This window comes from Osmerus eperlanus, chromosome 4 (assembly GCF_963692335.1).
Source record: "Osmerus eperlanus chromosome 4, fOsmEpe2.1, whole genome shotgun sequence".
Lineage (NCBI taxonomy): Eukaryota > Metazoa > Chordata > Actinopteri > Osmeriformes > Osmeridae > Osmerus > Osmerus eperlanus.
In genome coordinates, this window is record NC_085021.1 from 23,080,752 (window position 1) to 23,151,600 (window position 70,849).

Genomic DNA, 70,849 nt, shown 5'->3' on the forward strand with positions numbered 1-70,849 from the left:
ACACACACATCTCTCTTACACCCACATGCTGCCCAGAATGCTATTCACAGAGAGAGGGGGAGGGAGAGAGAAAGAGACTGAGAAACAGAGTGAGACAGAGCAAGGGTAAATTGAGAGAGATGGATACTGAAAGAGAGAAAGAGAGAGGGTAAGAGCAAGAGAGAGGGAGATCAGTTTATCAGTTGGGCCACATGTGGGAAGTCGGTGGGCGTCCTGTCAGAGGGCAGACACAGGAAGTAAAGAGGAAGTAGCTTGGCATAGACAGGAAGTCCCTCTCCAGGAAGCCTCATGGGCACCGGCTGCTGTACACAAACAAACAAACACACACATCACTCTGACTCAGGGCTGTGTGTGTCTGTGAGTGTGTGTGTCTGTGCGTGTCTGTGCGTGTGTGTGCGTGTGTGTGTGTGTTTGGGCTGGACTGGGCTGGGCTAGTATATTGGCTAGGCTAGGTTGAGTAAGGCTGGGCTAGTACATTTACTAGGTTGGGCTGGGCTAGTTTGTTGGTTGGCTAAGCTAAACTGGGCTTGTATGTTGTCTAGGCTGGGCTAGTCTATTGACTAGGCTGGGCTTGTTTGTTGGCTAGCCTAAACTGGGCTTATATGTTGGCTAAGCTAGTTTGGGGGCTGAGATTGGGTCTGTTTGTATAGCAATGTTCTAATCATTACCAAGAGTTACCACCTGCATCAGCCTGACCTTGCTCATTATGCTGACAGTTGGCTTCTCTTGTCATAGGCTAGCACATGTACAGACACACACACACTCTCTCACACACACACACACACTCTCACACACACACACACACACACACACACACACACACACACACACACCACACACACTCACAGGTTCCCGTCAGAAAGAAAACAGAGCACAAAGCAGCAATACAAGGTGAGTGTGTGCGTGCGTGTGTGTGTGAGAGAGAGAGAGAGAGAGTGTGTGTGTGTGAGTGTTTGCATGTGTGTGAGTGTGTGTGTGTTTGGATGTGGTTGTGTGATACTGCCACCTAGTGACCATGACCCCTGCAGAGATTTAGGGTGCTCCTCCAGTACTGGGCTCTGCCAGCAGGGGGAGATGGGAGCGGAGAGGAGGAGAGGAGGAGAGGAGAAGAGGAGAAGAGGAGGAGGAGAGGAGGAGAGGAGGAGAGGAGGAGAGGAGAAGAGGAGAAGAGGAGGAGGAGAGGAGGAGAGGAGGAGAAGAGGAGAAGAGGAGGAGGAGAGGAGGAGAGGAGAAGAGGAGAAGAGGAGGAGGAGAGGAGGAGAGGAGGAGAAGAGGAGGAGAGGAGGAGAGGAGGAGAGGAGGAGGAGAGGAGGAGAGGAGAGGAGGAGAGGAGGAGAGGAGGAGAGGTTGCTGATGTCTGGTGTCGTGGCCAAAAGTATCGAAAATGATATACATTTTGTGCTTCGCAAAGTTTGCTACTTCAGTTCTAGTGTTGATTCACATTGTTTATAGATTAGTGTGCAGAGTGAGTCTTCAGATGCATTTGAAACAAAAGCTTCATCATTCAAATGTTTACTTTATCACAAAAACCCACATTTCACTGTTTTAGGCCCTGATATAAAATGACTGCTAACATAACTTCAATGTTTACATCATCAGCACATGGGAAAGTGTGAACTAGTCAGGTAAAATGTATCATTTTGATTAGATTATAAGAGCAGACTGATTGCTATAAAAACAGTTACTCTTTGCATATATTGAATGCTTTTGCCAAATACTGAAGCAGCAAACAAAATAATAACGTGTCAATGCCAATACTTTTGGCCAAGGATGTACAACAGACTAATCTGATTCCTATAAACAATTACAATCAGTGGCAGTGAAAATATATGAAAACTAATATAATATATAAACAATATTATAAACAATATCAACATACAAAACACTGAAATACCACCACACAAGATCGCATGTTAAGTCATCTTAAACTAATTATCGATGTTAAGAGGTCAGGGATCAAACTACAGCTTGTCCAGAGGGGCCCCTGGCTGAGAGGCCTGTCTCTGCCTGTCTGCTGTCTTTCTGCCTGTCTGTATGTATGCCTGTCTCTCTGGCTGTCTGCCTGCCTGTCTCTCTGTCTGCCTGTCTCTGGCTGTCTGCCTGCCTGTCTCTCATTCTGTCTGCTGTCTTTCTGCCTGTCTGTCTGTATGTATGCCTGTCTCTGTCTGTCTGCCTGTCTCTCTTTCTGCCTGCCTGTCTCTCTGTCTGCCTGCCTGTCTCTCTGGCTGTCTGCCTGTCTCTCTAGCTGTCTGCCTGTCTCTCTGTCTGTCTGCTGTCTTTCTGCCTGTCTGTATGTATGCCTGTCTCTCTGGCTGTCTGCCTGCCTGTCTCTCTGTCTGCCTGTCTCTGGCTGTCTGCCTGCCTGTCTCTCATTCTGTCTGCTGTCTTTCTGCCTGTCTGTCTGTATGTATGCCTGTCTCTGTCTGTCTGCCTGTCTCTCTTTCTGCCTGCCTGTCTCTCTGTCTGCCTGCCTGTCTCTCTGGCTGTCTGCCTGTCTCTCTAGCTGTCTGCCTGTCTCTCTGTCTGTCTGCTGTCTTTCTGCCTGTCTGTATGTATGTATGTATGCCTGTGTCTGTCTGCCTGCCTGTCTCTCTGGCCCATATCAAGTATAAGCAAGTCAACATTCCACAGGTTCTGTTTTCGATCGCAGGTCACATCAGAACATTCCATAACTGTGCCTGTATCCGTGGTGACACTACTGTTGGTTTGGAGAATATTCCGGAACTCCGGAATATTCCGGATCTGGTTCTCATGGTTCCATGAGGGAGCTCATGCTCTGTGTTCCGGTGAATGCAGCAACCAGACAGGACCAGGAAGTGTCCTCCACAGCTGTACTGGTGCATGCCTTTACTCCACACACCTGGTCCTGGTCTCTCTCCCTCTCTCTGTTTCTCCCTCCTTCACTTTTTCTTTCTCTTCCCCCCCCCCTCCCCCCCCCCCTCCCTCTCCCTCCCTCTCAGTGTCTCTCTCAATCTCACCCTTTCCAGGGTTTAGAAGACCGGTCGTTCTGGTTTATTTGGATTTCTGCAGAACTGGTCTTTCCAGGTAGAACTTGCCCCAACGCCGATGTTTGTGTTGCTGTGCAGAAGAACTGCCCCAACCGGTTCTTTGAGGCGGAGATGGAAGGAGGGAGGGAGGGCAGGCAGGCTGAGACCTCCTCTCTCGCCTCTCCTCTCTCGTCTTCCTTCTCTCTCAGTGTCTCTGTCGGCTGCTGTCTCCATCTCAGAATGAAGCCCTGACAGCACAAACACTTTCTTGAACGGAGACATACGGACTCACACGCACAGAACGACAGACGTGAAAGAGAGAGAATAAGAGAGAGAGAGAGAGAGAGGGAGAGGAAGAGAGAGAGAAAGAGAGAGGTAGAGACAGCTCCTTGCTCTGACAAGGTGAGTAGACTTTCTGTGCCCACTGTGGAGATGTGCAGAGGGATGACATAGGTGTCATGGGGGGTGGAGCGGTTTAGAAGGGTGTGGAGAGAGGGGTGTGGAGGGGTGTAGAGGGTTGAGAGAAGAGTGTAGAGGGGTAAGAGAGGGGTGTGGAGGGATGAGAAAGAGGTGTGGAGGGTGTAGAGGTGTGAAAGGAGTGTAAAGTGGTGAGAGAGGAGTTTAGAGGGGTGAGGAGGGGTGAGAGAGAGGTGTGGAGGGGTGGAAGAAGAGTTGAGAGGGGTGAGAGAGGGGTGTGGAGGATTGTAGAGAGGGGTATGGAGGGTGACAGAGGGGTCTAGGGTTGGTACTAGGGTACTGGTGCTGGGGCCTGGTGTTGGTACTAGTGTTGGGTCTAGGGTGGTTGATGAAGAGACTGGTATTGAGTAACAACAGCAGAGGAACCAGGATGAGGAGGTGGAGTAAAACATGTGTGATCTTGTCTGTGGGGTTGTTCACAACCATGCAGATGTGTGGGTGCTGTCTCTCCACAGCTAGCTCTGACACCTCAGCTAGCTCTAACACCACAGCTAGCTCTGACACCTCAGCTAGCTCTAACACCACAGCTAGCTCTGACACCTCAGCTAGCTCTAACACCACAGCTAGCTCTGACACCACAGCTAGCTCTGACACCTCAGCTAGCTCTAACACCACAGCTAGCTCTGACACCTCAGCTAGCTCTAACACCACAGCTAGCTCTGACACCACAGCTAGCTCTGACACCACAGCTAGCTCTGACACCACAGCTAGCTCTAACACCACAGCTAGCTCTGACACCACAGCTAGCTCTGACACCACAGCTAGCTCTGACACCACAGCTAGCTCTGACACCTCAGCTAGCTAGCTGTCTCCCCACAGATAGCTTGCTGTCTCCCCACATACAGACCACACTATACAGACTACAGCAAGAAAGAGAGATAAGGAGAGGGAGAGAGATGAGGAGAGAGAGATGAGGAGAGAGAGATGAGGAGAGAGAGGGAGAGAGAGAGAGAGAGAGAGAGATGAGACAGGTACAGGTCTTCTCTTGCTCTGCAAGCTTTAGGGAAATGTGTTAGCCAACGTATCCCAACATGTCGACTTAGCAGAAAACAGATCCATGGTGTGCGTTTGTGTGTGTGTGTACTACCCCTGCATTTCTTTTTGATTCTACCTTGGTTTGGCCTGGCCTGGTTTGGCCTGGTCTGGTTTGGCCTGGTCTGGTTTGGCCGAGATAAAATACACTGCAGAACTGTATTCCAGGTCTAAATAGGGTTTAATCCACATGCTTCCTCATTCTATGAATGATCATTGATATGTTCCTGCAACAGAGATACACATGCACACACACTAACACAAGACACACACAGATCAAGGCTGAAGGCGGTGCTGCCAGCCAGTACATCCAGTTCTCCAGGTTGTTGCTATCGTCCTGTGTAACAGTTTTCTTCCTGTCATCTCCTCACATAACCAACCAGATAAGCCAGAGGTCAGAGGTGACACAAAGGTGGAGGCGCCATGGCGATGGAAGGTTTCAGCGAGTTGATTCGCCGGCTGAATGATGCACACGAGCGAGAAGTCGAAGGTGAGGGACACGCCCACTGCTGCCAGGCTTATTAACAGAGCCCAGATAGGACTAACCCAGGGTGATTAACAGAGCCCAGATAGGACTAACCCAGGGTGATTAATAGGGGTGGGAATCTTTTGGTACCTCACGATTTGATTCGAATCGATTCATGGGGTCACGTTTTGATAAAAATCGATTCACCCTTTTTCCAAGATTAAAAAAATAATAATATTACCAAAAAAACTGATACAAAAAAAACGATTTTTGAAATTTGGGAATCGCTAGAAGACTGAATCGCAATTCAAATGTGAATCAATTTTTTCCCCCACCTCTAGTGATTAACAGAGCCCAGATAGGATCTGATACATAACCAAACAAAACTGTACCACACTTGGAAATCAATGTGATCAATCTGGGCTTGTCCTATAGGACTGAGAGAGAAGATCCAGGAGCTGACCAATAAGAAGGGAGGGTGAGTATGATTGGAGTATGATTGGATAAACTCACTTCTTAGTAGAAATATAGACCACCAGGAGCATACCGTATTTTTCGGAAATGAAACCATGGCTTGTACCCGATTTTACAGTTTTCCTGTGGTAGGCAAATGGCTAGTAGAAAATAAAAGGTCATAATGTTGCCTTGGTCCACTCCACCAAGGCAACACGCTGGCACCAGCGCACCATTTCCTGAAGGCAACATGAATGAGGGGTCTTCTGCCTTCTTTGTTAGGCTGTCACTCATAATTCCACGCCCCTCTGAGTTGAAGCCACGCCCCCTACGCAAAATCGGGGCCAAAAGTCTGAAACTGAAAAAAACTGATCTGAAACTGAAAAACAGATTTGAAACTGACAAAAAAACATTTGAAGACATAAAAAAAATAAGTTTTGAATCTGAAAACATAAAATGTGGAACTGAAAACAAATATAAAAGTGAACATTTTAAATTAATAATTTATTCAAAATAATTCCAGAATTTAATCTAAATTGTATTCAAACTGAAAGAAAAATGGGTACACTTATTTTTAGTTTGAATACAGGGTTTTATTTTTCAAGTTTTAGACCAAAACTTTAATTTTCAATTTCAAGCTTTAGATTTTCAACTATATATATATTTTTTTATTAACAAAACATTTGGCCCTGATTTAGCTCCATATATTATTTGCAGATAATAATTAATAAAAGTGTTTTTTTTTAAAGACTGATTAAGTGAAATTTGATCATTTCTCACAGCACACCTGACGATCTCTCACGGCACATTGGTTGAAAATCCCTGCCCTAACTCACACAGTAATAGTAGCTAGCTCTAGCTATCACTAGCTAGCTATCGAACGGACTTGAGCAGTACCATTAGCTAGGCTAGCTAGTTAGCAATATTTTGCTACATTATAATGTACTCAATTCTCTGATTGTCAGATTGCTTGCTAGTCGTTAAGGTTGACAGAATTGGTCTGTCATTTGTTTGGGTAATGTAACATGACTTTCTCAGTTTCTAACTAAAATCTGAAACAAGAGAGATCTCCGTGAGGGTGACCTGTTTATTGGTTGATGAAAAAAAGAGAGAAGCCGCACAATCTGAATGTAGGGTTAAGAAAGCATTAGCTAGTTATTACAAGTCACGTTTCTAACTTCCCCAGAAGTTTTAGACCTGGTTATTTTTTCCCGGATATAGTATCACTGTCGTGTGCATATATCCAATTAGCTATCATTATGACAAATGGCTTCAACAATACACTGTATTCACACAAAACCATACCTGCACTTCTGCTGCAGGCCACCTTTTGTCCCATATTTCAGTGACAAAGTTGACAACCCTAAGCGTGACTCTAAAACAGGTAGTAGTAATGGCTACTTTTTACTTAAGTATATGTCAGAGCCCACACTTCTTTACTTTAACTTCAGAGAAAAAGTGTGGTCAGTACTTCAACTTTTACCAGAGTCTTTTTAAACATGAATATCTGTACTTCTATTTGAGTGAAGGATGTGTGTACTTTTGCCATCTTTGGGTCTGACTAATCATACTCTACTAGTTAGGCCTGACTGCTGGTCTGTTGTGAGCAGGGATAGCAAGCGGATGGAGGAACTGTTCAACAGGAACCAGCAGCTCAGAGAGCAGCAGAGGCTTCTGACAGACAACATCAAACAACTGGAGAACAGGTAGGTGTGTGTGTTTGGCAACTTTGTGAATGATTGATTCCTTTCTGACCTGGGTGTTTGTGTCATTCTGCGTGTGTGTGTGTGTTCAGGCTGCGGGCTGGGCTGTGTGACAGGTGTTCAGTAACTCAGGATGTGGCCAGGAGGAGACAGCAGGAGTATGAGAGCTCCCAGATACAGAGTCTACAACACATCTCCCGCCTGGGTAACTGCTCCTCTCCATCCCTCCTCTTTTCTTTCTCCTCTCTAATTCTCCCCTCCTTCCTCTCTCCTCTCCATATATCTCCTGTCTCTCCTCTCTCTCCTGTCTAACTCTCCCCTCCTCCTCTCCATCCATCCCCCTCCCTAGGGTTAGGGTTACCCCAGGGTTATTGGCTAAGGTCAGAATCAGGTATTTCCAACACATGTCCAGTCTGTATTCTAACCTTTCCCATCCCCCCATCCCCTCATCCCCCCCTCCTCCATCTCACTCTTCTTCTCTTGCCCCCCCTCAGCCGCGGAGGTGAGTGTCCTGAAGCAGGGGAACCGGAGTCTGAGGGAGAACCTGAGAGCAGTGCAGGAGTGAGTCTACCTGTGTGCTCACCGTGCTGCCCCCAGCCACACTGTGCTGCCCCCAGCCACACTGTGCTGCCCCCAGCCACACTGTGCTGCCCCCAGCCACACTGTGCTGCCCCCAGCCACACTGTGCTGCCCCCAGCCACACTGTGCTGCCCCCAGCCACACTGTGCTGCCCCCAGCCAGCAGACAGATGTTATTGTTGCTCTGTTTCCATTTGCATTTGATAGTTGATTGATCTAGCACAGTGGTTCCTAAAGTGGGGAAGCGCGTCCCCTAAGGTGGGGCGTAGAACCATTGCAGGGGGGGGGGGGGGGGGGCACGGGGTGAATCAATCAATCAATAATTGACACTGCTAGCTGCTAGCATAACATGGACAAGTTTTTGACGGGGCTCCCACGTAAACACAAAGCAGAGGATGAAGCTTCGCCAAATGTGCTTCCAAAGCAATTTCCTTCCAAGGCAAAGACTAGAAAATATGACGACACATATCTTGTCTTTGGCTTCACCTGTACAACGGTGGATAATGGAGAGGCCGCAGTGTGTTGTCTGTCTTAAAGTGCTGCTTGTGACGGCTTAAAGCCGAACAAGCTAAGATGCCACTTGGAGACAAAATATCCAGAGCTCAAAGACAAGACAGTTGAGTTTTTCAGACAAAAATGTGTAAACTGCTGTGGTCAACAGTCTCTCTTTAATAAAGCTGCATCTGTGCCGGCAAACGCTCAACTCGCCTCATAGAAAGTTGCCTACCGAGTGGCACAGTGTAAAAAGCCGCACACAATAGCGGAGGAATTAATACTTCCCTGTGCTATGGACAAGTCCTGTTTTAGTTGTTTTTTTGGGGGGGGGGCACGAACATTTTCTTATGTACCAAAGGGGGGCCCATCAGAGAAAGTCTGGGAACCACTGATCTAGCAGATGCTTTCATCCAAAGCGACAAATCCTGCTTCTAGAAAGTACAGCAGAATATCCAGGACAGAGGTCAGAATTCGAACAGTGTTTCAGAGGTCAGAGTTCGAACAGTGTTTTAGAGGTCAGAGTTCGAACAGTGTTTCAGAGGTCAGAGTTCTAACAGTGTTTCAGAGGTGAGAGTTCTAACAATGTTTCAGAGGTCAGAGTTCTAACAAATAATCTCAGCTACCAGGCACGGTGAATATCAAAATAATTTAACAGTTCCACCACAACTCAATTACTTAAAACTTAAACAGTTGTTGAATTGTTGTATTCTGTTTTGGTTCACCGTGCCTCGTAAACACAGACTGTTCCTTGACTCTGACCTCTGAAACACTGTTAGAACTCTGACCTCTGAAACACTGTTCGAACTCTGACCTCTGAAACACTGTTCGAACTCTGACCTCTGAAACACTGTTCGAACTCTGACCTCTGAAACACTGTTCGAACTCTGACCTCTGAAAAACTGTTCGAACTCTGACCTCTGAAACACTGTTAGAACTCTGACCTCTGAAACACTGTTGTCTGATCCTGGGTCTTCTACTTCCTATGTGTCCAGTTTGTACGTGGCTTTGGATAAAATCTTGTGATGAATAATAATGTATACAACACGTGTTTCATGACAACTTCCTCCTTTCAGAGGTCAAGGTGGGTCCTCCTCCCAGGATATGATCTCAGAGGTCAGACAGAGCCCTGACCTCTCACCCCCAGCCACGCCCCTGGTGAACGCAGGGTGCAAGAGCAGAGGGCTGCCAGTAGAGGGCAACGGCGCCATGAAGACAGAGCCAGACCAGAGAGATGCCTGTGCAGCTGAGGGTGAGAGAAGACTTAAAACAAGCAGACCCAATGTAGACTCCATGTGTCAGTCACGTATTTGAGAAGGTTCAGGTGTACTTGATTAATGTGCCCTTGCGTGGGCCTGCTCACGGAACACAGCTGGAACAGTCTACTCACACATACCTCTGCTCTACTCTGCTCTACTCTACTCTACTCTGCTCTGCTCTACTCTACTCTACTCTGCTCTACTCTGTTCTACTCTACTATGCTCTACTCTACTCTGTTCTACTCTGTTCTACTCTGTTCTACTGTGCTCTACTCTACTCTGCGGTACTCTACTCTACTCTACTCTGCTCTGTTCTACTCTGCTCTGCTTTGTTCTGCTCTACTCTACTCTGCTCTACTCTGTTCTACTCTACTCTGCTCTACTCTACTCTGCTCTACTCTACTCTGCTCTGCTCTGCTCTACTCTACTCTGTTCTACTCTACTCTACTCTACTCTGCTCTGCTCTGTTCTACTCTACTCTGTTCTACTCTGCTCTACTCTGCTCTACTCTACTCTGCTCTACTCTGCTCTACTCTACTCTGCTCTGCTCTGCTCTGCTCTACTCTACTTTGCTCTACTCTGCTCTGCTCTGCTCTGCTCTACTCTGCTCTACTCTGTTCTACTCTGTTCTACTCTACTCTGCTGTACTCTACTCTACTCTACTCTGCTGTACTCTACTCTACTCTACTCTGCTGTACTCTACTCTACTCTGCTCTGCACTGCTCTACTCTACTCTACTCTGCTCTGCTCTGCTCTGCTCTGCTCTACTCTGTTCTACTCTGCTCTGTTCTACTCTACTCTGCTCTACTCTGCTCTGCTCTGCTCTGCTCCAGCAGAACAGAGTCACCAGTGTGGCTGGACTGGAAGGCAATCTTTGGTTAGTGGCCTTTTTTTCAACTAAACTTTCTTAAACATTGATGCTTTTGCAGTATAAAACTTTGAGTCTCAAATGCATGTTCCGTTTCTGTCGCTGTGGGGAAACTGGGGAAACTGTACTTTGTACTTTGCCCAGTAAATACACTTCATTCTTTGACAAGCTTCGGAAACACTGTTATAAGTCTGCTTTGTATTTACACTGTTTATACGTCACTTTGGATAAAAGCTCAAATAGTGTGAAATGTGACTGTAAACACAGGAAGATTTTCTTACCTAATTTCCCTTCCAAGCCACCATTCACACTTCCTGTTTCTCCACAGAACTCCTATAAGCCCCTCCCCCTGGCCAGAGAGGCTCCTCCCCCCTGGAGGACGGAGCTAGGTGGGGCTCCGGCGAGAGCTGTGGAGCAGAGGTGAGAGGTCAGAGGTCGTTGACACCAAGACACTTGGGACAAGATTTGTGTTCTAAAACACGACATCTTTGGAGCGCATGTTCGTGCGGTAACTTTTTCTTTTTTTTTCATCCCTCCCTCGCTCCCTCCCACCCCTCCTCCCTCCCTCCATCCCTCCCACCCCTCCTCCCTCCCTCCCACCCCTCCTCCCTCCCTCCCTCCGTCCCTCCCACCCCTCCTCCCTCCCTCCCACCCCTCCTCCCTCCCTCCATCCCTCCCACCCCTCCTCCCTCCCTCCCACCCCTCCTCCCTCCCTCCCTCCCTCCCTCCCACCCCTCCTCCCTCCCTCCATCCCTCCCACCCCTCCTCCCTCCCTCCCACCCCTCCTCCCTCCCTCCATCCCTCCCACCCCTCCTCCCTCCCTCCCACCCCTCCTCCCTCCCTCCATCCCTCCCACCCCTCCTCCCTCCCTCCCACCCCTCCTCCCTCCATCCATCCCTCCATCCATCCCTCCTCCCCTCCTCCCTCCCACCCCTCCTCCCTCCCTCCATCCCTCCCACCCCTCTTCCCTCCATCCTTCACCCTTGTCTTCTCTTTCTCAGAACCCAGAGTGTGGACACCATCAGACAGTCGCCCATTGCTCTCTCCATCCCCTCCCACCTCCTCCTCCCCAGGAGTTCCCTCTCCTCCTCCTCTCTCCCAGGAGAGGACAAGTCCAGCCGCCACCAGGTCTTAGTCCCAGTCCCCTACTGGCCCCGCCCTCTGGCCCCCAGCCTCACCCTGCCATGGCCCCTGGCCCCGCCCCCAGACTGGGCCCCCAGGGAGGGGGTGGTGGTCTCTCCCAGCCCCAAGCCCAGCTCCCCGCGTTTCCCCAGCCTGCACACCTCCAGACACCCCACCCAGGCACAGCAGGGTATCCCAGGGAGGAGGTCCTCAGCTGGGCAGGGCTGGCCTCTCCACTGCCCCTCAGAGCCTGGAGCCAGCCTGGGGAGGGAGCAGGGGGAGAGAGGAGGGAGGGAGCAGGGGGAGAGAGGAGGGAGGGAGCAGGGGGAGAGAGGAGGGAGGGAGCAGGGGGAGAGAGGAGGGAGGGAGCAGGGGTCCGTGGATGGGAAAGTGGCAGCACTCCACAGGAGAGATACGGTACTGCACCTTGAGACAGCGTTGGGAGAGGAGCTGGGGAAGCCGGTGATGACAGACGGGCCTCTGGATCTATCAAGTCGAGGGAAGTCCAAAACTAGCCAATCGCCCCAAGAGAACAAGCCCCGCCCCTCCCTGCAGGAGAGGAGCAGAGAGGAGGAGAACCTGCTTGTAACCTCTCCCTCCCCCTCTCCCTCCCCCTCTTCCTCCCCCCGCCCCCCAACACCCCCCTCCTCGTCCTCCACCCCCCCTGCAGGCTCCTCCCCCTCCGCTAACCAATCACAGCAGCAGAACCAGCAAAACAACAAGGTACCTAGAGCCCACACACACACTGGCATCCATGACTCAAACACACACATGCAAACACACACATGGACACACTAAAAAAGAAAGCATGTCTAAAAGGGAAATTGAACTGGTACAGGGGGGTCAGATGGCTGAGCGGTTAGGGAGTTGGGCTAGTAATCAGAAGGTTGTTGGTTCGATTCCCGGCCGTGCCAAATGACGTTGTGTCCTTGGGCAAGGCACTTCACCCTACTTGCTCCAGGGGGAATGTCCCTGTACTTACTGTAAGTCACTCTGGATAAGAGCGTCTGCTAAATGACTAAATGTAAATGTAAATGTGGTATAGTGTTCCATGTGTTAGACAATGTTCACAACTCACCTTAATCTGCATGTGTGTGTATGTGTTGTGTGTCCCATGTGTGTGTATGTGTTGTGTGTCCCATGTGTGTGTATGTGTTGTGTGTCCCATGTGTGTGTATGTGTTGTGTGTCCCATGTGTGTGGTCTTGCATCAGGGGGAGGGGCTTACAGGGAGAGAGGACCAATCAGCAATCTCCAAGGACAAGAAAATCCCGGTGCTGACCATCTCATTACGACCAGGTGTGTATGTGTGTGTGTGGGGGGGGGGAGGCGAGGGTATGTGTGTGGGGTGGGGGTGTGTTTATGTTCATAAACACTCATCCATGTGCTCTTTACATCAACAGTGGTGCTGCTGGACACTCTACACTGCAGTTTGAAGAGACAGGATCATCATCACTCACCTGACCTGGTCAGTTTTCACTCTCTCTCTTCTATCTGTCCATCTCTTTTTCTCTCTCCTGTTCCCTCTCCTCTCCTCTTCCCTCCTCTCCTCTTCCCTCCTCTCTACTCTCCTCTCCTCTTCCCTCCTCTCTCCTCTCTCCTCTCTCCTCTCTCCTCTCCTCAAAAATATCCCAAAGGGTGAAAAAATATTTTGGAACAAAAAGGTTCACAACAAAATGTGCATCATTGATGAGTACTTGATGAGAACTCTACTGTATTATATTGTTGTCTGCTCTGCTTTACTCTGTTTTAGGCTTCTCTGTTCTCTCCCCTGTCCTCCTCTCATTGTTTGTGGAAAAAAGTTTCTAAATGTTGAAACAATATTTTTGAGAAAAAAAGTTTCACAAAAAAAGTTTGCATCATTGATGAGTACTTGATGAGGACTCTACTATGCTCTACTGTATTCTCTTGTGCTCTGATTTACTTTATTTTAGGCTTATTTGTTCTCCTCTCCCCCTCTCCTCATCTCTTTTCAGTGTGTGTTGAAAAAATATTGTTGAAAAAACGCTTTGAAAGGTAGAAAAAATATATTTTTTAAATGTTTCAAATATTATTTTTTTAAAGAAAAAATTAAAAAAATATTTTCGATGAAAAAAGGTATGTAATAGATGAGACAGGGAGTTAGAGATGTGGACATGACTGATCACACATGGCCATATACTATGAAGGAGATGTTCAAAATTGTCGGAGGATTCCTGGCGAATGCTAGTGTCTTTTTGCATTAACGTATTAATATGATGTGAGGTCCAACAGGTAGTAGTAATGGAAAAAGTGTCGTTAGTACTTCAACTTTCACCAGAGTCTTTTTAAACATGAGTATCTGTACTTCTACTTGAGTGAAGAATGTGTGTACTTTTGCCATCTTTGCCCCAGAAGGAAGCGGCTGGGGAGGGAGAGAGAGGAGAGAGGGGGAGGGGAGGGGAGGGGAGAGACCAGACCAGTCAAAGTACCAAGAGGACCAGAGAAGAGCTGGAGGGCGACTGGGACTTAGAGGGTGAGAACACACACACACAGAGATACACACACACAGATACACACACACACACACACACAGATACACAGATACACACAGGTTTATTTTATACACAGACAGAGATACTCCTGTGTTTACTTTTGTACAAACACCTCTCCTCCCCTCTCCTCCTCTCCTCCCCTCTCCTGTCCTCTCCTCATCTCCCTCCTCCTCCTCTCCCCTCCTCCTCTCCTCTCCTCTCCCCTCCTTCTCCTCTCTCCTCTCTTCCTCCTCTGCCTTCCTCTCCTCCTCTCTCCTCTCCTCCCCTCCTCCTCTCAGCAGTACAGAAGGAGAGGAAGGTCAGAGTGAGTCCAGCCTCCACTGAACAGGTCAGAGTGAGTCCAGCCTCCACTGAACAGGAATGACTGAGGTCAGGAACTTCACACACATTTACAATCACGCACAGACATACACACACATTTACAATCACACACAGACATACACACACACACCTTAAACATATCAAATAAACACATTTCTTGAAACAGTCAACCATTTTCTCAAAACTATAAACACAAAACCAAATATTCAAACTCAATTTCCAAAACCTCTGACTTTTCTGGCAAAATCAAACACTCGCTCCTAAACCATGTAACCTGTGCTCAAAATCAAACTATGCTTTCAGATCATAAACACAACCAATCAATATATAAACACTATGGAGAAATCATTAGACACAACACAAAAAAAATGGAGAACACAGCATCCAGAGCATGTAGTTACATGTAAAGAAGAATTTGTTTATGTTTACACAGTAAATTCATTTACTGTAGAAATAAAGAAAATGGATTTTGAATTTTGAAACACTGGATTTTGGTGTTTCAACACCCATTGACACTTTCCTAATGTATGACTATGTTTATTCATTTCATTTCAGCTTTATTTCAGGCACTTGGCCCATATCAAAGAACATCAATACAAAATAAATAAAAAAAACATACAGGACAAGAATACAAATATATATACAATAAAAATGTTGAGTAGAATTAGCCTGGGTGTTTGAAGATGAGGTTGATGTAATGTCTCCAGAATGTGCTGTGATTGAAGGCATCTGAATGGAATAACCGGATGATGAGGTTATTTTCAGAGGTGGCGATGCGCTGTATAAATGCGTGCTAGCTTTCTTCTCCTGGTTTTCAAAAGTTTAGCCTGTGTTCTGCACCTCTCTTTGGCCAACCGTCTCTGGAGGAGGGGATCCCTCACAGAATTGCTCATCCCAAGGTTTCTGTACATTTGTTCTCCTTAAGTGAGTTTTTCTGGGAGTTTTTCATTGTCTTCCTTGAAGCTCGAGGTTGGCTGAAGGGCAGTTCTATGGGCGTATGTGAAGCCCTCTGTGACATTGCTTGTAAAAAGGGCTATACAATTACTGTAAATTTGATTTGATTTGAAAATTTTACAGTAACCATCACAACTTAGTACTGTCAACAAAGAACAAAGAAAAAGTTGAGAAAAGGGCTGTATGGTGGAAGGCAAACATTTACAGTAAAAAATGCTGGTTGATGTTGAACTATTCTTGTACACGGTGAAAGCTGCCATTGTCCCAAACCACCATTAGAAAAAAGTGTGAACAATTTTGAGTCATTGTGTTTTACAGATGACAACTGTGTTGTAGTTGTGTTTACTGTTTGCCGCCTGTGTTTACCATTTTGCAGCACAAGTGCATCACAGTGCAAAATGTGTTAGGTGAATGAGAATGTGTTTTTGTTTGCCAAAAGTGTCTGATTTGAAAAATTGGTTTAGTTCACTGAACATTTGATTCAGAGAATGGGGTGTAGTGTTTTAGCAAATGTGAAAAACTGTAAACCAAAATATGCATGTAGTGGATGTTCACTAGTGTTGACCTGGGACCTGTCTCAATCTGCAGCAGTCAGGAGGAGAGAGAGGGAGGGAGGAAGAGAGAGAGGGGAGGAGGAGAGAGAGGGGAGGAGGAGAGAGAGGGGAGGAGGAGAGAGAGGGGAGGAGGAGAGAGAGGGAGGGAGGAAGAGAGAGAGGGGAGGAGGAGAGAGAGGGGAGGAGGAGAGAGAGGGGAGGAGGAGAGAGAGGGAGGGAGGAAGAGAGAGAGGGGAGGAGAGAGAGGGGAGGAGGAGATAGAGGGGAGGAGGAGAGAGAGGGGAGGAGGAAGAGAGAGAGGGGAGGAGGAGATAAAGGGGAGGAGGAGAGAGAGGGAGGAGGAGAGAGAGGGGAGGAGGAGAGAGAGGGGAGGAGGAGATAGAGGGGAGGAGGAGATAGAGGGAGGAGGAGGAGAAACACCTTGTGACTCCACACTGAGAAGGAGTTCAATAGAAATAAAACTGATATATATCTGCTTTACAGCTCTCTCTCTCCCCCCATCTTTCTGCCTCTATTTCCCCTCTCTCTGTTTCCCTTTCTCTCTCTCCCTCTCTCTTTCATATCAATTTCCTGGCAGAGTTTCTTTTAGTCTTACATGTTCCTCTTTCTCATATTTAGCAAGTGTGAACTTCCCACTGCCGCTGCACAACAGCTGAAGAGAGCAGGAGCTGTGTGTGCATGTGTGTGTGTTCAGCTGTGTACACGTGTGTGTGTCGGAGGGGAGGAGCTGTGTGTGCATGTGTGTGTGTTCAGCTGTGTACACGTGTGTGTGTCGGAGGGGAGGAGCTGTGTGTGCATGTGTGTGTGTTCAGCTGTGTACACGTGTGTGTGTCGGAGGGGAGGAGCTGTGTGTGCATGTGTGTGTGTCGGAGGGGAAAGGGCTGTGCTCGAAAAGACAACAGTGTGTGCTTCTGCGGAAAGGGGAACATGGAGACCTCGCTCTCGTCGCTCCTGTCTAGATGTCATTAGAGTGTGTTTCCACTTACAGAGATGTGATATCTGCCTCGCTGATGTGCCTTATTGAGCTGTAAATGTATCAGTACAGCTAAATACATGCTGACTCGCTGTGTTATGTGTCAATCTCATCAGCATCATGTTTTGTCTCATTAAACTGACTGTCCAGAACACCGAAGTGTGTAAGTTTATTATTCATTATACAAGTCTAAATAATACAATAAGTACATAAATAACTTGAACTGATTGATCTGCTGCTCTAGTAGTAGTGGTGTGTGTGTGTCTGTGTGTGGGTGTGTGTGCGTGCATGCGTGTGTTCGTGTGTGCGTGTGTGTGTGTGCGTGTGGGTGTGTGCGTGCGTGTGTGTGTGCGTGTGTGTGTGCGTGTGTGTGCGTGCGTGCGTGAGAGGATGGTGTGTTCCCTCAGGCATGTTTATGCAAACTAGACAATGGGTGGAGCCACCGAGACCAGGAAGTACCATGCACTGTTACCAAGGCGACCAAGATCCAGGGAACCCTGGGACTTCTCCCTGAGATGACATCACCACGACATCACAACATCTCACCCACAGCAGAACACACAACACTGCAACAAGTTCAACAATTTGTGCAGAAAACAGCATTAATGGCAGAAACAATAAGTACATTGAATACTAGTATTCATTACAGAAATCAATACTCACACACACACACACGCTCACACACACTCAGACACGCTCACACACACTCAGACACACACACACACACACTCACACATGCTCACACACGCTCAGACACGCACACACACTCACACACACTCACTCATGCACACACTCACACACACACACACACTCACTCACACACACTCACACACGCTCACACATGCTCACACACACTCAGACATACACACTCACACACACACACACACACACTGACACACACACAACAGCCATATCAGCAGGAATGGTTGTGTTCGTGGGTTCCTCATTCTCCTTGTTTGCATACAGACCTCAGGCAGAACACACACCTCTCCTCTCTCCTCCTCTCCCTCTCTCCACCTCTCTCTCCACCTCTCTCCTCCTCCTCTCTCCTCCTGTCCCTCTCTCCTCCTCTCTCCTTCTCTCCACCTCTTTCCTCCTCTCCCTCTCTCCTCTCCCTCTCTCCTCCTCTCTCCTCCTCTCCCTCTCTCCTCTCCTCTCCTCTCCTCTCCTCTCCCTCTCCCCTTCTCTCCTCTCTCCTTTCATCCCCTCTCCCTCTCCTCTCGCCTCTCCTCTCCCCTTTCTATCCTCCTCTCTCCTCTTCTCCCTCTTTCCACCTCTCCCTCTCTCCTCTCCTCTTCAGAGGAGCACCCACAGCCCTCAGGCAGAACACACACCTCTCCTCCTCTCTCCACCTCTCTCCTCCTCTCTCCACCTCCTCTCTCCTCTCTCCACCTCTCTCCTCCTCTCCCTCTCTCCTCCTCTCCCTCTCTCCTCCTCTCTCCTCCTCTCTCCGCCTCTCCCTCTCTTCGCCTCTCTCCTCCTCTCTCCACCTCTCCCTCTCTCTCCTCCTCTCTCCTCTCTCCTCCTCTCCCTCTTTCCTCTCTCCTCCTCTTTCCACCTCTCTCCTCTCCCTCTCTCCTCCTCCTCCTCTCTCCTCCTCTCTCCACCTCTCTCCTCCTCTCTCCTCCTCTTTCCTCCTCTCCCTCTCTCCACCTCTCTCCTCTCCTCTCTCTCTCTCCTTTCCCTCTCCTCTCCCCTTCTGTCCTCTCTCCTTTCATCCCCTCTCCCTCTCCTCTCCTCTCCTCTCGCCTCTCCTCTCCCCTTCTCTCCTCCTCTCCTCTTCAGAGGAGCACCCACAGCCCTCAGGCAGAACACACCTCTCCTCCTCTCTCCACCTCTCCCTCTCTCCCTCCCTCCCTCTTCTCGTCTCCCCTCCTCCCCCCCTCCTCCCCCCCTCCTCCTCCCCTCCTCCTCTTCTCCTCCTCTGTGTTATTCTCCCCTGTCAGAGGAAGCTGGTGTTTAATCCTGACATCTGATGAAGGATTACGGAGCCTGAGGATTTCCCCCGCCCAGCCTGCTCCCTCCGCCCACGGAAAGTGATCCGCCCTGGGACACTGCTGGATCCTCTGGTTCACCACCTTCCACCCATCTGTCTGTTTATCTGTCCATTCATCCACTCATTTCAAATCTGAAGGAAAGGTAATTGATCCTTGTGGAGGATTATCCATGTGAATGTATCCAGCCTGTGGTTGTGGTTGTATAAAAACAATGGATATGATGAGGGTGACGATTATGATTATTCAGGGTCGGATTTAGCTATGGTCGACATGGGCAGCCGCCTAGGGCGACATCTTGCCGGCGGTGGCACAAGTCGTCCGCACACAAAAATAATAATAATCCGAATGGTGGCGATCAAGATGGTGGGTTTGCCCAGGGAGCCACACAAGCTAAGGCCGCCACTGATTACGGTTATAAAGAGAATGGCCCGATGCCGTAGGCCTGTCCCGATCCAGCCCTCGTGGCAGAGTGACGGTTGATGACACGGACAGTTAGTTCCTCATGCACAACTCGGATGCGCGCAGGGGTCACTTCCTCGTACAGCAAGTGCGCTCGCTCCGTCCGCAATCGCTCTCTCCGCATTGTCTAAGGGATGGGGCTTGGAAGGTGAAGAACAACGATTTTCCTCCCCGATAATCAGACGGTGTTGACCGCAGGGAACCCGCATGCCGGCATAGAACAGTGACAGATACACGGATAATCGAGGTGAGCGCTTTAAATGTATTCACTGCACAAAGTAACTTTATCATACTTCTTAAGAGCAGCTGTGTATTTAAGAAGACGTTTAACGTTCTAACCGAGTAGGCTATACTAACTGTACAAGTCTATTTCCTGAAAACACATCAAATGAGCGCATTCATCACGGACCCGTGAATCTGAAATTAGGTTACGTTTCGATCAGTTAGTTGAACTCTATTCTGGGTCAAAATAGACACGCAGCCTTTCTCACTTAGCAAAGAGGAACTGAATATCTGTCCCTTACATGACTTAAAACGTGCGACGCTTCAACGTATTGTGGATGTGGCGAATAGTTGAAATAAAGTATGAAATAACTAAATTGGTTTGTTAAGTAATGTATCGTTTCCCAATAAGGCTTTAATTGTGCACTTAATTTTCAACGAACTGAGCGCAGGTCTCTGATTAGCATCTGTCCTGCTCCGACTCACTTCCTCCGCCCCGGTCTTGTCCCGTGGCATCTTTAGAGCACCGTACACTGTGAAACTTCACCCTGGTCACCTGAAGCACCGTCGCTAGCACCGCTAGCTGCGTTCAGGCTCCACCGTGACTGTCCATGGGAAACAGATACAGATAACTCGTTAATCGAAACTTATTACGACAATTCCTGGAGACATGGAGTCTGCGTGTTAGAGAAACATACACACACACACACACACACACACACACATACAGACATACACCAGACATCCCAAGTCTCCCGGGTAGGTCCGGGAGTCTCCCGCATTTAAATAGCGGATCCTTGACGCCCGCAAATGCTCTACAATCTCCCGGAAATCGGGGATTTTGTATTTTGAGCGAGCGAGAGACTGTCCAATGGTCATTTCTGATAGAGATAGGTGCATATTGCGCGTCCTGGGTGCGTCGGGGAGGGAGGGGGGGGGGGGGGGGAGGGTTACGTGCAGGTTGAGGGGGTACATCATGCGTCCGGATTGCGTCCCGGGGGGGGGAACCACCTCCCGGAAATGAGTCTCTGCAGGTAGGGATGTCTGCATACACACACATACACACACATACATAGACACACACACACACAGAGACATACAGACCCATGAGCAGATGCAGGAAGAAGATGGACAATGTCAGGTGACCGTGTAGTTAGATCTGGTCACTGACCTTTTAAAACCAAGTTACCAAGTTAGTAGTTGGGACTTCCTGTAACTGAGAGTGGATACTTAACAGGCCACAACAGACGGAATAAGAGAGTTAACGAAAGAGAAAGAGAGAATGGTTAGTAGAGGGCTGGGTCAGGGTTAGTCTGCCTGACAAACGTTTGACCAGCTGGTTGTGGGTTGAGGATAGTATGGCAGAGATTGTACCGAACAGTAAAACATTCTTCAGGGTTCCATGTGGGACAGCAAGCTAAAGAACCTTGTAGATACAAACAGCAAGAACCAAGGTTACCTGGAAATAAATCAGTTTTTTTAATGTTCCACAAACTCCAGACAGCATTATTTTTGGGGACGAGCCCAAGGCTGGTAAACTCACCTGGTCTGCACATGGCCTTGTCTTGTGTCCTGACTGGACACGACTCTGTTACCCTGGTCTGCACATGGCCTTGTCTTGTGTCCTGACTGGACACGACTCTGTTACCCTGGTCTGCACATGGCCTTGTCTTGTGTCCTGACTGGACACGACTCTGTTACCCTGGTCTGCACATGGCCTTGTCTTGTGTCCTGACTGGACACGACTCTGTTACCCTGGTCTGCACATCTGCTGCAGGACTGACACCTGACCAGAGAGTTTCCAGAGTTCAGCCAGGACTGCTTAGTGTGGCTCTTACTGCTTAACAGTAACTCATGTGTTAAGACACACACACACCCCACGCACACACACACCCCACACGGTCCACACCCCGACACACACCCCGACACACTCACTCACACTTTCACACCACACACTCTACTCAAACATACACACACAAGCGCACACAAACTAATTTCCATTTGATCAATATTTTCATACAAGGTTGTAGACAGCAGTATGCTAGCAGGTTACTGTGACAGGAACTGTCCTGATGTGCAGGTCAGGGGGGAGGGTGGGAATCCAGACGGTTCCTTAAATCTGACCGTGATACTGAAGCAATTATGCACTTCTGATCCCCCCCCCCCCCCCCCCCCCCCTTCCCCAGCAGACCCAGGATGGGCTGTGTCGGCTCTACGAGGGAGCAGGAGTCTCTGGGGAAGCAGGAGGCCAGCGAGGATGCTGGGAAGGGGCTGCAGCCCCCCCACTACGTCAAGGACCCCACCACAGGGACCTCCACCTTGAAGGCTGTGAGGAGGGGAGATGGGGGAAAGGGTGGAGAGACAGAGAAAGAGAAGTGGAGGGTAGAAAAAGAGATAGAGATAGAAAGAAAGAGTGAGAGAGTGGGAGAATAAGCAAGAGAGAAAGTAGGAGAGAGAGGGAGTGAAAAAGACAGAGATAGAGAGCAAGAGGAGCATGAGACAGTACGAAAGGAGAAAGACAGAGAGAGAAAGAGTGATTGAGTGCAGCAGGACAGTGATCACAGAGAGAGAAAGACTGAGAGAGAAAGAGTGATTGAGTGCAGCAGGACAGTGATCACTTGGTCCTCTGTTACAACACAATGTTCCAGCAGGAAGAGGAAGTGGCATAAGCACAGAAAACACCCTGCAGTCAAAACTTAAACTACCTTCTGTCTCTCTCTCTCTCTCTCTCTCTCTCTCTCTCTCTCTCTCTCTCTCTCTCTCTCTCTCTCTCTCTCTCTCTCTCTCTCTCTCTCTCTCTCTCTGTCTCTCTCTCTCTCTCTCTGTCTCTCTCTCTGTCTCTATGTCTGCTTGTCTGTCTCTGTTTGTCTGTCTCTCTCTGCCTGTCTGTCTGCTTGTATGTATGTCTGTCTTCCTGTTTTTCTGGTCTTTTTTTAGTATACATAGTATTTATAGATTTTGTGTGTGATGTCAGATTAGCTACAGTATATGAAGATTCTGTGTATAAAGTTTCTATAGCTTTGTGTCTGATCTCTCTCTCCACATACAGACCAGAATGGCCTCCGACCCCCTTTCTGGTCCCGACGGTGAGTAATGTACAGTATAGCACACATACACACACACACACACGCACGTACACACATATACACACACGCATGTCCCACACCTTAGCCTCCCTGTGCTGTTGGGCCCCCAGGACCAGAGTGCACAGTGATCGCCCTGTACGACTACGAGGCTGTGAACGAGGGAGACCTGGCTTTCAAGAAGGGAGACAAGCTGAAGATCCTGGTGGAGTGAGTGGTCACAGCACAGCTACAGAGACACACTGCACAGCTACAGAGACACACTGCAGAGTACAGAGACACACAGCACAGCTACAGAGACACACTGCACAGCTACAGAGACACACTGCAGAGTACAGAGACACACAGCACAGCTACAGAGACACACTGCACAGCTACAGAGACACACTGCACAGCTAAAGAGACACACAGCACAGCTACAGAGACACACAGCACAGCTACAGAGACACACTGCACAGCTACAGAGACACACTGCAGAGTACAGAGACACACTGCACAGCTACAGAGACACACTGCACAGATAAAGAGACACACAGCACAGCTACAGAGACACACTGCACAGCTACAGAGACACACTGCACAGATAAAGAGACACACAGCACAGCTACAGAGACACACAGCACAGCTACAGAGACACACTGCACAGCTACAGAGACACACAGAAGAGTACAGAGACACACTGCAGAGTACAGAGACACACAGCACAGCTACAGAGACACACTGCACAGCTACAGAGACACACAGAAGAGTACAGAGACACACTGCAGAGTACAGAGACACACAGCACAGCTACAGAGACACACTGCACAGCTACAGAGACACACAGCACAGCTAAAGAGACACACTGCACAGCTACAGAGACACACAGCAGAGTACAGAGACACACTGCAGAGTACAGAGACACACTGCACAGCTACAGAGACACACTGCACAGCTACAGAGACACACAGCAGAGTACAGAGACACACTGCAGAGTACAGAGACACACTGCACAGCTACAGAGACACACTGCAGAGTACAGAGACACACATCACAGCTACAGAGACACACTGCACAGCTACAGAGACACACTGCAGAGTACAGAGACACACATCACAGCTACAGAGACACACTGCACAGCTACAGAGACACACAGCACAGCTACAGAGACACACTGCACAGCTACAGAGACACACTGCAGAGTACAGAGACACACTGCAGAGTACAGAGACACATTGCACAGCTACAGAGACACACAGCACAGCTACAGAGACACACTGCAGAGTACAGAGACACACTGCAGAGTACAGAGACACACTGCACAGCTACAGAGACACACTGCACAGCTACAGAGACACACTGCAGATTACTGGTTAGAACTTCTCTCTCTTTACCTCCCTCCCTCCCCCTCTCTGTCCCTCTGCAGGTCAGGGGAGTGGTGGAAAGCCATGGCCATGGCCACAGGCCAGGAGGGATACATCCCCAGTAACTACGTAGCCAAAGACACCCTGGAGACTGAGGAGTAAGAGGCGTTAAGAGATAACTCTGCTAGCTCAGTTAGCTCTGCTAACTCTGCTAGCTCAGTTAGCTTTGCTAGCTCAGTTTGCTTTGCTAACTCTGCTAGCTCAGTTAGCTCTAGCTCTGCTAACTATGTTAGCTCCTCTAACTCTGTTAGCTCAGAGTCCTACTCAGGACATCAGCCTGCTCTTTGTTTGGTCAGTTGAGATGTCCAATATTTCTGTCTGTCTGGTATTTCTGATTGGTTGTCCTGTCTGTCAGGCAATTGTCCTGTCTCTCTGATTGGTTGTTCTATGGATCAGGAGATTGTCCTGTCTCTCTGATTGGTTGTCCTGTGTTAGGTGGTTCTTTAAGGGCGTGAGCAGGAAGGATGCAGAGAGACAGCTTCTGGCCTCTGGGAACAAAACAGGATCCTTCATGATCAGAGACAGCGAGACCACGCAGGGTGAGACACACACACACTTAAACACTCACATATACACACTTAAACACTCATGCACACACACACACACACTTAAACACGCACACACACACACACTTATACACTCACACAGACACACAAACACTCACATACACACACTCACACACACACACACACACACAAACACTCACACTCACACACACACACACACACACACACACACACACACACAAACACTCACATACACACACCTACACGTGTGCTGTGTCCTGCAGGCAGCTACTCTCTGTCTGTGAGGGACAGTGATGTCCAGTCAGGAGACACAGTGAAGCACTACAAGATCCGCTCGCTGGACAACGGAGGCTTCTACATCTCCCCCCGCATTACCTTCAGCACCCTGCAGGACCTGGTCATCCACTACAAGAGTGAGTTACCATGGTTACCTGGTCATCCACTACAAGAGTGAGTTACCATGGTTACCTGGGTGCCCGCTACAAGATTGAGTTACCATGGTTACCTGGTTGCCCGTTACAAGAGTGAGTTACTATGGTTACCTGGCCGACTGCTACAAGAGTGAGTTACCATGGTTACCTGGTCGGCCACTACAAGAGTGAGTTACATCCCTGTTACCATGGTTACCTGGTCACCCCGAGTTACACCCCTGTTACCATGGTTACCTGGTCGCCTTCTACAAGAGTGAGTTACATTCCTGTTACCATGGTTACTTGGTCAGCGTGAGTCCCATCTCTGTGTTACTGGTTAAACTCACCCCTCAGTATTAAAACTGGCCACCTGCGCCATCACATTTCAGAAGGTCAGTGATGGAGGTGTGTCTGAGGACCTTGGTTCAAACACCAGAGAGGGGCTGTGGCTGGAGGCTGGGGTTGTGGTTGGGGGCTGGGGCTGTGGCTGGGGCAGTGCCTGGGGCTGGTGCTGGGGTTGGGTCTGGTGTTGGGTGCTGGGCCTGGGGGCTGGGGCTGGGGTTGGGTCTGGGGATGGGGTTGGGGCAGGGGCAGGGGCTGGGGTTGGGGCAGGGTCTGGGGCTGGGGGCTGGGGTTGGGGTTGGGGCTGGGGTTGGGGTGGGACAGGGTCTGGGGATGGGGCAGGGGCTGGGGTTAGAGTGGGACAGGGTCTGGGGGCTGGGGTTGGGGCTGGGGTTAGGGTGGGACAGGGTCTGGGGGTTGGGGTTGGGGTTAGGGTGGGACAGGGTCTGGGGGCTGGGGCTGGGGTTGGGGTTGGGGTTGGGGTTGGGGCTGGGGTTGGGGTGGGACAGGGTCTGGGGATGGGGCAGGGGCTGGGGTTAGAGTGGGACAGGGTCTGGGGGCTGGGGTTGGGGCTGGGGTTAGGGTGGGACAGGGTCTGGGGGCTGGGGTTGGGGCTGGGGTTAGGGTGGGACAGGGTCTGGGGGCTGGGGCTGGGGTTGGGGTTGGGGTTGAGGTGGGACAGGGTCTGGGTCTGGGGCAGGGGCTGGGGTTAGGGTGGGACAGGGTCTGGGGATGGGATTGGGGCTGGGGTGGGACAGAGGGATGGAGGAAGAGAGACTGGGGAGAGACGCCATGACACCTGTGACTGTGCTAACATCTCTCAACCTCCCCCCCTTTCATAGAAGTTACTAACTAACCCAACAGGAAACACAACTTACTTTGCATTTTGACTTGAAACTCTAACATAAATCCATAATTTCACTTACATTAATGGTCTGGCTGGATGAGTCATCTCTAACCAGCACTGAAGCTCATTCCTGATGTAAGACACCTGTTACACCTGGTGACCATGGTGACCAGGTCACCCCGACCCCTCGCTCAGTCTGAGACAGAAGAGAGCGAGCGTTGGGCCTGACAGATGAGTGCAGGGCGCTGAGACAGGGAGCACACAGCTTCCTGTCTGGGTGACCACTTCCTGTTTCAGACCATCACACACTCAACACCCACTCTGTCTGCAGGCTGTCTGCTAGTCATGTAACTCTACTGTGTGTGTGTGCTCCTGCATGTGTGTGTGTTTGCTTCAGAGCAGGGTGATGGTCTGTGCCAGGCCCTGACTAGCCCCTGTCTGAGCCCCAAGCCCCAGAAGCCCTGGGAGAAGGATGCCTGGGAGATCCCTCGGGACTCTCTGAGGCTGGAGCGTCGCCTGGGGGCCGGGCAGTTCGGAGAGGTCTGGATGGGTAGGTCACATGTCAATTAAGCCTGTTGATCAATCATTGAGGGAGGTGCTGAGGTTTGGACCAATAGTTTGAGGTTAGATAGTCCACAGTATTTCCCGTAAAGTGCATTATGGGTAATGTAGTTGTTTGTACCTCCCTGTTGATGTTGAACTTAAGAGAGGATGGGTTTTGCTACACTTTGCTATGGAATACTGTAGTTGAGTACTTCTCTCATGGACAATAATCTCTCTTGGATAATGTAATATATTACATTATATCTATTTGAAAGAATATTTTTATCCAGGGAGTCAGGTGGCTGAGCGGTGAGGGAATCGGGCTAGTAATCCGAAGGTTGCCAGTTCGATTCCCGGTCATGCCAACTGACGTTGTGTCCTTGGGCAAGGCACTTCACCCTACTTGCCTCGGGGGGAATGTCCCTGTACTTACTGTAAGTCGCTCTGGATAAGAGCGTCTGCTAAATGACTAAATGTAAATCCAAAACAACTTACGAGGGGAAGATTGAACCTGCAGTCTCTTGATCTGCAGCTGAATACCGTACCATTAAGCTGTACCCATGTAACCCTAACCCATCCCCAACAAACATGACTAAAGCACCATAATGAGTAACTGCATTGTGGGTAACGTAGTGCTCTGTGCCTCCAGCTACCTACAACAAGCACGCCAAGGTGGCGGTGAAGACCATGAAGCCAGGGACCATGTCCCCCGAAGCCTTCCTGGCCGAGGCCAACCTGATGAAAACCCTGCAGCACGACAAACTGGTGCGCCTCAACGCCGTGGTAACCTGCGAGGAGCCGATATACATCATCACCGAGTATATGGAGAAAGGTGTGTGCAGTAGAGTTTGTGTGTGCAGTAGAGTTTGTGTTTGCAGTAGAGTTCATACATAAAAATGCAGTGTATTTGTAGGCAGTTTATTGGACTTCTTGAAGAGCGACGAGGGCAACCGGGTCCAGCTTCCCAAACTCATCGACTTCTCAGCCCAGGTGAGTCCAGACCAGGCTCAGACCCAGACCAGGCCCAGACCAGGCCTAGACCAGACCTAGACCAGACCCAGACAAGACCAGACCCAGACCCAGGCCCAGGCCCAGACCCAGACCAGACCAGACCAGACCCAGAACAGACCCTCACCAGGCCCAGACCCGGCCCCCCCCCCACCAGGCCTAGACCAGACCCAGACCCAGACCCAGACCAGGCCCAGACCCAGACCCAGAGCCAGGCCTAGACCAGACCCAGACCAGGCCCAGACCAAACCAGACCAGGCCCAGACTAGGCCCAGACCAGACCTAGACCAGGCTTAGACCCAGACCCAGACCTAGACCCAGGCCCAGACCAGACCCAGACCAGACACAGACCAGACACAGACACTTCAGACCAGACCAGACCCAGACCCAAATTGACCCGGGAAAATACATTAAAGCAGGTGCTTGTGCTGTCCCTGCGAGGACTAGGATGTTGTTGGTGTAGAGTCTTTGTTCTTCTCTCTCTCAGGCTTCCCTTATTGGCTGCATTTACATATTCAAATCACTTTCAGCATGAAAAGAAACAGTTTGTGTGCGTGTGTGTGTGTATCAGTGGGGGCTGCTGGTCTTTCAAATAGGGGAAGCTCATTTTCGGCCTACATCATATACATTTTCCATTGATTTTGCTAGTTCACCACTACGGCACTATAGCCTAGCCTACTGTATGAATGAATGAATGAATGAATGAACGAACAATCTAACGAAAAAATCTTAAACTTGAAGGAAATGTGGGAATTAGGTTAAACTGAAACAAGAAATGTGGTGTATAATTGTATGAAATGTATGATGAAAATTGGCTAGCAATTTCACAGAGCAAATACCAAGAAATAGGTTGCAGCAGATTGTCTTTCGACTACACTTGCAAAATCTGCGATGGGACTGAGCTGGAATAGCTTCGGCAACTTTTTATAGAACAAAATTGCTGTCAATCAAAAGGAGTTGCAGTCTTTCGACAGACCCTCCAATCATCACGCAGAAGCCCAGTGTCCATGCCAGCCCACTCCTCCATTCACCCCCAGAGACGCCGAGCGTCCGTGGGCGGGACATAATCGCAGCATTTATACTACGCTACGGGAAAGTATGAGAAGGAAATCGAGTCAGTCGACCTGCTATATGTAGCTGATTCTGAACAAACTCGTCTTCGAGATGAACGTGTTCTAACGCATTTAAAATGTTAACACAATAGTTAATATTTGACCATTAATTTGTTGACATTTTAGGGGAAGGCGAGCTTCCCTTGCAGAAATCGCCACTAGTGTGTGTGCATGTGTGTGTCTGCGTGTGTGTGTGTATGCATGTTTGTTAGTGTGTTCATGTGTGTGTCTGCGTGTGTATGCATGTTTGTTAGTGTGTTCATGTGTGTGTCATGTGTCTGGGTGCGTGTGTACACGCACCCCCCCCCCAGGCGAGTTTTCACGGCTGTTGCTTCACTCCATGAAGCTGCACCTCGTCCGTTAGTGTTTTCAACGTTAGCAGGGCTACCTGGTTGGCGTTGCCTTTTCAGCATGAGATATACAAGGTGGGGCGTGAGAGCGTGTGAAATGGTTGAAATGCGTGTCTCACGGCAGCCCTGGTCTGCGTGTGCTCAGTTGCCCTTCCTCTGTGGTTGTCATATAGGAAGTAGGGGTGGAACGGTACACTGAAGTCACGGTTTGGTTCATACCGTGGTTCAGACATCATGGTTCGGTACGAGTTTGGTAGAACGGAGGGAAAAGCAAAACAAACCAGGTTCCTCTACGAGTGAATACGGGCGCATTGAAGATGACATGTAAATTCCGATTGCGTCAGTAATTTTTTTGGCCCTATTTGTATGTGTATCTAATGGCTGGTTAAGCACTGTAGGGAGGAGAAGTTGGACAGTTTTTTTTGTCTCGTTCCAGTGATTGTCCCACCTGGGTGATGGCGTCGGATATTTTTTGTCATTTAGCACACGGCAGATGCGTTATATGCGTTAGCATGTTAGATGTATTTCCACTCACATACCCCACAACCAGTGACGTGCGGTGATGTCAGTAAGAGGCTAGGCACTTGAATGGGAAAAAATGTTTACGTTTTAATTTTAGCAGGGTAGACAGTGCCTATACCTTGCCTACCCAGACTGCACGTCACTGCCCACAACAACGCCGACACACAGTGCTTGTCTTAACCACCACTCTCTCGCCTGTACTACTGTAACTGAATGGGAATCCGAAGTTTTCCCAAACTTGCAATCTTAAAAAGGCCGTCGGGTCCTAGGAAGTGAGTCCCACCCTCTACCCTCCCCCAGGTGTGTTCGCATAGCGAGGGCTGTGGTGTCTGCATGTCTACATGTGTGTGTGTGTGCGACTCATCAGGTGTGAGGAGGAACTGGTTGATAAGGGGAAGTCAGGAAGAGACCTCTCATTGTGTCCGTGGTCAGGGTTGCTGAAGTAAGGCTGAGATGGGAAAGAGAGAGATGGGGGCGTGTCTAACCTCTCTTCCTGGTTGCAGATCGCTAGGGGCATGGTCTAACCTCTCTTCCTCGTTGCAGATCGCTAGGGGCGTGGTCTAATCTCTCTTCCTGGTTGCAGATCGCTAGGGGCGTGGTCTAACCTCTCTTCCTGGTTGCAGATCGCGGAGGGCATGGCGTACATCGAGCAGAGGAACTACATCCACAGGGACCTGCGGGCCGCCAACATCCTGGTGAACAAGGCTCTGGTATGCAAGATCGCTGACTTCGGCCTGGCCCGCATCATCGAGGACAACGAGTACACCGCCAGAGAAGGTGAGATCACCTGCTGAACACACCTGCTCTACACACCTGCTGTACACACCTGCTGAACACACCTGCTGTACACACCTGCTGTACACACCTGCTGAACACACCTGCTGAACACACCTGCTGTACACACCTGCTGAACACACCTGCTGTACACACCTGCTGTACACACCTGCTGAACACACCTGCTGTACACACCTGCTGTACACACCTGCTGAACACACCTGCTGAACACACCTGCTGTACACACCTGCTGAACACACCTGCTCTACACACCTGCTGTACACACCTGCTGAACACACCTGCTGTACACACCTGCTGTACACACCTGCTGAACACACCTGCTGAACACACCTGCTCTACACACCTGCTGTACACACCTGCTGAACACACCTGCTGTACACACCTGCTGTACACACCTGCTGAACACACCTGCTGAACACACCTGCTGTACACACCTGCTGAACACACCTGCTCTACACACCTGCTGAACACACCTGCTGTACACACCTGCTGTACACACCTGCTGAACACACCTGCTGTACACACCTGCTGAACACACCTGCTGTACACACCTGCTGAACACACCTGCTGTACACACCTGCTGAACACACCTGCTCTACACACCTGCTGAACACACCTGCTGAACACACCTGCTGAACACACCTGCTCTACACACCTGCTGAACACACCTGCTGAACACACCTGCTGTACACACCTGCTGAACACACCTGCTGAACAAACGTATATACATAGAGACGCTCTGCAATCGTAAAAAAAGGGGGGTCAGAAGGTCAAATGTTCAAAGACCCCTGTGACACTAACAAGTATCTGTCCTCACACACTTACACTATCACGCATACACACACACACCATCACACACACATAAACAACGCACACACCCACCATCACACACACCACCACACACTCAGGAGCTAAGTTCCCCATCAAGTGGACCGCACCTGAGGCCATCAACTTCGGCTCCTTCACCATCAAGTCGGACGTGTGGTCGTTTGGGATCCTGCTGATGGAGATCATCGGCTACGGACGCACACCCTACCCAGGTCACACACACACCATACACACACACACACACACACACCATACACACACACACACACCCTACCCAGGTCACACACACACACACACACACACCCTACCCAGGTCACACACACACACACCATACACACACACACACACCATACACACACACACACACCCTACCCAGGTCACACACACACACACACACACCCTACCCAGGTCACACACACACACACCCTACCCAGGTCACACACACACACACACATACACCCTACCCAGGTCACACACACACACACACACACCCTACCCAGGTCACACACACACACACACACACCCTACCCAGGTCACACACACACACATACACACACACACACCCTACCCAGGTCACACACACACCCTACCCAGGTCACACACACACACCCTACCCAGGTCACACACACACACACACCCTACCCAGGTCACACACACACACACACCCTACCCAGGTCACACACACACACACCCTACCCAGGTCACACACACACACACCCTACCCAGGTCGCACACACACACACCCTACCCAGGTCACACACACACACACCCTACCCAGGTCACACACACCCTACCCAGGTCACACACACACACACCCTACCCAGGTCACACACACCCTACTCAGGTCACACACACACCCTACCCAGGTCACACACACACCCTACCCAGGTCACACACACACACACCCTACCCAGGTCACACACACCCTACTCAGGTCACACACTACCCAGGTCACACACACACACACACCCTACCCAGGTCACACACACACACACCCTACCCAGGTCACACACTACCCAGGTCACACACACACCCTACCCAGGTCACACACTACCTAGGTCAAACACACACCCTACTCAGGTCACACCCTACCCAGGTCACACACACACACACCCTACCCAGGTCACACACTACCCAGGTCACACACACACCCTACCCAGGTCACACACTACCCAGGTCACACACTACCTAGGTCAAACACACACCCTACTCAGGTCACACACTACCCAGGTCACACACACACACACACCCTACCCAGGTCACACACACACACACCCTACCCAGGTCACACACTACCCAGGTCACACACACACCCTACCCAGGTCACACACTACCCAGGTCACACACACACCCTACCCAGGTCACAGTCACTAACACCCCCCTCTCCTCCAGGCATGACGAATCCCGAGGTGATCCGCTCTTTGGAGCGAGGCTACCGCATGCAGCGCAGCCCCAGCTGTCCTGAGGAACTGTACGACATCATGCTGGAGTGCTGGAAGAACAAGCCCGAGGAACGGCCCACCTTCGAGTACCTACAGAGTGTTCTAGAAGACTTCTACACTGCCACCGAGAGCCAGTACCAGCAGCAGCCGTAGACACACACACACACACTCTACAAACACACACTCTGCACACACACACTCTACAAACACACACTCTGCACACACAGTAGACAGTTTGTTGGGTATGATTAAAGCAGTGTGAATGATCCTAGTAGACTGTGATAACTCTTATTTATAACCTATAGATCCCCTGCCTGGCCATGCTCACCTTTGACCTGTTTGTGACTTTCAACCTTTGCACCATAACACTCTTTCAAAAAGGATTCAGTTTTTTACCTGATTGTATTCTGGGCACTAGGGTCTGTAAGGAGACTGTTTGTAGTGATCTTTAAGGAGATGGTTCCTTTATCATCTTAAGTGATCTTTAAGGAGATCTCTACGTCTGTAATACGGTTGAATACTGAATACTGGAGCTGATATTTAATGAGCTTATCATCTCTTTATCCGTGTGTCCTGAAGACACATCTGTAAAACTGTGATGGCCCTTTTTGAGTCTTTAATAGAAACTATGCACTGTTGTTGTTGTTCTTCTACTATATCTGAGAAGTGTGTGTACCGAACAGAGGACAGCTTCAACTGTATAACTGGAGGACGGGATGGGGGGGACGTTTGCTATTGGTTGCTTTTATTCCATGTGTAATAATGCTTTTTTACGCAAATACCTTTTTTAAAAGATGCTGTATGATAACTAATTACAGTGAATGAAATACAGAGTAAATATATTAAAGGTTCACAAATCTGCTTCTGTACTTAACTATGCGACACTGATTATTACGCTTGTGTTATTCAGGGCTCTCAAGTTTTATAAAAAGTTTGGCGTGAGATTACCATGTTATGCATACCTGTCAACATGTGGGTAAAGATTCCGTCCGACAGCGGAGTGCTGGTGATGTTTTCTGATTGGCATTTAACCCTGTATAACTCGAGACAACTATCATCTCAGAATGCCTGCGCCTCGTCCATTAATTGTATATAGCGGACACAAATAACGCATCACATATGGGCAGATTTGACCGCAAATGTATTAATTAATAAATATATCCCTTACAAAAAAGAAGTATATTATAGTATACTATAAGTATACTAAAATATGGATAGTACACTTTTAGTTCACTTTTGATATACTTTTAAGAAGTATGCTTAGAAAATAGTTCACTTTTGATATACTTTTAAGAAGTATACTTAGAAAATAGTTCACTTTTGATATACTTTTAAATATGCTTTGAAAATAGTTCACTTTTGTAAGAAGTATACTTAGAAAATAGTTCACTTTTGATGTACTTTTAAGTATGCTTTGAAAATAGTTCATTCTTGATATACTTTTAAAAAGTATGCTTAGAAACAGAAAATGGTATACGTTTTATACAGCAAAAACAGTCAAAATAATTTTAAAGTACATTACAGGTTAAATTCTTTAGATCCATCTCATTCTAATTATTCATGTCTAGGAAAATCTATTATGCATTGCACATTGAATCTTTTTTCGTACTGAAGCTGTAACCTTAATTACTGCAAAAACATTTTGAAGCCCTATACTCTTACACTAATTATCAATTGGAGTATTAATTGAAAAAACGAAAAAGCTACTTGAGAAAGAAGCAGACAGAAGGGTTGCATTGTGCATTTGAAGGTTATACTGTCAAACTGACTGAAAAAGAACGAAATAAGGAAGTGAAAAAATGAAGATAGCGTGGCTCATTGGCTGGTCAATTCCCATGATGCAAGGCGGTAAATAATGTATAAATTTGCCGATAAGTTTGCCGAAACTTAACTTAACGAAAAAAGTTTCGTTCGAAATACAAATGTAACTTCATGAATTTTGTTTTTTTTATGTGTCTGCTTAGAATGTAGTGTTTTGTTGCGTGGTAATTGTCATTGTTGTGCCGGTTTACCATTGTAACCTTGAGTTAAATGAGTGTTACGTTTTATAAAACGAGCTGGATTAATTGGTCGATGGTGTATACTCAACAATTCGCTCCTTTCAGCTAGACACACCGCTAGATCTGCGGTGTTACTTGGCGACGCAAGATCAGCGGCGTGTGAAGGGCCCTCAAACATTTAAATATATTAGTTAACTAGAGAGGGTACAATTTCTGGGGAAATTGTAGGGTGTGCTTGCTTGCGTCGGTTGCACAGGGGTCCGTTTTTTAATGACATTTTTACAACTGATATTTCTGTATTTTATATAAAAATGCATACTTATTATTTATAAAGATTACATAGATTTAAAAGCATTTTTTTTGCTGCTCATTTACAACTGAAAATACGAGTGAAGTGTAGAATGAAATGGATGTCTTCTCATTTCCCCTGCAAGAGGCAGCCTCATCGTTGAATCAAAACGAATAAATTTGGCAGACCGGTGTACAAATTGACCTAATCTCTATGATTTAAACGTCCTTTTAAGTTTTTCCCTTCTCTTGATATTTTCATGCATTTAGCCTACTCATTGCATTCATTCATTAATAAATAACCCCCTTTGAAGATTATTCTACGACGTTACCGGCAGTAGAAGATGGAATCGCGATTCAAACAGTACCATCTGCTAACTGAAAATATGCCCCCCAAAACGTAAATAAGCTTGACATTTATTTAGTGGAAAACCGCTCATTCATAAAAAGCTCACTGGTAGCGATCATTGTCAGTAACAACGCAAAATGCGATATAGCCCTGTGTGGAGAAGCTGCCCCGGTAAATTGTACTACTACGGTACAGTACTAGACTACTGCTGTGTTCGTCTCGGTAGCGATTGCGTTGGTTGAATTGGATTTAACGTTCCGTTGTACGGTTTAGGCTGAAATTAATTATTTTCATGAACAGATTGACAAAGTTTAGGCTGTGGCAATGAAGTTCAGGTTAGTAGTTAGATAGACTTTTGATTTAAGTAAGGGGAGTGCCGAACATGTTCTGTCGCCGTTTGACTTCCTACAGCTGTGTAGATGTTTTTGTACTGTAGTGTCTGTGGTTGTGGTTGTATAAAAACAATGGATATGATGAGGGTGACGATTATGATTATTCAGGGTCGGATTTAGCTATGGTCGACATGGGCAGCCGCCTAGGGCGACATCTTGCCGGCGGTGGCACAAGTCGTCCGCACACAAAAATAATAATAATCCGAATGGTGGCGATCAAGATGGTGGGTTTGCCCAGGGAGCCACACAAGCTAAGGCCGCCACTGATTACGGTTATAAAGAGAATGGCCCGATGCCGTAGGCCTGTCCCGATCCAGCCCTCGTGGCAGAGTGACGGTTGATGACACGGACAGTTAGTTCCTCATGCACAACTCGGATGCGCGCAGGGGTCACTTCCTCGTACAGCAAGTACGCTCGCTCCGTCCGCAATCGCTCTCTCCGCATTGTCTAAGGGATGGGGCTTGGAAGGTGAAGAACAACGATTTTCCTCCCCGATAATCAGACGGTGTTGACCGCAGGGAACCCGCATGCCGGCATAGAACAGTGACAGATACACGGATAATCGAGGTGAGCGCTTTAAATGTATTCACTGCACAAAGTAACTTTATCATACTTCTTAAGAGCAGCTGTGTATTTAAGAAGACGTTTAACGTTCTAACCGAGTAGGCTATACTAACTGTACAAGTCTATTTCCTGAAAACACATCAAATGAGCGCATTCATCACGGACCCGTGAATCTGAAATTAGGTTACGTTTCGATCAGTTAGTTGAACTCTATTCTGGGTCAAAATAGACACGCAGCCTTTCTCACTTAGCAAAGAGGAACTGAATATCTGTCCCTTACATGACTTAAAACGTGCGACGCTTCAACGTATTGTGGATGTGGCGCATAGTTGAAATAAAGTATGAAATAACTAAATTGGTTTGTTAAGTAATGTATCGTTTCCCAATAAGGCTTTAATTGTGCACTTAATTTTCAACGAACTGAGCGCAGGTCTCTGATTAGCATCTGTCCTGCTCCGACTCACTTCCTCCGCCCCGGTCTTGTCCCGTGGCATCTTTAGAGCACCGTACACTGTGAAACTTCACCCTGGTCACCTGAAGCACCGTCGCTAGCACCGCTAGCTGCGTTCAGGCTCCACCGTGACTGTCCATGGGAAACAGATACAGATAACTCGTTAATCGAAACTTATTACGACAATTCCTGGAGACATGGAGTCTGCGTGTTAGAGAAACATACACACACACACACACACACACACACACCCCACACGGTCCACACCCCGACACACACCCCGACACACTCACTCACACTTTCACACCACACACTCTACTCAAACATACACACACAAGCGCACACAAACTAATTTCCATTTGATCAATATTTTCATACAAGGTTGTAGACAGCAGTATGCTAGCAGGTTACTGTGACAGGAACTGTCCTGATGTGCAGGTCAGGGGGGAGGGTGGGAATCCAGACGGTTCCTTAAATCTGACCGTGATACTGAAGCAATTATGCACTTCTGATTGATGAGTGATTGAGTGCAGCAGGACAGTGATCACAGAGAGAGAAAGACTGAGAGAGAAAGAGTGATTGAGTGCAGCAGGACAGTGATCACTTGGTCCTCTGTTACAACACAATGTTCCAGCAGGAAGAGGAAGTGGCATAAGCACAGAAAACACCCTGCAGTCAAAACTTAAACTACCTTCTGTCTCTCTCTCTCTCTCTCTCTCTCTCTCTCTCTCTCTCTCTCTCTCTCTCTCTCTCTCTCTCTCTCTCTCTCTCTCTCTCTCTCTCTCTCTCTCTGTCTCTCTCTCTCTCTCTCTGTCTCTCTCTCTGTCTCTATGTCTGCTTGTCTGTCTCTGTTTGTCTGTCTCTCTCTGCCTGTCTGTCTGCTTGTATGTATGTCTGTCTTCCTGTTTTTCTGGTCTTTTTTTAGTATACATAGTATTTATAGATTTTGTGTGTGATGTCAGATTAGCTACAGTATATGAAGATTCTGTGTATAAAGTTTCTATAGCTTTGTGTCTGATCTCTCTCTCCACATACAGACCAGAATGGCCTCCGACCCCCTTTCTGGTCCCGACGGTGAGTAATGTACAGTATAGCACACATACACACACACACACACGCACGTACACACATATACACACACGCATGTCCCACACCTTAGCCTCCCTGTGCTGTTGGGCCCCCAGGACCAGAGTGCACAGTGATCGCCCTGTACGACTACGAGGCTGTGAACGAGGGAGACCTGGCTTTCAAGAAGGGAGACAAGCTGAAGATCCTGGTGGAGTGAGTGGTCACAGCACAGCTACAGAGACACACTGCACAGCTACAGAGACACACTGCAGAGTACAGAGACACACAGCACAGCTACAGAGACACACTGCACAGCTACAGAGACACACTGCACAGCTACAGAGACACACTGCACAGCTACAGAGACACACTGCACAGCTACAGAGACACACTGCACAGCTACAGAGACACACTGCACAGCTAAAGAGACACACAGCACAGCTACAGAGACACACTGCACAGCTACAGAGACACACTGCACAGCTAAAGAGACACACAGCACAGCTACAGAGACACACTGCACAGCTACAGAGACACACTGCAGAGTACAGAGACACACTGCACAGCTACAGAGACACACTGCACAGATAAAGAGACACACAGCACAGCTACAGAGACACACTGCACAGCTACAGAGACACACTGCACAGATAAAGAGACACACAGCACAGCTACAGAGACACACAGCACAGCTACAGAGACACACTGCACAGCTACAGAGACACACTGCACAGCTACAGAGACACACTGCAGAGTACAGAGACACACAGCACAGCTACAGAGACACACTGCACAGCTACAGAGACACACTGCACAGCTACAGAGACACACTGCACAGCTAAAGAGACACACAGCACAGCTACAGAGACACACTGCACAGCTACAGAGACACACTGCACAGCTAAAGAGACACACAGCACAGCTACAGAGACACACTGCACAGCTACAGAGACACACTGCAGAGTACAGAGACACACTGCACAGCTACAGAGACACACTGCACAGATAAAGAGACACACAGCACAGCTACAGAGACACACTGCACAGCTACAGAGACACACTGCACAGATAAAGAGACACACAGCACAGCTACAGAGACACACAGCACAGCTACAGAGACACACTGCACAGCTACAGAGACACACTGCACAGCTACAGAGACACACAGAAGAGTACAGAGACACACTGCAGAGTACAGAGACACACAGCACAGCTACAGAGACACACTGCACAGCTACAGAGACACACAGAAGAGTACAGAGACACACTGCAGAGTACAGAGACACACAGCACAGCTACAGAGACACACTGCACAGCTACAGAGACACACAGCACAGCTAAAGAGACACACTGCACAGCTACAGAGACACACAGCAGAGTACAGAGACACACTGCAGAGTACAGAGACACACTGCACAGCTACAGAGACACACTGCACAGCTACAGAGACACACAGCAGAGTACAGAGACACACTGCAGAGTACAGAGACACACTGCACAGCTACAGAGACACACTGCAGAGTACAGAGACACACATCACAGCTACAGAGACACACTGCACAGCTACAGAGACACACTGCAGAGTACAGAGACACACATCACAGCTACAGAGACACACTGCACAGCTACAGAGACACACAGCACAGCTACAGAGACACACTGCACAGCTACAGAGACACACTGCAGAGTACAGAGACACACTGCAGAGTACAGAGACACATTGCACAGCTACAGAGACACACAGCACAGCTACAGAGACACACTGCAGAGTACAGAGACACACTGCAGAGTACAGAGACACACTGCACAGCTACAGAGACACACTGCACAGCTACAGAGACACACTGCAGATTACTGGTTAGAACTTCTCTCTCTTTACCTCCCTCCCTCCCCCTCTCTGTCCCTCTGCAGGTCAGGGGAGTGGTGGAAAGCCATGGCCATGGCCACAGGCCAGGAGGGATACATCCCCAGTAACTACGTAGCCAAAGACACCCTGGAGACTGAGGAGTAAGAGGCGTTAAGAGATAACTCTGCTAGCTCAGTTAGCTCTGCTAACTCTGCTAGCTCAGTTAGCTTTGCTAGCTCAGTTTGCTTTGCTAACTCTGCTAGCTCAGTTAGCTCTAGCTCTGCTAACTATGTTAGCTCCTCTAACTCTGTTAGCTCAGAGTCCTACTCAGGACATCAGCCTGCTCTTTGTTTGGTCAGTTGAGATGTCCAATATTTCTGTCTGTCTGGTATTTCTGATTGGTTGTCCTGTCTGTCAGGCAATTGTCCTGTCTCTCTGATTGGTTGTTCTATGGATCAGGAGATTGTCCTGTCTCTCTGATTGGTTGTCCTGTGTTAGGTGGTTCTTTAAGGGCGTGAGCAGGAAGGATGCAGAGAGACAGCTTCTGGCCTCTGGGAACAAAACAGGATCCTTCATGATCAGAGACAGCGAGACCACGCAGGGTGAGACACACACACACTTAAACACTCACATATACACACTTAAACACTCATGCACACACACACACACACTTAAACACGCACACACACACACACTTATACACTCACACAGACACACAAACACTCACATACACACACTCACACACACACACACACACACAAACACTCACACTCACACACACACACACACACACACACACACACACAAACACTCACATACACACACCTACACGTGTGCTGTGTCCTGCAGGCAGCTACTCTCTGTCTGTGAGGGACAGTGATGTCCAGTCAGGAGACACAGTGAAGCACTACAAGATCCGCTCGCTGGACAACGGAGGCTTCTACATCTCCCCCCGCATTACCTTCAGCACCCTGCAGGACCTGGTCATCCACTACAAGAGTGAGTTACCATGGTTACCTGGTCATCCACTACAAGAGTGAGTTACCATGGTTACCTGGGTGCCCGCTACAAGATTGAGTTACCATGGTTACCTGGTTGCCCGTTACAAGAGTGAGTTACTATGGTTACCTGGCCGACTGCTACAAGAGTGAGTTACCATGGTTACCTGGTCGGCCACTACAAGAGTGAGTTACATCCCTGTTACCATGGTTACCTGGTCACCCCGAGTTACACCCCTGTTACCATGGTTACCTGGTCGCCTTCTACAAGAGTGAGTTACATTCCTGTTACCATGGTTACTTGGTCAGCGTGAGTCCCATCTCTGTGTTACTGGTTAAACTCACCCCTCAGTATTAAAACTGGCCACCTGCGCCATCACATTTCAGAAGGTCAGTGATGGAGGTGTGTCTGAGGACCTTGGTTCAAACACCAGAGAGGGGCTGTGGCTGGAGGCTGGGGTTGTGGTTGGGGGCTGGGGCTGTGGCTGGGGCAGTGCCTGGGGCTGGTGCTGGGGTTGGGTCTGGTGTTGGGTGCTGGGCCTGGGGGCTGGGGCTGGGGTTGGGTCTGGGGATGGGGCTGGGGTTGGGGCAGGGGCAGGGGCTGGGGTTGGGGCAGGGTCTGGGGCTGGGGGCTGGGGTTGGGGTTGGGGCTGGGGTTGGGGTGGGACAGGGTCTGGGGATGGGGCAGGGGCTGGGGTTAGAGTGGGACAGGGTCTGGGGGCTGGGGTTGGGGCTGGGGTTAGGGTGGGACAGGGTCTGGGGGTTGGGGTTGGGGCTGGGGTTAGGGTGGGACAGGGTCTGGGGGCTGGGGCTGGGGTTGGGGTTGGGGTTGGGGTGGGACAGGGTCTGGGGATGGGGCAGGGGCTGGGGTTAGAGTGGGACAGGGTCTGGGGGCTGGGGTTGGGGCTGGGGTTAGGGTGGGACAGGGTCTGGGGGCTGGGGTTGGGGCTGGGGTTAGGGTGGGACAGGGTCTGGGGGCTGGGGCTGGGGTTGGGGTTGGGGTTGAGGTGGGACAGGGTCTGGGTCTGGGGCAGGGGCTGGGGTTAGGGTGGGACAGGGTCTGGGGATGGGATTGGGGCTGGGGTGGGACAGAGGGATGGAGGAAGAGAGACTGGGGAGAGACGCCATGACACCTGTGACTGTGCTAACATCTCTCAACCTCCCCCCCTTTCATAGAAGTTACTAACTAACCCAACAGGAAACACAACTTACTTTGCATTTTGACTTGAAACTCTAACATAAATCCATAATTTCACTTACATTAATGGTCTGGCTGGATGAGTCATCTCTAACCAGCACTGAAGCTCATTCCTGATGTAAGACACCTGTTACACCTGGTGACCATGGTGACCAGGTCACCCCGACCCCTCGCTCAGTCTGAGACAGAAGAGAGCGAGCGTTGGGCCTGACAGATGAGTGCAGGGCGCTGAGACAGGGAGCACACAGCTTCCTGTCTGGGTGACCACTTCCTGTTTCAGACCATCACACACTCAACACCCACTCTGTCTGCAGGCTGTCTGCTAGTCATGTAACTCTACTGTGTGTGTGTGCTCCTGCATGTGTGTGTGTTTGCTTCAGAGCAGGGTGATGGTCTGTGCCAGGCCCTGACTAGCCCCTGTCTGAGCCCCAAGCCCCAGAAGCCCTGGGAGAAGGATGCCTGGGAGATCCCTCGGGACTCTCTGAGGCTGGAGCGTCGCCTGGGGGCCGGGCAGTTCGGAGAGGTCTGGATGGGTAGGTCACATGTCAATTAAGCCTGTTGATCAATCATTGAGGGAGGTGCTGAGGTTTGGACCAATAGTTTGAGGTTAGATAGTCCACAGTATTTCCCGTAAAGTGCATTATGGGTAATGTAGTTGTTTGTACCTCCCTGTTGATGTTGAACTTAAGAGAGGATGGGTTTTGCTACACTTTGCTATGGAATACTGTAGTTGAGTACTTCTCTCATGGACAATAATCTCTCTTGGATAATGTAATATATTACATTATATCTATTTGAAAGAATATTTTTATCCAGGGAGTCAGGTGGCTGAGCGGTGAGGGAATCGGGCTAGTAATCCGAAGGTTGCCAGTTCGATTCCCGGTCATGCCAACTGACGTTGTGTCCTTGGGCAAGGCACTTCACCCTACTTGCCTCGGGGGGAATGTCCCTGTACTTACTGTAAGTCGCTCTGGATAAGAGCGTCTGCTAAATGACTAAATGTAAATCCAAAACAACTTACGAGGGGAAGATTGAACCTGCAGTCTCTTGATCTGCAGCTGAATACCGTACCATTAAGCTGTACCCATGTAACCCTAACCCATCCCCAACAAACATGACGAAAGCACCATAATGAGTAACTGCATTGTGGGTAACGTAGTGCTCTGTGCCTCCAGCTACCTACAACAAGCACGCCAAGGTGGCGGTGAAGACCATGAAGCCAGGGACCATGTCCCCCGAAGCTTTCCTGGCCGAGGCCAACCTGATGAAAACCCTGCAGCACGACAAACTGGTGCGCCTCAACGCCGTGGTAACCTGCGAGGAGCCGATATACATCATCACCGAGTATATGGAGAAAGGTGTGTGCAGTAGAGTTTGTGTGTGCAGTAGAGTTTGTGTTTGCAGTAGAGTTCATACATAAAAATGCAGTGTATTTGTAGGCAGTTTATTGGACTTCTTGAAGAGCGACGAGGGCAACCGGGTCCAGCTTCCCAAACTCATCGACTTCTCAGCCCAGGTGAGTCCAGACCAGGCTCAGACCCAGACCAGGCCCAGACCAGGCCTAGACCAGACCTAGACCAGACCCAGACAAGACCAGACCCAGACCCAGGCCCAGGCCCAGACCCAGACCAGACCCAGAACAGACCCTCACCAGGCCCAGACCCGGCCCCCCCCCCACCAGGCCTAGACCAGACCCAGACCCAGACCCAGACCAGGCCCAGACCCAGACCCAGACCCAGAGCCAGGCCTAGACCAGACCCAGACCAGGCCCAGACCAAACCAGACCAGGCCCAGACTAGGCCCAGACCAGACCTAGACCAGGCTTAGACCCAGACCCAGACCTAGACCCAGGCCCAGACCAGACCCAGACCAGACACAGACCAGACACAGACACTTCAGACCAGACCAGACCCAGACCCAAATTGACCCGGGAAAATACATTAAAGCAGGTGCTTGTGCTGTCCCTGCGAGGACTAGGATGTTGTTGGTGTAGAGTCTTTGTTCTTCTCTCTCTCAGGCTTCCCTTATTGGCTGCATTTACATATTCAAATCACTTTCAGCATGAAAAGAAACAGTTTGTGTGCGTGTGTGTGTGTATCAGTGGGGGCTGCTGGTCTTTCAAATAGGGGAAGCTCATTTTCGGCCTACATCATATACATTTTCCATTGATTTTGCTAGTTCACCACTACGGCACTATAGCCTAGCCTACTGTATGAATGAATGAATGAATGAATGAACGAACAATCTAACGAAAAAATCTTAAACTTGAAGGAAATGTGGGAATTAGGTTAAACTGAAACAAGAAATGTGGTGTATAATTGTATGAAATGTATGATGAAAATTGGCTAGCAATTTCACAGAGCAAATACCAAGAAATAGGTTGCAGCAGATTGTCTTTCGACTACACTTGCAAAATCTGCGATGGGACTGAGCTGGAATAGCTTCGGCAACTTTTTATAGAACAAAATTGCTGTCAATCAAAAGGAGTTGCAGTCTTTCGACAGACCCTCCAATCATCACGCAGAAGCCCAGTGTCCATGCCAGCCCACTCCTCCATTCACCCCCAGAGACGCCGAGCGTCCGTGGGCGGGACATAATCGCAGCATTTATACTACGCTACGGGAAAGTATGAGAAGGAAATCGAGTCAGTCGACCTGCTATATGTAGCTGATTCTGAACAAACTCGTCTTCGAGATGAACGTGTTCTAACGCATTTAAAATGTTAACACAATAGTTAATATTTGACCATTAATTTGTTGACATTTTAGGGGAAGGCGAGCTTCCCTTGCAGAAATCGCCACTAGTGTGTGTGCATGTGTGTGTCTGCGTGTGTGTGTGTATGCATGTTTGTTAGTGTGTTCATGTGTGTGTCTGCGTGTGTATGCATGTTTGTTAGTGTGTTCATGTGTGTGTCATGTGTCTGGGTGCGTGTGTACACGCACCCCCCCCCCAGGCGAGTTTTCACGGCTGTTGCTTCACTCCATGAAGCTGCACCTCGTCCGTTAGTGTTTTCAACGTTAGCAGGGCTACCTGGTTGGCGTTGCCTTTTCAGCATGAGATATACAAGGTGGGGCGTGAGAGCGTGTGAAATGGTTGAAATGCGTGTCTCACGGCAGCCCTGGTCTGCGTGTGCTCAGTTGCCCTTCCTCTGTGGTTGTCATATAGGAAGTAGGGGTGGAACGGTACACTGAAGTCACGGTTTGGTTCATACCGTGGTTCAGACATCATGGTTCGGTACGAGTTTGGTAGAACGGAGGGAAAAGCAAAACAAACCAGGTTCCTCTACGAGTGAATACGGGCGCATTGAAGATGACATGTAAATTCCGATTGCGTCAGTAATTTTTTTGGCCCTATTTGTATGTGTATCTAATGGCTGGTTAAGCACTGTAGGGAGGAGAAGTTGGACAGTTTTTTTTGTCTCGTTCCAGTGATTGTCCCACCTGGGTGATGGCGTCGGATATTTTTTGTCATTTAGCACACGGCAGATGCGTTATATGCGTTAGCATGTTAGATGTATTTCCACTCACATACCCCACAACCAGTGACGTGCGGTGATGTCAGTAAGAGGCTAGGCACTTGAATGGGAAAAAATGTTTACGTTTTAATTTTAGCAGGGTAGACAGTGCCTATACCTTGCCTACCCAGACTGCACGTCACTGCCCACAACAACGCCGACACACAGTGCTTGTCTTAACCACCACTCTCTCGCCTGTACTACTGTAACTGAATGGGAATCCGAAGTTTTCCCAAACTTGCAATCTTAAAAAGGCCGTCGGGTCCTAGGAAGTGAGTCCCACCCTCTACCCTCCCCCAGGTGTGTTCGCATAGCGAGGGCTGTGGTGTCTGCATGTCTACATGTGTGTGTGTGTGCGACTCATCAGGTGTGAGGAGGAACTGGTTGATAAGGGGAAGTCAGGAAGAGACCTCTCATTGTGTCCGTGGTCAGGGTTGCTGAAGTAAGGCTGAGATGGGAAAGAGAGAGATGGGGGCGTGTCTAACCTCTCTTCCTGGTTGCAGATCGCTAGGGGCATGGTCTAACCTCTCTTCCTCGTTGCAGATCGCTAGGGGCGTGGTCTAATCTCTCTTCCTGGTTGCAGATCGCTAGGGGCGTGGTCTAACCTCTCTTCCTGGTTGCAGATCGCGGAGGGCATGGCGTACATCGAGCAGAGGAACTACATCCACAGGGACCTGCGGGCCGCCAACATCCTGGTGAACAAGGCTCTGGTATGCAAGATCGCTGACTTCGGCCTGGCCCGCATCATCGAGGACAACGAGTACACCGCCAGAGAAGGTGAGATCACCTGCTGAACACACCTGCTCTACACACCTGCTGTACACACCTGCTGAACACACCTGCTGTACACACCTGCTGTACACACCTGCTGAACACACCTGCTGAACACACCTGCTGTACACACCTGCTGAACACACCTGCTCTACACACCTGCTGTACACACCTGCTGAACACACCTGCTGTACACACCTGCTGTACACACCTGCTGAACACACCTGCTGAACACACCTGCTGTACACACCTGCTGAACACACCTGCTCTACACACCTGCTGTACACACCTGCTGAACACACCTGCTGTACACACCTGCTGTACACACCTGCTGAACACACCTGCTGAACACACCTGCTCTACACACCTGCTGTACACACCTGCTGAACACACCTGCTGTACACACCTGCTGTACACACCTGCTGAACACACCTGCTGAACACACCTGCTGTACACACCTGCTGAACACACCTGCTCTACACACCTGCTGAACACACCTGCTGTACACACCTGCTGTACACACCTGCTGAACACACCTGCTGTACACACCTGCTGAACACACCTGCTGTACACACCTGCTGAACACACCTGCTGTACACACCTGCTGAACACACCTGCTCTACACACCTGCTGAACACACCTGCTGAACACACCTGCTGAACACACCTGCTCTACACACCTGCTGAACACACCTGCTGAACACACCTGCTGTACACACCTGCTGAACACACCTGCTGAACAAACGTATATACATAGAGACGCTCTGCAATCGTAAAAAAAGGGGGGTCAGAAGGTCAAATGTTCAAAGACCCCTGTGACACTAACAAGTATCTGTCCTCACACACTTACACTATCACGCATACACACACACACCATCACACACACATAAACAACGCACACACCCACCATCACACACACCACCACACACTCAGGAGCTAAGTTCCCCATCAAGTGGACCGCACCTGAGGCCATCAACTTCGGCTCCTTCACCATCAAGTCGGACGTGTGGTCGTTTGGGATCCTGCTGATGGAGATCATCGGCTACGGACGCACACCCTACCCAGGTCACACACACACCATACACACACACACACACACACACCATACACACACACACACACCCTACCCAGGTCACACACACACACACACACACACCCTACCCAGGTCACACACACACACACCATACACACACACACACACCATACACACACACACACACCCTACCCAGGTCACACACACACACACCCTACCCAGGTCACACACACACACACACATACACCCTACCCAGGTCACACACACACACACACACACCCTACCCAGGTCACACACACACACACACACACCCTACCCAGGTCACACACACACACATACACACACACACACCCTACCCAGGTCACACACACACCCTACCCAGGTCACACACACACACCCTACCCAGGTCACACACACACACACACCCTACCCAGGTCACACACACACACACACCCTACCCAGGTCACACACACACACACCCTACCCAGGTCACACACACACACACCCTACCCAGGTCGCACACACACACACCCTACCCAGGTCACACACACACACACCCTACCCAGGTCACACACACCCTACCCAGGTCACACACACACACACCCTACCCAGGTCACACACACCCTACTCAGGTCACACACACACCCTACCCAGGTCACACACACACCCTACCCAGGTCACACACACACACACCCTACCCAGGTCACACACACCCTACTCAGGTCACACACTACCCAGGTCACACACACACACACACCCTACCCAGGTCACACACACACACACCCTACCCAGGTCACACACTACCCAGGTCACACACACACCCTACCCAGGTCACACACTACCTAGGTCAAACACACACCCTACTCAGGTCACACCCTACCCAGGTCACACACACACACACCCTACCCAGGTCACACACTACCCAGGTCACACACACACCCTACCCAGGTCACACACTACCCAGGTCACACACTACCTAGGTCAAACACACACCCTACTCAGGTCACACACTACCCAGGTCACACACACACACACACCCTACCCAGGTCACACACACACACACCCTACCCAGGTCACACACTACCCAGGTCACACACACACCCTACCCAGGTCACACACTACCTAGGTCAAACACACACCCTACCCAGGTCACAGTCACTAACACCCCCCTCTCCTCCAGGCATGACGAATCCCGAGGTGATCCGCTCTTTGGAGCGAGGCTACCGCATGCAGCGCAGCCCCAGCTGTCCTGAGGAACTGTACGACATCATGCTGGAGTGCTGGAAGAACAAGCCCGAGGAACGGCCCACCTTCGAGTACCTACAGAGTGTTCTAGAAGACTTCTACACTGCCACCGAGAGCCAGTACCAGCAGCAGCCGTAGACACACACACACACACTCTACAAACACACACTCTGCACACACACACTCTACAAACACACACTCTGCACACACAGTAGACAGTTTGTTGGGTATGATTAAAGCAGTGTGAATGATCCTAGTAGACTGTGATAACTCTTATTTATAACCTATAGATCCCCTGCCTGGCCATGCTCACCTTTGACCTGTTTGTGACTTTCAACCTTTGCACCATAACACTCTTTCAAAAAGGATTCAGTTTTTTACCTGATTGTATTCTGGGCACTAGGGTCTGTAAGGAGACTGTTTGTAGTGATCTTTAAGGAGATGGTTCCTTTATCATCTTAAGTGATCTTTAAGGAGATCTCTACGTCTGTAATACGGTTGAATACTGAATACTGGAGCTGATATTTAATGAGCTTATCATCTCTTTATCCGTGTGTCCTGAAGACACATCTGTAAAACTGTGATGGCCCTTTTTGAGTCTTTAATAGAAACTATGCACTGTTGTTGTTGTTCTTCTACTATATCTGAGAAGTGTGTGTACCGAACAGAGGACAGCTTCAACTGTATAACTGGAGGACGGGATGGGGGGGACGTTTGCTATTGGTTGCTTTTATTCCATGTGTAATAATGCTTTTTTACGCAAATACCTTTTTTAAAAGATGCTGTATGATAACTAATTACAGTGAATGAAATACAGAGTAAATATATTAAAGGTTCACAAATCTGCTTCTGTACTTAACTATGCGACACTGATTATTACGCTTGTGTTATTCAGGGCTCTCAAGTTTTATAAAAAGTTTGGCGTGAGATTACCATGTTATGCATACCTGTCAACATGTGGGTAAAGATTCCGTCCGACAGCGGAGTGCTGGTGATGTTTTCTGATTGGCATTTAACCCTGTATAACTCGAGACAACTATCATCTCAGAATGCCTGCGCCTCGTCCATTAATTGTATATAGCGGACACAAATAACGCATCACATATGGGCAGATTTGACCGCAAATGTATTAATTAATAAATATATCCCTTACAAAAAAGAAGTATATTATAGTATACTATAAGTATACTAAAATATGGATAGTACACTTTTAGTTCACTTTTGATATACTTTTAAGAAGTATGCTTAGAAAATAGTTCACTTTTGATATACTTTTAAGAAGTATACTTAGAAAATAGTTCACTTTTGATATACTTTTAAATATGCTTTGAAAATAGTTCACTTTTGTAAGAAGTATACTTAGAAAATAGTTCACTTTTGATGTACTTTTAAGTATGCTTTGAAAATAGTTCATTCTTGATATACTTTTAAAAAGTATGCTTAGAAACAGAAAATGGTATACGTTTTATACAGCAAAAACAGTCAAAATAATTTTAAAGTACATTACAGGTTAAATTCTTTAGATCCATCTCATTCTAATTATTCATGTCTAGGAAAATCTATTATGCATTGCACATTGAATCTTTTTTCGTACTGAAGCTGTAACCTTAATTACTGCAAAAACATTTTGAAGCCCTATACTCTTACACTAATTATCAATTGGAGTATTAATTGAAAAAACGAAAAAGCTACTTGAGAAAGAAGCAGACAGAAGGGTTGCATTGTGCATTTGAAGGTTATACTGTCAAACTGACTGAAAAAGAACGAAATAAGGAAGTGAAAAAATGAAGATAGCGTGGCTCATTGGCTGGTCAATTCCCATGATGCAAGGCGGTAAATAATGTATAAATTTGCCGATAAGTTTGCCGAAACTTAACTTAACGAAAAAAGTTTCGTTCGAAATACAAATGTAACTTCATGAATTTTGTTTTTTTTATGTGTCTGCTTAGAATGTAGTGTTTTGTTGCGTGGTAATTGTCATTGTTGTGCCGGTTTACCATTGTAACCTTGAGTTAAATGAGTGTTACGTTTTATAAAACGAGCTGGATTAATTGGTCGATGGTGTATACTCAACAATTCGCTCCTTTCAGCTAGACACACCGCTAGATCTGCGGTGTTACTTGGCGACGCAAGATCAGCGGCGTGTGAAGGGCCCTCAAACATTTAAATATATTAGTTAACTAGAGAGGGTACAATTTCTGGGGAAATTGTAGGGTGTGCTTGCTTGCGTCGGTTGCACAGGGGTCCGTTTTTTAATGACATTTTTACAACTGATATTTCTGTATTTTATATAAAAATGCATACTTATTATTTATAAAGATTACATAGATTTAAAAGCATTTTTTTTGCTGCTCATTTACAACTGAAAATACGAGTGAAGTGTAGAATGAAATGGATGTCTTCTCATTTCCCCTGCAAGAGGCAGCCTCATCGTTGAATCAAAACGAATAAATTTGGCAGACCGGTGTACAAATTGACCTAATCTCTATGATTTAAACGTCCTTTTAAGTTTTTCCCTTCTCGTGATATTTTCATGCATTTAGCCTACTCATTGCATTCATTCATTAATAAATAACCCCCTTTGAAGATTATTCTACGACGTTACCGGCAGTAGAAGATGGAATCGCGATTCAAACAGTACCATCTGCTAACTGAAAATATGCCCCCCAAAACGTAAATAAGCTTGACATTTATTTAGTGGAAAACCGCTCATTCATAAAAAGCTCACTGGTAGCGATCATTGTCAGTAACAACGCAAAATGCGATATAGCCCTGTGTGGAGAAGCTGCCCCGGTAAATTGTACTACTACGGTACAGTACTAGACTACTGCTGTGTTCGTCTCGGTAGCGATTGCGTTGGTTGAATTGGATTTAACGTTCCGTTGTACGGTTTAGGCTGAAATTAATTATTTTCATGAACAGATTGACAAAGTTTAGGCTGTGGCAATGAAGTTCAGGTTAGTAGTTAGATAGACTTTTGATTTAAGTAAGGGGAGTGCCAAACATGTTCTGTCGCCATTTGACTTCCTACAGCTGTGTAGATGTTTTTGTACTGTAGTGTCTCGCGTAGGCTACAGCGTTGCAGTGATACACTGGATTGAAACAACAGGTAATGATAATTTCACCCACAAATCGTTTACTTGTAATCTAATGTCATAATAAATCCTACAACGAAAATGTATATGTGAGGAATGTTTATTTTAACGATTGAAAACAGATACATCATAGACCACTGTAGTATGTGTTGCCCGGGCAACACAGGCTAACGTCATGATGCTAATACTTCAGTGAAATAGTAGACTACTGTTTCCGAAAGTAGATGTACTTCCTTAATAATATCAGCTTATATTGTACATTACACATCACAATTGTGTGTCATATCACAAAGTAAAATGAGTAAATAGTTATCACCCTGGTCTCTTTGCTTGTGGCGTTTCTGCAGCTGCCTTGCAGTAAAGCTATAGTTAGCCTAGCTATCCCCCAAGTTAACAGATGCGAAACGAATGTTCTGCCAAAGGTAGTCACGCGTGTTTTCGTGACGTTAGTGACGTAGTGACGTTAGTAACGTCAGTGACTGTGGCTAGCAAATTAGCCACCGTTAGCTTCACTTTTCGCCACAAAAACTTAACTTCAGCCTAAACCATGCAACGGAACGTAAATTCCAATAGAAGCAACTCAATCGCTACCAAGACGAAACTTTTGACACCTACGTTGTCTATGTAGGCCAAATATTGACTGAGTTTTAGGGGGGCAAAAAGAAATAAAAATAATAATAATAATAATAATATATATGTGAGAGAACAAAGGTTGTGCTCTCGCCGAAGGCTTGAGCACACCCAACTAGAGAGGGTACAATTTCTGGGGAAATTGTAGGGTGTGCTTGCTTGCGTCGGTTGCACAGGGGTCCGTTTTTGAATGACATTTTTACAACTGATATATCTGTATATTTTATATTAAAATGCATACTTATTATTTATAAACATTACATAGATTTAAAAGCATTTTTTTGGTGCTGCTCATTTACAACTGAAAATACGAGTGAAGTGTAGAATTAAATATGATGTCTTCTCATTTCCCCTGCAAGAGGTAGCCTCATAGCTGAATCAAAACGAATAAATTTGGCAGACCGGTGTAAAAATGGACCTAATCTCTATGACTTAAATGTCCTTTTAAGTTTTCCCTTCTCGTGATATTTTCAGGCATTTAGCCTACTCATATTGCATTCATTCATTAATAAAGAACCCCCTTTGAAGATTATTCTACGACGTTACCGGCAGTAGAAGATGGAATCGCGATTCAAACAGTACCATCTGCTAACTGAAAATATGCCCCCAAAAACGTAAATAAGCTTGACATTTATTTAGTGGAAAATCGCTCATTCATAAAAAGCTCACTGGTAGCGATCATTGTCAGTAACAACGCAAAATGCGATATAGCCCTGTGTGGAGAAGCTGCCCCGGTAAATTCTACTACTACAGTACAGTACTAGACTACTGCTGTGTTTGTCTTGGTAGCGATTGTGTTGGTTGAATTGGATTTAACGTTCCGTTGTACGGTTTAGGCTGAAATTAATTATTTTCATGAACAGATTGACAAAGTTTAGGCTGTGGCAATGAAGTTCAGGTTAGTAGTTAGACTTTTGATTTAAGTAAGGGGAGTGCCGAACATGTTGTGTAGATGTTTTTGTAGTGTCTCGCGTAGGCTACAGCGTTGCAGTGAGCTACACTGGTTTGAAACCACAGGTAATGATAATTTCACCCACAAATCGTTTACTTGTAATGTAATGTCATAATAAATCCTACAACGAAAATGTATTTGTGAGGAATGTTTATTTTAAAGATTGAAAACAGATGCATCATAGACCACTGTAGTATGTGTTGCCCGGGCAACACAGGCTAACGTCATGATGCTAATGCTTCAGTGAAATAGTAGACTACCGTTTCCAAAAGTAGATGTGGGCCCCTTCCTTAATAATATCAGCTAATATTGTACATTACATTTCATAATTGTGTTTCACATCACAAAGTAAAATGAGTAAATAGTTATCACCCTGGCCTCTTTGCTTGTGGCGTTCCTGCAGCTGCCTTGCAGTAAAGCTATAGTTAGCCTAGCTATCCCCCATGTTAACAGACGTGAAACGAATGTTCTGCTACAGGTAGTCACGTGTGTTTTCGTGACGTTAGTGACGTAGTGACGTTAGTAACGTCAGTGACTGTGGCTAGCAAATTAGCCACCGTTAGCTTCACTTTTCACCACAAAAACGCAATTTCTACTTAAACCATGCAACGGAACGTAAATAAAAATACAACCAACGCAATTGCTACCAAGACGAACCTTTTGACACCGCCGTTGTGTATGTAGTCCAAATATTGACTGATCCTTAGGGGGGCGAAAATAAACAATAATAAATAAATAAATATATATGTGAGAGAACAAAGGTTGTGCTCTTGCCGAAGGCTTGAGCACACCCAATAATATATATGTGAGAGAACAAAGGTTGTGCTCTCGCCGAAGGCTTGAGCACACCCAATAATATATATGTGAGAGAACAAAGGTTGTGCTCTTGCCGAAGGCTTGAGCACACCCAATAATATATATGTGAGAGAACAAAGGTTGTGCTCTTGCCGAAGGCTTGAGCACACCCAATAATATATATGTGAGAGAACAAAGGTTGTGCTCTCGCCGAAGGCTTGAGCACACCCAATTAGAGTAAATTGACATTTATCAAGTTTAGTTCTTGATGTACTTACAGTAATAGAAAGTGCACTTTGAAGTATTGCAAAGTATTCTTTGACGTACTTTAGGAAGTATACTTCATGAACTGAAAGTGCACTACACAGGTTACTTTAGAGTAGTCTAAAGTATACTTTGAAGTACTTTAAGAAATATACTTTATGAACTGAAAATGCACTACACAGGCTACTTTACAGTATTCAAAAGTAAACCTCAAATACACTATAAGTGTACTTTAAAGTGTACTAAATGACCTAAAAAGTGGGCCAATTCAGTTTACTTAGTACAAAAATAGTATATAAATAAGTACACTGCTAGTACACTGCTAGTATACTCTTAAGTACCATGATAATAGTATACTTTTTATACTAAGTATACTTACAAAATAAACTTGAAGTATACTTCTTTTTTGTAAGGGATAACTGACGATTAATTATATTATTGAGACGTGGTTGCCAGGTATGTTTCACCCGATACAAGGCTCTAGGGTTCTTTATCGAATTAGCGTAAATCTTTGCATAAAGTTCAGAAGGAAAAGGCAGTACGACCTTAGACCAACAACAACAACACAAAACACCAGAGCAACACATTGATCTGATGTGTTGACATACCGGATCTGAGAGGAAGTACTTGAACGAACTGGCAACCCTGTACACGTGTATTCAAGATGGCAGCCGCTGCTATGGTAGGTGCAAAATAATGAAACTGTGGTCATGTAAACCATACTCGATTTGCCTTTTTACGCATTAATGTGACTTTTGTGTTACGTAAATGTCACAAAATACGTACATGTAATCAAGTACAATAAAGAAGAGGTGCTTTAATTGCATGTCTCTCTGTTTCTGGTGACCATAATAGGCAGTTAACGATGCTGTAGCTACCGTTAAGAGCTAACGTCGTTAGCCAGTTCCCAGCTGTTTCAGCTTGAGAAGATACCATCACGCTAGATAGTTGGCTGGCTAGCGCATAGCGTTTAAAGACGATGTGATCATGTGGCTTGCCAGTCTACTACCATCGAACATTTAGTTCACATTGAGCATCTGTGTTTCTCCATGTTGTCATAAACTAAATGTGCTGCATTTTAGCGTTAATCCTGCTGGCTAGTAGCTAGCTAGCTGGCATTTATTGATGGCTAACCCAGTATGGCTGACTAACTTGCTTGTTAGCTAGCTATGCTAACGTATCTGTACACGTCGCAAGTCTAGCTAGTTAGTTTATCCAAATCGATTTCCGCGTTTGTGTAGGTACTAGATACCCACAATTCGTGGGCAGATAAGAAGGTTAACAGTTAGAATGATTAGTAATAAGACCTAGGTTCTCATTAGAACTTATCAGAGCCCAGTTACACCAAACTAGCCAGCCATTTCGCCTTCACTTTTCTTAGCAAACACTAACTAGCTAGCAAGCTAACAAACGTGCCAAAAACCACCGTCTTTGCGTAGTAAACTAGCTTCTAACGGTCTTCGTTTTAAACCCGTGCCACAGCAGAGATCGCTCATGGGAAGAATTGACGTTGTTACTGTCAATAAACTCGTCATAGCATGCGAATCTAGCTAGTAAATCACCGTCAGAGTACACAGTTCAAATCCTTCTCATATTTGTCTCGCTGAAGTTGCCTTTAAAGCCTTCTCCAGCGTAGCACTGACACCTGCGTGCTGGCGCAATGCGCGGATATCATAAGGACAAAAGGTTCGGTAAACACAGGCTTTCCCTGGCAAGTCTGTGGCAGTTAGGGTTTCGACTGGGGAACTCTGACTTGTAAACGGGACCTTTTATAAACACTGCTTTAGCTGTGCCGCCCAACAGCAAGCTCCTCCATGGCGCGGGGAGTGAGTTTAACCACTTCAACTCGGTTACACATGTGTGTGTCTTTGTGTGTGCGCTTCTCAGGAGACATGGGGCATGCTCCTTGTGTGTGTGTTTCCGGTGGCCCAGTCCTTCTACGTGCCTGGCGTCGCTCCCATGAACTTCCACCAGGGCAGCGCCGTGGAAATCAAGGTAGCAGAACGTAGGCCGAGTCTGCAGCGTGGTCACACCTGCATAGACACGTCTGTGCAGGACGTATTAAAGTGTAACTAGGCTGAGTGGAACCCAGAGAGCTGCTGATCTCAGTCTGCGCTGCCCCCCCCCCCCCCTCAGGCTGTGAAGCTGACCAGCTCTAGGACCCAACTGCCCTATGAGTACTACTCCCTGCCCTTCTGTCAGCCTGCCAAGGTGGTCTACAAGGCTGAGAACCTGGGTAAGCGTGTGTGTGTGCGTGCGTGTGTGTGATGGACGTGCAAAAGCCCTTCTATGGCTCCCTTAGATGAACTACTACAAGAGAACTAATGTGTGTGTCTGTTGTTCTGTGTGTTTATGCGTGTGCGTGCGTATGTTTCCGTGTGTGTGCAGGGGAGGTGCTGCGAGGTGATCGCATCGTGAACACGCCATACTCGGTGCTGATGAATCAGGACAGGAAGTGTGAGCAGGTGTGCTCCAGGTTCACGCTGAGCCTGATGCAGAGCAAGCTGGTGGCCGAGCGCATCCAGGAGGAGTACTACATCCACCTGTAAGCCTGCTCCTCCTCCCTGCTCCTCCTCCTGGCTCCTCCTCCTGGCTCCTCCTCCCGGCTCCTCCTCCCTGCTCCTCATCCCTGCTCCTCCTAGTCCTGCTCCTCCTCCCTGCTCCTCCTCCCTGCTCCTGCTCCTCCTCCCTGCTCCTCCTAGTCCTGCTCCTCCTAGTCCTGCTCCTCCTCCCTGCTCCTCCTCCCTCCTCCTGCTCCTTCCCATGCTCCTCCTGCCTGCTCCTCCTCCCTGCTCCTCCTAGTCCTGCTCCTCCTAGTCCTGCTCCTCCTAGTCCTGCTCCTCCTAGTCCTGCTCCTGCTCCTCCTCCCTGCTCCTGCTCCTTTCCCTGCTCCTCCTAGTCCTGCTCCTCCTAGTCCTGCTCCTCCTCCCTGCTCCTGCTCCTTCCCCTGCTCCTCCTAGTCCTGCTCCTCCTAGTCCTGCTCCTCCTCCCTACTCCTTCCCCTGATCCTCCTCCCTGCTCCTCCTAGTCCTGCTCCTCCTACTCCTGCTCCTCCTAGTCCTGCTCCTCCCTGCTCCTAGTCCTGCTCCTCCTCATCCTGCTCCTCCTAGTCCTGCTCCTCCTAGTCCTGCTCCTCCTCATCCCTGCTCCTCCTAGTCCTGTTCCTCCTAGTCCTGCTCCTCCTCCCTGCTCCTGCTCCTTCCCCTGCTCCTCCTCCCTGCTCCTGCTCCTTCCCCTGCTCCTCCTCCCTGCTCCTCCTAGTCCTGCTCCTCCTAGTCCTGCTCCTCCTAGTCCTGCTCCTCCTCCCTGCTCCTCCTAGTCCTGCTCCTCCTAGTCCTGCTCCTCCTCCCTGCTCCTAGTCCTGTTCCTCCTAGTCCTGTTCCTCCTAGTCCTGCTCCTTTTCCACCTACCTCTCCTCTCACAGTTTTACCAGTAGATCAGTACATTATTTAATCCCTGTTTAAACACCAGGATTGCAGACAACCTTCCGGTGGCCACGCGTCTGGAGTTTTACCCCAGCAGAGAGGGGGGGGGCGGGGCCGGCGGTCTGGAGGAGGAGCACAGGAAGGACGCGGTCAAAGATGTTCAGTTTGAACACGGCTACAGACTGGGCTTCTCTGACAACGGCAAGGTACGGACCAGACAGACTAGATATGGACCAGACAAACTAGATATGGACCAGACAGACCACCGTATTTTTCTGAAAATAACCCGCATTTTCTATAAACCGCACCTCACCAGAATGGGAGCTTTGTGTTTGTAAATCTGGGTATAAACCGCACTGGAATTGATACGGGAACAATGATACCAAGCAATGCATGAGTATAGGCAGTACTGCATGCCGTTGTGTAACACACTTCGAAAACGAAAGTGCGTAATGTATGTTTTCTATTGCCTGGGAATTAACTAATATTTACCTTGAGAAGCGTGAGTTCTAAATATTTCTGACGGTCCCCAAAGCGTAAGTTATTTTTCCAAAACGGTAGCTAGCTAGCTTTAGTTAACTTCCGGGCTAAGTTAGCTAGCAAAATACTCGTAGCAATGCTACTACCATGCTAGCAGACATCCCAACCTGATAAAACTAATTTCAGGGAGGTGGCTTCACCGGCTACGCATAAATCAGAATCAGAATTGTGTTTAATCGCCAAGTAAGTGGTCACAAACAAGGAATTTACTTTGGTGGGCAGGTGCATACAGTGAAGATTTAAATATAATGAACAAATATATATGCGGCGTTAAGCTGTGAGACCCGCATTCGAACGATCCCATATATGCGATGCTACTCAACGGGTTAAATAGCATTCACTAAAAAAGTGTTTATACTGTTGTTTTGTTATAAAAACGTTCTATAAGCCGCTTCGAGAGATAAACCCACCACCACAAGAAAAATGTTAAATTGCAGTTTTATTTCTGAAAAAAACGGTAGATATACATTTACATTTAGTCATTTAGCAGACGCTCTTATCCAGAGCGACTTACAGTAAGTACAGGGACATTCCCCCAAACCAAGTAGGGTGAAGTGCCTTGCCCAAGATATGGACCAGACAGACTAGGCATGGACCAGACAGACTAGGTATGGACCAGACAGACTAAGTATGGACCAGACAGCATTGAAACCCTCCTGTGTTGTGATGATGCCGTTGTCTCATCCTTGATATGTTGAACCTAGGAGGAGACTAACCTGCTGCTGGAGATCTGATCTGGAGCTGGGTAGTACTGTAGCTCTGAACTCCTTTATCTTACTTTCTCTGCCTCCCCTCCTCTACCTCCTCCCCTCCCCCCTCCTTATCCCCTCCAGTTTTACCTCCACAACCACCTCTCCTTCATCCTCTACTTCCACAAAGAGAAGCTGGAGGAGGAGGAGGATCATAACTACCGCGTGGTCCGCTTCGAGGTGGTTCCTCAGAGTGTGAAGGTGGAAGGTAGGGTCCTCCTGTCTTTCTCCCTCCCCGCATCTATCATCCTCTTCCTGTGTGTTCATCCTGACTTCCTGTGTTTAGACCTGAAGGCTGATGGAAAGGGGGCGTGTACTCTTCCGGAGGCCGGTGGTTCGGCCCCCCAGGAGATAGACCCCTCCCAGGAGAACCATGTCCTTTTCACCTACTCCGTCCACTGGGAGGTGAGAGGGGGGGGGCATGTCCTGTGCGTTTGTGTGTTTGAATTGATATATGCTGTGTGTAAGAGTTGATTAATGCTTGTGTATGTCCATGTACAAGTTAGCATGTGTCTTTCATCTGTGTGTGTGTCCCCAGGAGAGCCAGGTAAAGTGGGCGTCCCGCTGGGACACCTACCTCACCATGAGTGATGTTCAGATCCACTGGTTCTCCATCGTCAACTCTGTAGTGGTGGTGTTCTTCCTCTCCGGTAGGCACTGTGTGGTGTGGTGTGTGTGTGTTCTATACTCACTTGAGTCTTGTATTACTGTTATAATCACCTGCTGTGTGTGTGTGTGTGTGTCTGTGTACACCCAGGGATCCTCAGTATGATCATCATCAGAACCTTGAGGAAGGACATCGCCAACTACAACAGAGAGGACGACATAGTAAGAACACGCACACACACACACACACACACACAACATGAGGGATGTTCTAAAGTGTGTGTGGTATGTGCGTTCAGGAGGACACCATGGAGGAGTCCGGCTGGAAGAACGTCCATGGAGATGTGTTCCGCCCCCCACGCTATCCCATGGTGCTCAGCTCCCTGCTGGGGTCTGGCATCCAGCTGTTCTGCATGATCCTCATCGTCATCTGTAAGACCTCACACATCATACAGACACCTCACACACACCTCACACATCATACAGACACCTCACACACACATCATACAGACACCTCACACACACATCTCACATCATACACACCTCACACATCATACAGACGCCTCACACACACCTCACACATCATACAGATGCCTCACACACACCTCACACATCATACAGACGCCTCACACACACACCTCACACATCATACAGACACCTCACACACACCTCACACATCATACAGACACCTCACACACACATCTCACATCATACACACCTCACACATCATACAGACACCTCACACACACCTCACACATCATACAGACACCTCACACACACCTCACACACACCTCACACACACCTCACACCTCACACACACACACACACACACACACACCATACACACCTCACACACACCTCACACATCATACAGACACCTCACACACACCTCACACATCATACAGACACCTCACACACACACCTCACACACACACACACCATACACACCTCACACACACCTCACACATCATACAGACACCTCACACACACCTCACACATCATACAGACACCTCACACACACACCTCACACACACCTCACACATCATACACACACCTCACACACACACCTCATACAGACACCTCACATCATACAGACGCCTCACACACACCTCACACACACATCATACAGACACCTCACACACACCTCACATCATACAGACACCTCACACACACCTCACACACCTCACATCATATAGACACCTCACACACACCTCACACACACCTCACATCATACAGACACCTCACACACACACCTCACACACACATCATACAGACACCTCACACACACCTCACATCATACAGACACCTCACACACACCTCACACACCTCACATCATATAGACACCTTACACACACACCTCACACACACCTCACATCATACAGACACCTCACACACACCTCACAGACACCTCACACACACCTCACACACACACACCATACACACACCTCACACTAGGGATGGGCGTGGTTAATCGAATATCCGGATATCCTAAAGTAAGTTAGTATTCGAAGACTTTTTTCGAATACTTATGAGCATAGTTTAATTTTAAGCCTTAAGTTTTTTTTTGTTATGAAAAACTGCCGCGTCGTTGTGTGAATTCTAATAGTTGTGACGTTAGAAATGATGAAAATCATCAAAAAAGGTATGCTACGTGACCCTGCGTTCTGCTGAGAGTATCCTTTCATTTCATTTGGCGCTACAAGAAGCTTAGTTTCCTGGCTAAGCAGTAGGTACCTCGCAGCAACCTCAGTTCCTGCAGAGTCTTTTCTACGCCGGCCTGCTCGTAAATCGACTCCGTACTCGCCTCTCCCCTGAGCATGTTTATATGCTCATTTTCCTGAATAAAAATGCGTATGGCTAATGCAGTTGTGGCTTTTTTTTTTTTTTTTTTTTACCAGTAGCCATGTAGAGCTAGCATAATCGGCTATTTATGTTTACATTGTGTGGTGGAGCACCGTATCCTATAGGATTCCAGTTCCAAGTTAATATGCAATATTTCTCCATGTGTGTCTTTCGTTTTTATCGAGGATAGCCTACACAATGTGTTTAATTTCGTCCAATGTATTTTTGTAAACTTTTTATTACACAATAATGGGCTCAGCGCTATTCCGCCAATTTAAGAGCCTATACGTCTGAAGACGCAGCGTTTTTTCAAGTTCATTGTCTTTTTGTCATGTTGATAAATTGATCTTTCATTTGTTTTCTTTATTCGACCCTTATTTAATCTAATAGCTTAACAGTCCCAATTATTGCCAGAATGTGTTGGGGTTCATGTGTTTACTGTATGCTTTGCGTCATGTCAGGCTAATTACATAACGTAACCGCATTAATAAAAATAGATTATGCGGATATTCGAAAATAATTTTGGATACTATTCGAATAGTGAAATTAGTTCAAATCTCCATCCCTACCTCACACACACCTCACACACATCTCACACACCTAACACACACCTCACACACACATCTCACACACCTAACACACACACGTCACACACGTCACACACACCTCACACACCTAACACACACCTCACACACACTGTCTCATGCTTGCTACCTCCAGCCATGTGTTGATTCCAGCTCTGTGTGTGTGCGTTTGTGTCTATCTGTAGTCGTGGCGATGTTGGGAATGTTGTCTCCGTCCAGCAGAGGGGCTTTGATGACCACTTCCTGTTTCCTATTCATGTTCATGGGGTGAGTAGATAATGCACTCCTCAAACACACACACAAACAGTAACCTAGCTTCTGTAGAGAGTTAAGCACTCAGAACCATCTGGTCTGGAAGTGCTTATAGTGTGTCTGCTGGGTGCTTGGTGGGTAATTGTTAACAGGGTGTTTGGGGGCTACTTCGCTGGGAGACTGTACCGCACGTTGAAGGGCCATCGCTGGAGGAAAGGAGCTTTTTGTGTGAGTACAGGAACATAAACACTGACCCCTTTACCCTGACCACCCTCTACCCTGACCTGTGACCCCTCTACCCTGACCTCTGACCCCTCTACCTTACCATGTTGTGTGTGTGTGTTCCAGACGGCCACCCTGTATCCTGCAGTAGTGTTTGGAATCTGCTTCATCCTCAACTGTTTCATCTGGGGAGAGCATTCCTCTGGAGCGGTGAGCTGAACACCTTCAGGTGCTAGGGGGTTAGGCTTAGACGTAGGGTTCAGGTTAGGTGTTGAGGTTAGGGGAAACACACCTCACACACACCTCACACACACACCTCTCACACACAGGCTTAAGGCCGCAATATGCTTCTGCGTCTCCGTTTACGGATGGGCGGGCGCACGGATACGCACGGATACGGACAGATAGACTGCGTTTATGGTTCTCCGTAGGCTGTGGGTGCTGAAAACAATTCACCGCCAGAAGAGTAGGTGGCGCAACGGTTTTTTGTAAATCGTCGTGGAGTGTTTATTTACCTAGGTTATCGAGAAGTCGGAGCAAATTTACAAATTAGCCGTTTCATCAATAAAATACGCACATTTTCAGCAACTACATTGCCCATTTATCGTCACATTTTATTTCAGATACTGATTTACATGTACTGTTTAGCTGAAATATGAATTGTGAAAACTTACAGCAATGGCGGTCAAAGGATTCTGTTCGTCCTGTTTGTCCCGGCAACCCCGCCCCCGCCCCCGACGCAAGCGATTCTTAATACTGACCAATCACAGCCAAGGGGGTCTCCGTAGCTCTCTGTCGCTCACGACGGATAGTTAGAAAATTCAGGAGGTGCACGTCAAGCTCTCCGAGGGCTGACGGAGAGCTCGTAGAGGGCGTTCCACGGAGACGAGGGCGTTCCCATGTGTCCGTTTTTCGAAAAACGCAGAAGCATATATAAGCCTTTAGACGTAGGGTTCAGGTTAGGTATTGAGGTTAGGGAAAACACACATCACACACACATATAAAGATGTTATGTAACAGTGCTCAAGTTCAAGTCTTTTATTGTCAGATGCACAGAACACAGGGTCAGACTGCCCACTGACATTCTTAGGACAAGACAACGCAAAGCAACTTGGCATAACATGACATAAGTACACAGAACATAGATTACATCTATGATAAGCTAAAATATAGTAAACCTCCTAATATACAAATAATATACAATATTCAATACAGTATACTAAACCTCTAAATACACATAATACACATAAAAACCTATACTAACCTTATAAACCTATACTAACCTAAGACAAGTGAAGTACAATAGTGCAATATTGCTGATAGTGCAACCAGTAGCTGAAAGTGAGTGTGTAAAGCAAGGCCGTCGCCAGGGGGGGACACATCCCCCCCCCCAATATTAAAATCTGGTCAAAATGTCCCCCCCAACATATTTAAATAAAAATATAAATGTGCTAGGCTATGAGAGGCAATCACACACGCTGTCCAAAATTATCATAAAAATAAAATAAAATGTTGTCCCCCCCAATGTTGACTCCATGGCTACGGCCTTGGTGTAAAGTGACTAGTGAGAAGTATATCAGTGTCCATATCAATGTCCATTCAGAAGCCTGATGGCCCTTGGAACGAAACTATTGTCCAGTCTGCGTGAGCGAGACCGAATGCTTCGGTATCGCCTGCCAGAAGGCAACAGGGTAAAGAGACTGAAGGATGGGTGGTAAGTCTCCTAGAATCCTGCCAGCTTTCCTGAGGCATCGTGTGTGGTAGGTGTCCTGTAGGGCTGGGTTTTAGGGTTAACCCTGCCAATGATGAACTCAGCAGAACGGACCACACTACATAGGGCCTTGCGGTCCCTGTCTGTGCAGCTCCCATACCACACTGTGATGCAGCCAGTCAGAATGCTTTCTATAGTGCATCTGTAAAAGTTAGTGGGGATGACCGAGTCCATGCCAAACTTCTTCAGTCTCAGTGCCAGGTCAGGGTATAATGTGTGTGTGTGTGTGTGTCAGGTCCCCTTCACCACCATGCTGGCCCTACTGTGCATGTGGTTTGGGATCTCCATGCCTCTCGTCTATCTGGGATACTACTTCGGCTTCCGCAAGCAGCCCTATGATAACCCTGTCCGGACCAATCAGATCCCTCGACAGGTCCCAGAGCAGCGCTGGTACATGAACAAGTTTGTGGGGTGAGTCATCAGCCCTTCACCACGCTGCTTTCTAGGGGCTCAGCCAATCACCATGCAGCCCTTTGGAAGCCTAACCAATCACCACACAGCCCTTTGGAAGCCTAACCAATCACCATGCTGTGTCTGCTCTGCAGCATCCTGATGGCGGGGATCCTGCCCTTCGGAGCCATGTTCATAGAGCTGTTCTTCATCTTCAGTGTGAGTACCACCCTGCTGCCTTCCTCTTCCTCTGCTACTCTTCCTCTCATCCTCTCCTTCTCTCCTCTTATCTTCTCCTCCTCTTCCTCTCTTCCTCTCTTCCTCTCCTCTACCTCTCCTCCTTTTCCTCTCATCCTCTTCCTCTTCTCCTCCTCTCCTCTTCCGCTCCTCTTCCTCTCCTCCTCTTCCAAGGTTTTCTTACTATGTTTTAGGGTTAGAAGGACATCTAGGGTTGGCCTTAATAGTGAGGAATAGTTTTGTGGTTAAGATTAGGAGCTAGGGTTAGGCGTAGATTACAGATGACAGGTTTCAGGTTATGAGAACGAGATCGCGAATACAAGCGGCCGAAATGAGTTTTCTCCGCAGGGTGTCCGGGCTCTCCCTTAGAGATAGGGTGAGAAGCTCGGTCATCCGGGAGGGGCTCAGAGTAGAACCGCTGCTCCTCCGCGTCGAGAGGGGCCAGTTGAGGTGGCTCGGGCATCTGATCAGGATGCCTCCTGGACGCCTCCCTGGTGAGGTTTCTGGGCACGTCCCACTTGGAAGAGGCCCCGGGGAAGACCCAGGACACGCTGGAGGGACTATGTCTCTCGGCTGGCCTGGGAACGCCTCGGGGTCCCCCAGGAAGAGCTGGTGGAAGTGGCCGGGGAGAGGGAAGTCTGGGCCTCCCTGCTTAGGTTGCTGCCCCCGCGACCCGACCCCCGGATAAGCGGAAGATGATGGATGGATGGAGGTTTCAGGTTATGTTTTTGGGTTACGGGTGTGTGGTCGCCCCCTGCAGGCCATCTGGGAGAACCAGTTCTACTACCTGTTTGGGTTCCTGTTCCTGGTGTTCATCATCCTAGTAGTGTCCTGCTCCCAGATCAGCATTGTCATGGTCTACTTCCAGCTCTGCGCTGAGGTACACACACACTCCACACATACTCACACACTATATGTGGTGTGTACATGGTGGTGTACGTGGTGTGTATGTTGTGTGTACATGGTGGTGTACGTGGTGTGTGCGTGGTGTGTGCGTGGTGTGTACGTGGTGTGTACGTGGTGTGTACGTGGTGTGTACGTGGTGTGTACGTGGTGTGTACGTGGTGTGTGCGTGGTGTGTGCGTGGTGTGTGCGTGGTGTGTGCGTGGTGTGTACGTGGTGTGTACGTGGTGTGTGCGTGGTGTGTGCGTGGTGTGTACGTGGTGTGTGCGTGGTGTGTGCGTGGTGTGTACGTGGTGTGTACGTGGTGTGTACGTGGTGTGTACGTGGTGTGTGCGTGGTGTGTGCGTGGTGTGTACGTGGTGTGTGCGTGGTGTGTACGTGGTGTGTACGTGGTGTGTACGTGGTGTGTACGTGGTGTGTACGTGGTGTGTACGTGGTGTGTGCGTGGTGATGTACATGGTGTGTACGTGGTGTGTACGTGGTGTGTGCGTGGTGTGTACGTGGTGTGTACGTGGTGTGTACGTGGTGTGTACGTGGTGTGTACGTGGTGTGTACGTGGTGTGTGCGTGGTGATGTACATGGTGTGTACATGGTGTGTACATGGTGTGTACATGGTGGTGTACATGGTGGTGTACATGGTGTGTACATGGTGTGTACGTGGTGTGTACGTGGTGTGTGCGTGGTGATGTACATGGTGTGTACGTGGTGTCTGGTGTTCCAGGATTACCGGTGGTGGTGGAGAACGTTCCTGGTATCGGGAGGCTCCGCCTTCTACGTCCTTGTTTACGCCGTCTTCTACTTTGTCAACAAGGTAAACAACAACAACAGCTCCTGCTCTCAGAACACCTGCCTCTTATGAAGAAACCACACACACACTAGACGTGTAATAGTTTCATAAACCAGTGTATAATCTATGTGTGTGTGTGTGTGTGTATATGTGTGTGTGTGTGTGTGTGTGTGTGTGCTCCCCAGCTGGACATAGTGGAGGTCGTCCCCTCCCTGCTGTACTTGGGCTACACGGCTCTGATGGTGCTGTCCTTCTGGCTGCTGACCGGCACCATGGGCTTCTACGCTGCCTACGTGTTCATCCGCAGAATCTACGCCGCCGTCAAGATCGACTGACTCTCTGTCAGCTGTATTTAAGTTTTTTTTATTTTATGTTCGGTTTATTTTGTATTCTTTATTGTCCAGCGAGCACTGACGTGTGTGCGCGTGTGTGTGTTTGCATGTGTGGAAAGCTTAAGGTGTGGTTCTGGTGCAACAGCACCTCCTGCTGGCCATGAGAGAGAACTGCTAGAGGGTGGTGCCTCTGGTTCCCCTCTCTCTCTCCCTCTCTCCCTCTCTCTCCCTCCCTCTCTCTCCCTCTCCCTCTCTCTCTCTCTCTCTCTCTCCATCCCTCTTTCAACCTCCATCCCTCTTTCAACCTCCATCCCTCTTTCAACCTCCATCTCTCCCTCTCTCCTTGCATCCCTCCCTCCCCCTTCTCTCTCCCTCCTCCCATCAGCAGAGACAGAGGCTCAGATCACAATCAGCCTCTTTCCTCCAACACCACGTGGGCCAAAGTGTGTGTGTGTGTTACTGTGTAATGTGTGTGTGTGTGTGTGCGCCTGCTTGTGGAGTTGGACCAGAGGAGACTTCTCCACCAGCAGATATGAACTCTGACCCCTGAAGATGTTTTACTTATTTTGCACAAAATCTTTCTTTGTCCTGTATTTCTGTCTATCTCCCCTCTCTCTCTCTGTCTGTTTTCTAACTGAATCTTTTGGATGATGTTTATGACCAGTGTAAAGGTGAAGGGTCAGGGTTTGGGTGCAGTGTCAGAGGTTGAGCTCATGGAAGTTATGCCTGAGGAGTTCTACATTGTACCATGAAATGATATTAAAATGTTATGTTATTTTTTACTGCTGTCTCCTGTGGTGACTCCATGACTGTTTCAGGTCCTGTGGTGACTCCATGACTGTCAGGTTCTGTCCTGTGGTGACTCCATGACTGTGTCAGGTTCTGTCTCCTGTGGTGACTCCATGACTGTGTCAGGTTCTGTCCTGTGGTGACTCCATGACTGTGTCATGTTCTGTCTCCTGTGGTGACTCCATGACTGTGTCAGGTTCTGTCTCCTGTGGTGACTCCATGACTGTGTCAGGTTCTGTCCTGTGGTGACTCCATGACTGTGTCAGGTTCTGTGGTGACTCCATGACTGTCATGTTCTGTCCTGTGGTGACTCCATGACTGTGTCAGGTTCTGTCCTGTGATGACTCCATTACTGTGTCAGGTTCTGTCCTGTGGTGACTCCATTACTGTGTCAGGTCCTGTCCTGTGATGACTCCATTACTGTGTCAGGTTCTGTCCTGTGGTGACTCCATGACTGTCAGGTTCTGTCCTGTGGTGACTCCATGACTGTGTCAGGTCCTGTCCTGTGGTGACTCCATTACTGTGTCAGGTTCTGTCTCCTGTGGCGACTCCATGACTGTGTCAGTTTCTGTCCTGTGGTGACTCCATGACTGTGTCAGGTTCTGTTCTGTGGTGACTCCATGACTGTGTCAGGTTCTGTCCTGTGGTGACTCCATGACTGTGTCAGGTTCTGTCCTGTGGTGACTCCATGATTGTGTCAGGTTCTGTTCTGTGGTGACTCCATGACTGTGTCAGGTTCTGTCCTGTGGTGACTCCATGACTGTGTCAGGTTCTGTCCTGTGGTGACTCCATGACTGTGTCAGGTTCTGTTCTGTGGTGACTCCATTACTGTGTCAGTTTCTGTCCTGTGGTGACTCCATGACTGTGTCAGGTTCTGTGGCGACTCCATGACTGTGTCAGGTTCTGTCCTGTGGTGACTCCATGACTGTGTCAGTTTCTGTCCTGTGGTGACTCCATGACTGTGTCAGGTTCTGTTCTGTCCTGTGGTGACTCCATGACTGTGTCAGGTTCTGTTCTGTGGTGACTCCATGACTGTGTCAGGTTCTGTCCTGTGGTGACTCCATGACTGTGGCAGGTTCTGTCCTGTGGTGACTCCATGACTGTGGCAGGTTCTGTCCTGTGGTGACTCCATGACTGTGGCAGGTTCTGTTCTGTGGTGACTCCATGACTGTGTCAGGTTCTGTCCTGTGGTGACTCCATGACTGTGTCAGGTTCTGTCCTGTGGTGACTCCATGACTGTGTCAGGTTCTGTTCTGTGGTGACTCCATTACTGTGGCATGTTCTGTCCTGTGGTGACTCCATGACTGTGTCAGGTTCTGTTCTGTGGTGACTCCATTACTGTGGCATGTTCTGTCCTGTGGTGACTCCATGACTGTGTCAGGTCCTGTTCTGTGGTGACTCCATGACTGTGTCAGGTTCTGTTCTGTGGTGACTCCATGACTGTGTCAGGTTCTGTGGTGACTCCATGACTGTGTTATGTTCTGTCCTGTGGTGACTCCATGACTGTGTCAGGTTCTGTCCTGTGGTGACTCCATTACTGTGGCATGTTCTGTCCTGTGGTGACTCCATGACTGTGGCAGGTTCTGTCCTGTGGTGACTCCATGACTGTGTCAGGTTCTGTCCTGTGGTGACTCCATGACTGTGTCAGGTTCTGTTCTGTGGTGACTCCATGACTGTGTCAGGTTCTGTCCTGTGGTGACTCCATGACTGTGTCAGGTTCTGTCCTGTGGTGACTCCATGACTGTGTCAGGTCCTGTTCTGTGGTGACTCCATGACTGTGTCAGGTTCTGTTCTGTGGTGACTCCATGACTGTGTCAGGTTCTGTGGTGACTCCATGACTGTGTTATGTTCTGTCCTGTGGTGACTCCATGACTGTGTCAGGTTCTGTCCTGTGGTGACTCCATTACTGTGGCATGTTCTGTCCTGTGGTGACTCCATGACTGTGTCAGGTCCTGTTCTGTGGTGACTCCATGACTGTGTCAGGTCCTGTTCTGTGGTGACTCCATGACTGTGTCAGGTTCTGTTCTGTGGTGACTCCATGACTGTGTCAGGTTCTGTCCTGCGGTGACTCCATGACTGTGGCAGGTTCTGTCCTGCGGTGACTCCATGACTGTGGCAGGTTCTGTGGCGACTCCATGACTGTGTCAGGTTCTGTGGCGACTCCATGACTGTGTCAGGTTCTGTCCTGTGGTGACTCCATGACTGTCATGTTCTGTCTCCTGTTGTGACTCCATGACTGTGTCAGGTTCTGTCCTGTGGTGACTCCATTACTGTGTCAGTTTCTGTCCTGTGGTGACTCCATGACTGTGTCAGGTTCTGTCCTGTGGTGACTCCATGACTGTGTCAGGTTCTGTTCTGTGGTGACTCCATGACTGTGTCAGGTTCTGTCCTGTGGTGACTCCATGACTGTGTCAGGTTCTGTCCTGTGGTGACTCCATGACTGTGTCAGGTTCTGTTCTGTGGTGACTCCATGACTGTGTCAGGTTCTGTTCTGTGGTGACTCCATGACTGTGTCAGGTTCTGTGGTGACTCCATGACTGTGTTATGTTCTGTCCTGTGGTGACTCCATGACTGTGTCAGGTTCTGTCCTGTGGTGACTCCATTACTGTGGCATGTTCTGTCCTGTGGTGACTCCATGACTGTGTCAGGTCCTGTTCTGTGGTGACTCCATGACTGTGTCAGGTCCTGTTCTGTGGTGACTCCATGACTGTGTCAGGTTCTGTTCTGTGGTGACTCCATGACTGTGTCAGGTTCTGTCCTGCGGTGACTCCATGACTGTGGCAGGTTCTGTCCTGCGGTGACTCCATGACTGTGGCAGGTTCTGTGGCGACTCCATGACTGTGTCAGGTTCTGTGGCGACTCCATGACTGTGTCAGGTTCTGTCCTGTGGTGACTCCATGACTGTCATGTTCTGTCTCCTGTTGTGACTCCATGACTGTGTCAGGTTCTGTCCTGTGGTGACTCCATTACTGTGTCAGTTTCTGTCCTGTGGTGACTCCATGACTGTGTCAGGTTCTGTCCTGTGGTGACTCCATGACTGTGTCAGGTTCTGTTCTGTGGTGACTCCATGACTGTGTCAGGTTCTGTCCTGTGGTGACTCCATGACTGTGTCAGGTTCTGTCCTGTGGTGACTCCATGACTGTGTCAGGTTCTGTTCTGTGGTGACTCCATTACTGTGTCAGTTTCTGTCCTGTGGTGACTCCATGACTGTGTCAGGTTCTGTGGCGACTCCATGACTGTGTCAGGTTCTGTCCTGTGGTGACTCCATGACTGTGTCAGTTTCTGTCCTGTGGTGACTCCATGACTGTGTCAGGTTCTGTTCTGTCC

The 70,849-nt window shown here is 48.4% G+C and overlaps 4 protein-coding genes and 4 long non-coding RNA genes across 11 annotated transcripts; all 8 read left to right on the top strand.

Annotated features, from left to right (window-relative positions):
* Positions 1 to 3,192: 3,192 nt before the first annotated feature.
* rbbp8l (retinoblastoma binding protein 8-like) lies at positions 3,193 to 12,979 on the top strand (the record flags this gene model as incomplete). The annotated part of the gene is made up of 12 exons (XM_062460388.1): positions 3,193 to 3,389; positions 4,880 to 4,986; positions 5,398 to 5,440; positions 7,026 to 7,121; positions 7,211 to 7,323; positions 7,613 to 7,679; positions 9,265 to 9,440; positions 10,281 to 10,324; positions 10,644 to 10,735; positions 11,317 to 12,160; positions 12,651 to 12,735; positions 12,840 to 12,979. Coding segments are annotated over exons 2-12 (1,767 nt in total), but the record flags the coding sequence as incomplete, so codon positions are not given.
* Positions 12,980 to 13,857: 878 nt separating this feature from the next.
* LOC134019471 (uncharacterized) lies at positions 13,858 to 14,396 on the top strand. Its single transcript, XR_009930017.1, has 3 exons — positions 13,858 to 13,930; positions 14,231 to 14,247; positions 14,278 to 14,396. It is a non-coding gene; the product is annotated as an uncharacterized LOC134019471 (long non-coding RNA).
* Positions 14,397 to 16,076: 1,680 nt separating this feature from the next.
* Positions 16,077 to 16,905, top strand: LOC134019470 (uncharacterized). Its single transcript, XR_009930016.1, has 2 exons — positions 16,077 to 16,482; positions 16,532 to 16,905. It is a non-coding gene; the product is annotated as an uncharacterized LOC134019470 (long non-coding RNA).
* Positions 16,906 to 19,289: 2,384 nt separating this feature from the next.
* Positions 19,290 to 33,555, top strand: LOC134019467 (tyrosine-protein kinase HCK-like). 4 transcript variants are annotated; one of them, XM_062460391.1, is made up of 13 exons: positions 19,290 to 19,454; positions 21,616 to 21,757; positions 22,479 to 22,515; positions 22,626 to 22,722; positions 23,918 to 24,013; positions 24,351 to 24,454; positions 24,706 to 24,855; positions 26,439 to 26,591; positions 27,234 to 27,416; positions 27,498 to 27,574; positions 30,200 to 30,353; positions 31,280 to 31,411; positions 32,592 to 33,555. In XM_062460391.1, the coding sequence occupies exons 2-13, from the start codon at positions 21,626 to 21,628 to the stop codon at positions 32,792 to 32,794; spliced, it is 1,518 nt and encodes a 505-aa protein (XP_062316375.1). In that variant the 5' UTR covers positions 19,290 to 19,454; positions 21,616 to 21,625; the 3' UTR covers positions 32,795 to 33,555. The 4 variants fall into 4 exon arrangements, with proteins under 4 accessions (XP_062316375.1, XP_062316373.1, XP_062316374.1 ...); XM_062460389.1 differs by having other exon boundaries at positions 21,619 to 21,757; XM_062460390.1 differs by having other exon boundaries at positions 21,625 to 21,757.
* A 587-nt stretch (positions 33,556 to 34,142) lies between these two features.
* Positions 34,143 to 34,712, top strand: LOC134018316 (uncharacterized). Its single transcript, XR_009929915.1, has 2 exons — positions 34,143 to 34,516; positions 34,547 to 34,712. It is a non-coding gene; the product is annotated as an uncharacterized LOC134018316 (long non-coding RNA).
* A 1,371-nt stretch (positions 34,713 to 36,083) lies between these two features.
* LOC134019473 (tyrosine-protein kinase HCK-like) lies at positions 36,084 to 49,256 on the top strand. The gene is made up of 12 exons (XM_062460397.1): positions 36,084 to 36,237; positions 37,723 to 37,759; positions 37,870 to 37,966; positions 39,665 to 39,760; positions 40,098 to 40,201; positions 40,449 to 40,598; positions 42,176 to 42,328; positions 42,971 to 43,153; positions 43,235 to 43,311; positions 45,933 to 46,086; positions 47,013 to 47,144; positions 48,293 to 49,256. The coding sequence occupies exons 2-12, from the start codon at positions 37,729 to 37,731 to the stop codon at positions 48,493 to 48,495; spliced, it is 1,380 nt and encodes a 459-aa protein (XP_062316381.1). The 5' UTR covers positions 36,084 to 36,237; positions 37,723 to 37,728; the 3' UTR covers positions 48,496 to 49,256.
* Positions 49,257 to 49,843: 587 nt separating this feature from the next.
* On the top strand, positions 49,844 to 50,413 carry LOC134018317 (uncharacterized). The gene is made up of 2 exons (XR_009929916.1): positions 49,844 to 50,217; positions 50,248 to 50,413. It is a non-coding gene; the product is annotated as an uncharacterized LOC134018317 (long non-coding RNA).
* A 4,216-nt stretch (positions 50,414 to 54,629) lies between these two features.
* tm9sf4 (transmembrane 9 superfamily protein member 4) lies at positions 54,630 to 67,515 on the top strand. The gene is made up of 18 exons (XM_062460398.1): positions 54,630 to 54,775; positions 55,981 to 56,088; positions 56,230 to 56,329; positions 56,482 to 56,638; positions 57,565 to 57,724; positions 58,892 to 59,015; positions 59,094 to 59,212; positions 59,346 to 59,457; positions 59,565 to 59,635; positions 59,713 to 59,845; positions 62,025 to 62,106; positions 62,244 to 62,319; positions 62,440 to 62,523; positions 64,320 to 64,495; positions 64,630 to 64,693; positions 65,472 to 65,591; positions 66,336 to 66,425; positions 66,587 to 67,515. Exons 1-18 carry the CDS (start codon positions 54,758 to 54,760, stop codon positions 66,734 to 66,736), a joined length of 1,944 nt encoding a protein of 647 aa, XP_062316382.1. The 5' UTR covers positions 54,630 to 54,757; the 3' UTR covers positions 66,737 to 67,515.
* Positions 67,516 to 70,849: the final 3,334 nt, after the last annotated feature.

Coding starts and splice junctions, on each gene's coding strand:
- LOC134019467 (XM_062460391.1), top strand. CDS start 21,626: ATGGGCTGTGTCGGCTCTACGAGGGAGCAGGAGTCTCTGGGGAAGCAG. Junction 22,723..23,917: donor AAGCTGAAGATCCTGGTGGA/GTGAGTGGTCAC, acceptor GTCCCTCTGCAG/GTCAGGGGAGTGGTGGAAAG. Junction 27,417..27,497: donor CACCGAGTATATGGAGAAAG/GTGTGTGCAGTA, acceptor GTGTATTTGTAG/GCAGTTTATTGGACTTCTTG.
- LOC134019473 (XM_062460397.1), top strand. CDS start 37,729: ATGGCCTCCGACCCCCTTTCTGGTCCCGACG. Junction 40,202..40,448: donor AGACAGCGAGACCACGCAGG/GTGAGACACACA, acceptor TGTGTCCTGCAG/GCAGCTACTCTCTGTCTGTG. Junction 42,329..42,970: donor GTTCGGAGAGGTCTGGATGG/GTAGGTCACATG, acceptor CTGTGCCTCCAG/CTACCTACAACAAGCACGCC.
- tm9sf4 (XM_062460398.1), top strand. Junction 59,636..59,712: donor ACAACAGAGAGGACGACATA/GTAAGAACACGC, acceptor ATGTGCGTTCAG/GAGGACACCATGGAGGAGTC. Junction 62,320..62,439: donor GGAGGAAAGGAGCTTTTTGT/GTGAGTACAGGA, acceptor TGTGTGTTCCAG/ACGGCCACCCTGTATCCTGC.